This window comes from Ruditapes philippinarum, unplaced genomic scaffold (genome assembly GCF_026571515.1).
Source record: "Ruditapes philippinarum isolate M1 unplaced genomic scaffold, ASM2657151v2 ctg2566_1_1_1_1, whole genome shotgun sequence".
NCBI lineage: Eukaryota > Metazoa > Mollusca > Bivalvia > Venerida > Veneridae > Ruditapes > Ruditapes philippinarum.
The window spans coordinates 300-72,388 of record NW_026856691.1 but is presented as its reverse complement, the minus strand read 5'-3'; the positions used below and the strand labels follow the sequence as shown (position 1 = coordinate 72,388).

The window sequence follows — 72,089 nt, the reverse complement described above, 5'->3', positions numbered from 1 at the left end:
ACAGATCTTGTCAGTGGCAAGTTTAACAGTCTCCCCTTTATTACATCGAGTTAAGTATCTTATTGCGCCAAAAGGCGCGGAGCTATTTGTGTTTACTATTTTTTTGTCCATGGGCCCGGATTTGAGCAATAAATCCTTTCAATTTACAGCTAAAAGTAAATCCTCATTCAAGAACTCCTTTCGATTTCTATATTGGTTTCCGCAGCATGTCATATTAATGAATGAGAACCGGAAAGCATAAATTCGAAAGCTATAAATAGCTATAAATGTTCTGATTTTTGACACTTAGGTTATAAATTTGTTATTTCCCTTTTTTAGTAGTACATGAAATTATAATTTGTTACATTTTGAATTACATTTACACACAGCATATCAAGTATACTATTAGTGATTGAATTTGGCAATATAAAGAAGATTCCAGGCATAAGATTTTAACAATTTTGCTTTTGATAATTATTTTTAATTTATAATTTATGAAATAAAATGTTTAATAATAACATGTTGATATATTGGTTGTTTTGAAATAATTAAACTTTAGTATATAAAGTTACATTTCATTAGCGTCACTTTAGTATATAAAGTTTTATTACCCTTCCAGATTTTTTCCGCCTTTTTGATTGGATATTGATCACCCGAAAGAAATTGATATAACCGAGCCAGACGGGTAATATACACACTAAATTTCCCCGTTGGGTACCCAACGTTCTAAACAACATGCGCTGAAGTGATGCGGGTACGGTTCGGTTTTACGCGGTGTAAATTCCGATTAACAAGCACTTTTTAACTGTCAAATGATAAATATTTACCAACGTAGAGTAATGATACATATTACCATCAGTATCGAAAACAAATATGACCTTGTGAAAGCTTGATATTAATTACAAAAAAGTACGTTCAATAGACTACTCCTTTTCTCTTGTTTACATTCGTTAGGTACGGGGAAAATACGTCATGTATTTATGTGACGTCATGTTGTGACGAAGAGGTACCCTAAAGGGAATCTTATTTCGACGTTTCATTTGAAACAGCAATGATTTTTTTTAAAAATCGTCTAAACTTGGCAGGGGAAGGGTAATAAAATTATTATTTTGGTTTTGGAGTGATATATGTGGATATATTACCTGCCAAGATAAAATATCACCCTCGCCTAACGGCTCGGGTGATATAAAATCTTAGCAGGTAATATATCCACATATATCACTCCAAAACCAAAATAACATATATTATTACCCTTCCAGATTTTTTCCGCCTTTTTGATTGGATATTGATCACCCGAAAGAAATTGATATAACCGAGCCAGACGGGTAATATACACACTAAATTTCCCCGTTGGGTACCCAACGTACGTTGTACACAACATGCGCTGAGGTGGTGCGCGTACGGTTCGATTTTACGCGGTGTAAATTCCGATTTAAAAGCACTTTTTAACTGTCAAATGATAAATATTTACCAAAGTAGAGTAATGATACATATTACCATCTGTATCGAAAACAAATATGACCTTGTGAAAGCTTGATATTAATTACAAAAAAGTGCGTTCAATAGACTACTCCTTTCACTTGTTTACATTCGTTAGGTACGGGAAAAATACGTCAATACGTTTAAGTGACGTCATGTTGTGACGAAGAGGTACCCTAAAGGGAATCTTATTTCGACGTTTCATTTGAAACAGCAATGATTTTTTAGAAAATCGTCTAAACTTGGCAGGGGAAGGGTAATAAAATTATTATTTTGGTTTTGGAGTGATATATGTGGATATATTGCCTGCCAAGATAAAATATCACCCTCGCCTAACGGCTCGGGTGATATAAAATCTTAACAGGTAATATATCCACATATATCACTCCAAAACCAAAATAACATATAACATTTCATTAGCGTCATTGGTACTTCTCACTTCCCCTCGGAGCGTGCACGTCGCTGAGAAGGCACACGGCATCGGCAGAAGATTTAAAACTTGGCTGGTAGACAACTTTAATTTTGCCTTCAACCGTGGGCGGTAACTACGGAACTACTACTTCGTCACTTCTGCGGACCAGCTGCCGATGTCCTGACTAATGCCGAGGGGAGTGGCCCTACAAAGTAGGCTGAGACGACGAGGATGGTGTACTAGGGTGCGTGAGCCCCTAGTACAGATAGACGGCTTGTAAGGCAGGCCTATAGCTGGCACCAACAGCCCTTTTCAGGGCTAAACACCTTTCCTATTGTCACAGGTTACTGTACATTTAGGTTCTCATTGACCGCCGTACAGTGACCTACTTTTCGGCTCAAAATTCATATCTTTGGCTAATACTCCGTGGAAATTGCATGGAGGTAAATTATCACCATTTTGTGCTTCAAAATTAACTCTTTAAGGACATGACTGGTGACATGTCCGGGGTCCGTACTCGACAGCGCAAGCTGCATTTTGTGCCCTCACGGGCGGATGGACCCTCATTAAATTTAAATAGAAGAAGAAGAAGCGTCATTGGTACAGCTGAAAAAGTACATTGTGAAAGCGAAAAAAGTTATTGGTATGACTGGGGACATGTTCGGGGGGGTCTGTACTCGACAGCGAAAGCTGCACGAGCGGATGGACCCTCATTAAGGTGATTCCGCTTTGTAATCATGTTTGTTTTCACAGTCTTTTTTTTTTTTGCAGATAATAGAAAATACTTTAAAAAACATAAATCTTAGGAAAGTAATTTATCTGACCTTGAAAAAACATGGCCTCCATGACATGTGTAAAAAAGTAGAACCATGAAAATAAACATCATTTACCTTTTTCTTGTGTACATGACAGACAGACACACTTCACTGGTACACATAAAAGGTTAGATTTTAAAGTTTGATTGTGTTTTTATTTTAATTGTAGTTCATAAGGCTATAATGATGATTGTTATCTTGCACTACTTTTTTACAAAAAATAATGGAGGCCATGTGCTTAGAAGGACATGAGATACTGATTTATTTGGAGTTAAGTTTTGAAAGATTTTTATATTTGCTGCAAAAAATAGCTTTTGTTGGCACTTAAACAGACTTTAAAAAGGATTTTGCCATTCATGAAATGTGCATAAAACTTTGCAACAGAATCTTTTTTGGTCTTCAGAAATGTAGCACATTCAAAGTAAATATTCTTATTGTTATCATTTTGCACATTCAAAGTAAATATTCTTATTGTTATCATTTTTATTTTTGTTTATAATTGTCCTTAAAATATAAACCTGGAAGTGTACTTTCAAATGGTTCATCATTTTACAAAAAGAGCTTTGTTGTTATATGAATTTTGGCCTACTTTCACTTTGGACAGACTTTAGTGAAAACAAACATGGCTGACAAAGCGGAATCACCTTAAGCATAGGCTATAGATAGATATCATAACAACAACAGAAACTTTGATTTGAAGTGTAATGTTTTTAATGAATGGTTTTAAAGCAATTCAACAAAAATATATATTGATCTCCCAATAAATTAATTAAAAATAGTTTTTTTTTATATATTACCAATGTCAAATAGCTTTCATATCTTTGTCTCGCACGAATATGATGTTAGTGAATTTCCCATACCTACCAACAGTCTTCTATTATATTGATAAATACTGTATCACCATGTAACGCGTGTATATTAAACAAAAAGTCCTGAATTTGGTCTTCATTCATCCCATTTTTTAATTCCAAAGTGTGTTCTACTTTCAGTATAGCCCATTTCACCTGCCTTTCGTAATTTATCGGAAACATTCGTAGACACGCATCACGTGGGAGGTTAAGTGCTAATATGTTTGACCAATGAAATAGTGGTTTTCGAATGTACATGTATTGTTTATATTTACGATAATGGCGGGTGATTCAGCGGCTGACGAGCGAGTGTTTATTGAATTAAAAAATGCTTATTCTTCTGGAAAACTCCCACAAACGTTCAGAAAATTTAATATATCTACAATTATTACTTATTTCTTACACACACATTCCGATTTTCGCTCAATCAGGGAAGTTTCATATGAGTTGTACACCAATGGACATGTTCGGGTAAGTACATGTATAATTCCGAGACAAAGAAAATTAATTTTCATCCCGATTCATTTAAGATCTACATGTAGATGTGAAAAACAGTTTTAGATAGATGAAATAAATTCATTTTAAACCAATAACTAAATTATATTGATTTTTAAAGTAGAGCTATCGGGTTAAAAAACAATTTCTTTGAATTTTCTTTGCTTTGTTCCCGAAATGGTTCGTACCCGATGTTTTCGTAGCCTGCATTAATATTGTGTATTGTTCAGATGGAGAGACATATAGAATCAGCATTAGTCGCTTTAATTAAATGAATTATTTCACGTTGAAGTTTAACTAGAACTATCACTAAATGTGATTAATACCCCCACAAGACTGCTTCGGAAATGAGGATGTTACTAGTAACAGAATACCTTGTAAAAGAATTAAAATATAGAGTTATGGTTGTGGGCAATTAAAGATAGTTGTGGTTCTTATATGTTGCATTTCCTTTCAATGTGGTTGGCCATTGATGAAGTTTAATTGAAATACTCTGTAATAAGTCCAGAAAGACAAAGAAAAGGAACAAAGGGCAATAACTCTATAAATACTGAAGATGGAGTTATAGTTCTTGTGCACTGCACTTCCTCTTATTGTGCTTAACCATTGTATGAAGTTGTTTTGAATTCCAACCAGTACGTTTTAAGTTATGCTCCTGACAAGGAAAAGTATCAAAGGGCAGTAACTGTATTTTGTCAAAATGGAGTTATGGCTCTTGTGCACTGCACTTCCTTTTAATGTCCTTGACAACTGTATGAAGTTGTATTGAATTCCAAACAGTAGTTTTCAAGTTATGCTCTGGACAAGGAAAAGTAACAAAGGGCAATAACTCTGTAGTCAAGATAGAGTTATGGTTCTTATGCACTGCACTTCCTCTCAATGTGCTTGACCATTGTATGTAGTTATATTGAATTCAAACTATTAGTCTTCAAGTTATGGTCCGGACAAAAAAAGCAATGGAAAAGTAACAAAGGGCAATAACTCTGTAATTACTTTAGATAGAGTTATGGTTCTTGTGCACTGCACTTCCCCTTATTGTGTTTGACAATTGTATGAAGTTGTTTTGAATTCCAACCAGTAGTTTTCAAGTTATGCCCCAGACAAGGAAAAGTAACAAAGGACAATAACTCTGTAATTAGTCAAGATAGAGTTATGGTTCTTGTGCACTGCACTTCCTCTCAATGTGCTTGACCATTGTATGTAGTTATATTGAATTCAAATTATTAGTCTTCAAGTTATGGTCCGGACAAAAAAAAGCAATGGAAAAGCAACAAAGGGCAATAACTCTGTAATTACTTTAGATAGAGTTATGGTTTTTGTGCACTGCACTTCCCCTTATTGTGTTTGACCATTATATGAAGTTGCTTTGAATTCCAACCAGTAGTTTTCAAGTTATGCCCCGGACAAGGAAAAGTAACAAAGGACAATAACTCTGTAATTAGTCAAGACAGAGTTATGGTTCTTGTGCACTGCACTTCCTCTCAATGTGCCTGACCATTGTATGTAGTTATATTGAATTCCAACCATTAGTCTTCAAGTTATGCTCCGGACAAGGAAAATGCAACGGACGTCTGGACTGACAGACCGCACGACCGACCACCGGGTGACTCCTATATACCCCCCCAAACTTCGTTTTTGGGGGTATAAAAAAGGAGATGGATTTTTGCCTCTTTTTTTAAGAGAATACAAGAGAGTATGATTAAATATTTTTTTTCCTTCAGGAAATTTATGCTAGAGAAGATGCAAGAGCTGGAAAAGTTCTTATTAAAGCGGAGTGTCTTGCACACATGAGACAGAGAAAATATGACATCTTAATGAAAAAAATAAAAAAATCTACAAAACAACAATTTTTCTTCAAATTTATATGACAGGCCATGTTTAAACATGAAAAAACGCGATTTAGGGTAATTTCAAGTATTTTCATCATTTTCTGTTAACCCATTACGTTATATACACGCCTTTTAACGCCTTTTTCACCCCCCCCCTTTTTTTGTTGTCTCAAATGGTGAAAAAATGCCTTATTTAGGCCCCCAACACTTGTTTTTGTTTGAGAATTGTTGTTAAAAAAGTGACCTCTTTTTCGGCGCGGCCCTCCAACCAAAAGATACATCAGGGGGTTGCCAGAAGGGGATGTGCCCCCTTCTGTTAGGGGGGATTGATGGGGGGCGGAGTCCCCCTCATCGCCAAGAAAATTTTGGACTTGTGAGAGGCTATAAATGACCCCAGATTGATCATAAGGTAACGTGTAACCAACGCTGAAAAGCATTTGACTCTATCTCAATCGATTGAGAAGTTGCAGCACTTTGAAATCAATTTTGATGGAAAAAATCAACGCAAAATAGTGATTTTTGGCAAGTTTGAGATGTCCCCTCGTGGCCATGGTAACAGAAAATTTAAGCCTGAGCATGTTGTTGCAAGGGCAATGGTCCAGTCAACATTTGTGCCAAGTTTGATTAGTGTTGAAGCAGTTTTTATAGTATTATAGCAATTTGAACTTGTAACGGGAGACTTTTCAATGAAAACAGCCATTTTTCACAAAATGCTCATGAAGTAATGGGTTAATCATTCTGAACATGAAAGATGGGGACAAAATACATGCCAACTGTAGATGTGAGGATGGACAAGGTCCAGCATCAACATGCAAACATGTGGCAGCTTTATGTTATGCTTTGGAGGATTTTGTCAAAGTTTTCATTCTTCCTGAAGATGTACAGTCATGCACTGGTAATTAACACAGCTGTTTTATTGAGGCATTATATAAATTTTGCAATCCAAGAAAGTTTGTGAAAAAAAAATCACATGGTTTCTATAGATAACACACTAAAATACATTAGGTTAGAACTCTTGTATAATTATGTGTTTAAAAAAAGGTTTGTTACCTTAAAATTTTGTGTAAGCTCAACAAATGATTATAATACTTGAATCTTAAGACACATTAATCAGTAATGTAGAAAAATTATGAAATGCTGAAATCTCAAAATATATATATATATATATATATATATATATATATATATATATATATATATATATATATATTAGAAAAAACTTGAGGCTTGGAACAAACCAAGAGATATCAAACTGCCTGCATCACCCCTGTATGATGTAGACTTTGAGCGAAAAAAGTTCGGAAAAAGAAGAAAGGAAAGAAGAGAGCTCAGAGGAAGGAAGCCAGAATTCTATCAACTACATCAAGTCTGTGAGAGTGATAGAAGTGCTGTCACAGAATAAGTTCTGTCAGAAATGAACACGTGGTCAGCTGACAACGGAAAAAATTTGTTAATCAACACTGTGACTGACATTAGTGACCCTATTGAAACTATTGCATCAGTCAACCATTTGTATGTTTATTATCGGCTTTTTAAAAGTCTTTGGAGGATGTATGTTCTCAAGTCACTGTTCCTCTTCAAGAGTTGAAATTTTTTTTGAAAGTCTCTGAAGAGGAGCAGTCAATGATAGAGAATCATACTCTCCTTCAAAGCAGAGTTTCAGACTGGTACACCCTAAGAACGTACCGCATTACAGGTTCTGTGGTCCACAGAATTTGTAATTACTATGTTTACAAAAGATCAAATCCTGAAAATATTGTAAAATCAATCATGCAGCCATCTTCTTTTACAAGTGCTGCAATGAGGCTCGGGCTGGAATTCGAACCAAAAGTCCTTGAAAGGTATGAGGCTATGAATAGGTCAAACAATATTCAAATTAAAAAACTTGGTCTTATTATTGACAAAGAGTATGGTTTCCTAGCTTCCTCTCCAGACTCTGGCATAGTTCAAAATGGTCACTTGGTTGGATTGGTTGAAGTTAAAACAAAAATTTCTGATAAATGGAGTAAAAAAAGTATTGCAGACTGTGTCAAGGATTCCAGTTATCCTCTTAAATCTGTTGTAAGCACTAATAACAGAAATCAAACAACTTTTAGTCTAAAAGAAAACAATCCTTGGTATCATCAAATTCAGCTGCAACTTTTTGTTTGTAGGTCATTTTCTCAGTTTTGTGACCTTGCAATTTATCATGTTGAATGTCAAGATTTCTTTTGTTTAAGGATAAAGCCCAGTGAGGTATGGGTCAAAAAACATTTGCCAGAGCTAGAGCAGTTTTTTAATAATTTTATGGCTCAGCATATAATTGAAAAACACAATGTATCAGGATAAAATTGTGTTTATTTTTTGTTTACATGTACAATATTCAAAACAAAAAGTGTCAAATTTATACATGTACAAACACTTGTAATGAAGGTGGTCAAGTCTATTTGTAAAATCATCGATTTTTTTGTTTAAGTTATATGTTACTTATGAAGAAGTAAGCTGAAATCAAATGGTTCAATTAAGTGTATATGCGACTTACACTTCAGTTTTGCATGCAAAAATATATATAATAATCACATCTTATTTCCTATTTTTACATCTGCCAATGTTTACATTTTGTAACAAGAAAAAATGTGAAGAAAATAGTATTGTTAAAGAGAATAAAATAATCATAACATTTAATCTAGCACAACTGTCTTCTTTTTATTATCATTTTACTATGGATTGTGTATTTAAATCATCTTACATCTTGTTACTGAACAGTGTCATACTTAGGCCAAATCATCTTCCTCATTTTGTTCTACTACTGACTGAGTGGTTTAGAGTGGAAGGAAACCATTTTTTAATTTGACATGAAAAAATGTATGTAATATTACTATATTATAATATTAGTCCCTTTTGTTACTATTTGTATATTTGTAACATTTATAACAGACTTTGATATTTTTATCATCTTCTGTTACTGACTACAGTAGTGACACAAACAGAACACAGTACAGTCATGTCACTTATCGCATGGCTGTGAGCTTTTCCTTTGTTCTTTCTAACCGATTATACTCAGTACACTTCAATGAGCATTTCAAAACTGTATTGATATATAACAGTACAGTTTTTTCATTGATTCATATAGGAAAAAAACTCGACTGTTATATATCGGTCGAGTTTTTTTCGCACCTTGTATATATCAATACAGTTTTCCATAGAGGCTCCAATGGGGCAGTGGTAACGATCATTCCAAGAAGCAAAAAAAAAACATAAAATAATTTAAAAAATGAAATCAATAAAATGAAATAAATATATAAATACAATGAAAAATATAGACAAAGATAATTAATGAAATGAAAAAAGCCCTTTAATCTTAAATCAATCTTGGTAACAGTATACAATCCGCCTCTTATATTGGATGTCTTTTGTATATTTTTTTTGCGGCAGCGAAAACAACTTGAAAAACTGCCTTATGATAAATAACTGTAATGTAGCTAACGATTAATTTATTTATTTGTTTCTATACAAAAAAGAAAACATTATCCCATTGCGATAAAACAGTTATAGTATAGGAAACTCGTTAGTTACGGGGGTATAACACTGGCTGGGGCGACATCTCGGGATGTTTCTGCAAAAAAATTACTCAATACACTTCAATGAGCATTTCAAAACTGTATTGATATATAACAGTGTCACAGGGTCAAGTATACTTTGTCCGTATTGCCAAGTGCTGTATATTTTTGGTCTGTTCGTGACCATGCCTGTCTCTGTATATTTATATGTTAATGTTAATGTCCCTTATTGTTTTCCGTAGTTATTTCTTTAATTCATATACTCATAGCTCATATCTCATATCCAATAGCCGTTACCTATACATAATAGTACTTTATAACCTTTTCAATATCTTCGATTAACTTTTCTCGATTTCCCCGCTAATCTGCACAACGCATGCGCACTTGAATTGAGAAATTGTTGGCGCAGGCCACGGTTTTGTTGTAGGGAAGAATAAATATTTTGAGTAGCGCATACTTGTCTTTTTACAGGTAAATAGACTTTTGCAGATGATGCTATTATTATTCATATATATTTTGCCATTCATCGATTATTGTGATTTTCATATTTTGCACTTGAATTGAGAAATTGTTGGCGCAGGCCACGGTTTTGTTGTAGGGAAGAATAAATATTTTGAGTAGCGCATACTTGTCTTTTTACAGACCCCTCTACCCCAGGTCCAGAACTCACAGCAGAGTCAACGACCCCTTTGTTTCGTTTGAGCTGCGACAATTGGCGCCCAACGTGGGGCCGTGACTGATATAGCTCAGAGTTTAATTTACATTGCTCTGTAACTCTGTGAAATTCGAGGACGAATTTCAATATAGCAGGGGAGTATGTCACGGTTCAGAACTGTTCACTATTTAGGGGAGAAGATGTGTAAGCGGCCGGATAGCTCAGTCGGTAGAGCCGCGGTACGGTATTCCGAGGGTCCCGGGTTCGAGTCCCGGTTGGGCTGTACATTTTTCTCACCCTGTGACAACAGTACAGTTTTTTTTCATTGATTCATATAGGAAAAAAAATCGACTATTATATATCGGTCGAGTTTTTTTCGCACCTTGTATATATCAATGCAGTTTTTTTTTCATAGAGGCTCCAATGGGGCAGTGGTAACGACCATTCCTAGTAGCAAAAACAAATGGAATCAATGAAATAAAATAAAATAAAATAAATATATAAATACAATGAAAAATATAAACAAAGATAATTAATGAAATGAAATTTACTCTCATTTAATCAAAGGTACATCCGCTGAATGAATTATTGCCACTGAAAAAAGCCCTTTAATCTTGACAGTTTACAATCCGCCTCTAACATTGGATGTCTTTTGTATATTTTTTTTTGCGGCAGCGAAAACACTTGAAAAAAAACTGCCTTATCATAAATATTTGTAATGTAGCTAACGATTTATTAATTTATTTGTTTCTATTACAAAAAAGAAAACATGTCATTGCGATAAAACAGTTATAGTATATGAAACTCGCTAGTTACGGGGGTATAACACTGGCTGGGGCGACATCTCGGGATGTTTCTGCAAAAAAAAATTGTCTCGGCCTTACGGCCTCGCCATTTTTTAGCAGAAACACCCCTTGATGTCGCCCCAGCCAGTGTTATATCCACGTAACTAACTCGTTTCATGTACTATAACTATTACATAACATTTACAAGTCTTGTAATTCTTGTTTGTATTCAACGGAATTACTTTCCTTACCAGGTAGGCATCAGTGAAAGCATTTTTTATATTAAATATATATCTTTTCCCTCTTTTTAATTATGGACAGTGCATAAGATAAGTATAATTATGCAAAAAATGGTTTACAAAACATTCGGAAAAAATCTACAATAGTACTTAATCTGAATATAACATGACCTGTGCGTAGGAATAATTTGGTAAGGTATCTGTAATGAGCACATTTTTTTTTTGCGCGGAGCTTCTCAATTGCTGCATTGCAGCAACATTTGTACTTGTAATCTGCAGCATTAACGCCGACTAAGTAAATTTCAGCCTTTATATGTCATAAGGCGATGAACATTATTACCTCGAGAAAATAATGTCATAATCTAGCAAATGAATATCCACTTACTGAAGTTACAGCTGTAATATGCAAATGGCGTTATGTCTTGAAAAGGGAGTTAATTATGCGCTGCTAAACTTAAGATACATATGGTATTGTATGCGTGTAACTGACAGACATAATAGATCAAGCACACATTCATGAATATAGAAAAATGAATTTCTTCATGTTAATTGCTCTATTTAAAGTGCAATTTGGTCGTACTGAATCATAACATTTTGTATTGTAACTGTTTGCTAAAAAGCTTTTTCGGTGCATATATCGCATTAATTTAATTAACTTTTCTATCTTGAGAAAATATTAGAAATGATAGTTTAACGTCTCAATTCCGACTTAAAGGGCGCAAAGAATAGAAGAATTGATAAAAGATTGACCTTGATTTTCTGTCAGAATGTTTGTCACTTTCATGGTATTTCTGCCATCGACGGCAGCATTTAAAATAGGTATCTGCCTACAACGGCAGCATTTTTTCTTCGACCGGACAAGATTGAACGTCTGTAAAACTTTCAAGACAAGACTCACGGGGTAGATATTTTGCTTGCGTGACCCCAGTGGATGGACGTCTTTATTAATAACACGAAATCCTGCCATTTAGTTAAAATTTGAGATATTTTGAACAAAAAAAACAGACATTTTCACGGATTTTTCCGAAGCCTTAACTTTTAATCTGCTCAAAATAGTCTAAAAACAGGAAAAACGAGTCCAAAATTACCTAATAGTATCTCCAGTCAATGGACAATAGTTTCATAGCAATGAAATGGGCCGTATTTGTGTAATATAATAATACAAACCAAATTTATAACCTACCTGTACCGAGCGGTAAATTTCAGGTATCTGCCATCACTGCAGTGATCTGCCATCACTGGCGCCGGTAATACGGAATCAGTCCACAGTTATTTGCATTTCGTTGACCACAATAAGGAAGTAAATCCGCATAAAAGAGTGCCTGTGTTTAATGCCAGATATAAATGAATAATTGAATGAAAGAGATAGAAAAAGGACATTTTCTGACAGAATTCATTTCAAATAGTTGGTAAATGCCAATTTTGATCCAGATTTTATGTGAGTAAGTATTTTTTAGTGTTTTTCTACATGACAGAATTCACATGGTTCCGGCTAATTACTGAAAACTGTCAGACTGATGTTTTTTGGACTGAAATGCTGTGAAAAAATGATGAATGACCCCTAGTTTGCTATAGCTGGAATTATTTATCTTGGATGATACTGTAAGCACAAGTGACTTTGATTTGATTGGAGAGTTAGTAAAATTGCCACAGGGTTTAATGTTTATATAGAACATATAGTGAAATTAATTGTGGTCTGAGGCCATACGGTGTGAGAATGCTTCAAATGTTTTCGTATCATAGCAACCATGCATTGACTACAACAAAGAAAGAAGAACGTGTCCATTATGTTATCATTATGTAGGTGACGAATTTCATTACCTTTATGGATGCTTAAAAAACACGAAATTTAAGGGCAATACTAGAACATTATGCGAATTGAGAGAAACAAACGGAACGAAGATGGACATCTAGATTTACTATAATATATTAATGTTGCACTATAATTTTAAACAACATAAAATATAGCTTACAAAAAAGCGTATCGTATTTCCCTTATATCTGAATTACACATTTAGTCACAATTCAAAACATTTAATAGAAAGTGAAATAAATGTACATACGGGAGTTAATATTTTATGAATAAAAATAACAAATAGGAAGAGCTATAAAAAACGAATAGCTTGAAAATTGCACAAACAGTTTGTCTTTGCCTGTTTAAATATGAATAAAGATGGTACAGATGATAATAGGGTATGTAAGTCTCGTCATGTGACTTGCGAGATTTCACGATATTTTGCACTTCCGGGTACAAACAAACATCAACATCATTGCTTATCTATATTGGGTAATACTTGTATGCCGATGGGAAAGTAAAACTTACATGGAAAAGCAAATGATATGTGGAAATTGGCAGAGTTTTTTGTTTTGTAACGAAATGCAAATGGTTTCATCTTGTGAACAAGTATCAATGAAAGACAACTTCGTATAATCTTTTCAGGTGGGTGTGTCATTTCAAATTCAGTTTATCCCAATAAATGTTGTAATATTTTCATTTCCATGTAAATCTAATAAATTTGTTTTTTGATACAACATCATTCGCATCTGACACCAGACTGGTGAATTTGATTTTATCATTTTTCTATAGCGCTACCTGATTATCTCTCAGAAGTATATAATGTTCAGAAATTTCGGACAGCGCATATTTCGGATAAACGTTTCAATATGATTATCAGTGTGTTTTAGTTGAATATATTTTCTTCCAACTGAAAATATTATTTATTTATAATTATTATCTTTATAAAGCACAAACAGTCAATCTGTATATAACCAATTTAAATTGTCATAAAATTCAATGAAATATTTTGCTCCTGTATTTAGACTGAGGACAGTGGTGAGATGAAAGACGTGAACTGGTATCCGATGTAAATACACATGCATGCTCTGCTGTAAAATCGGTTTGGTAAGAAATATATACTTAAAGCTACTTAAACTACATTAATGAAAAATAAATATTATTGTATTACATATAATGTTCTCGTTTTTGTAAATAATTACAGTGTAGCTAAATAAACAAACAGTATGGCATATGCAGTTAATTCATGTTAAATACTGTTTAAAGTATTTTTCTCAATTGAGTGGGTCATATTTTTAGTTAAACTAGGACACCAAGAAGTGTTTCTTCCTTTTCAACATTATTTTCTATTCATGACAATATGAAAATGCTTGAAAATTATAGCTGACCAATTATTATTGCTTTCAACTCATGATAAATTTTCTTTATATACAGGTATGTGATTTCTTGGTTGGATCTTGAGTACTTGTCATGGCTCTTGATTTATTTTGGAGTGTTCACCATCAGATTAGAAGTCAAATAGTGATACCACCAGGCATAGTTGAAAGGAAATGTCCATACACAGTCTTGGAGTACATAGTGGTAGAGACATGGCAGTCCATTACAGATTTTGACTGAATTAAAGCTTCTTAAAGCTCCATGTCTTGTGTAAACTGTCTGACTGAATGTTTGTATTCTAATAAAAACTAAGGTTGAAGACACTTCAAAGATATATGTCAGTGTAAAAATGTTAAACAAAATATCTGTCTTTGTTAGAAATAAATAACCTGTCTTTATTAGAAATAATTAACCTGTCATTTGTAACTTTGTATTAACTTAATTATTCAAAGATAATTTATCTTCTGCAAATGGCTGCCCAAAACAGTTTCAACCAGGCATCATGTAGTTTCAAAACAGTTAAGATAAATTTGTTATAAATAGACTTGTAAAGTAACAGGAATGGTAAAAAGATAAATGTTCAGCATTAAAATGTTTCTATCTTGATTGAGTTTCATTTCATATTATCACCATGATCACTCACTGCAATTGTAAAAGTAATGTAATCTTTAACCATTATTTAAATATCATAAAAAATCATCTCAAAGAAAAACTTGTTTTCTGAGGCAAGATGTGTAAAATTCCTTCCAGTTATAGCCTTTTCACTGCTCTTAGAAAAGCCATGATTTGCATTGTACATGGCAGGTAGTAATACCAGAGTAAACAATATTAATGCAATTCATCTGTGTTGAGTATTCTGTAGCAAAACACTAGCTTGCTAGCCCTTGTAAGCCCAAGTCTCTCTCTTAATTGGAGAAGACTTGCAATTCTGCATTCCTTGAAGATTTTAGTATCAGAGGGGTAGTTATTACATACCATATACTTCTTTGGGTTTCAAATTACCTGTTTTATAATGTATTGAACCTGTTGACATTTGACCAAAAGTGAATTATCTATACAATACATGAAAAACTTAGAGTTTGCACTTGATACAAAACAATTACATCACTGATACATTAATATGCCCATTGGAACTGTTTCAAAATTGTCAATGTTTCAAAAAACAAACAAACAAAAAACACCACACAATGCTTTTAACTTCTGTCCATGTACATATGTGTAAATGTAGTCATTGAAGAGCTGTCAAGAACTTTTCATCAATATTATTTAGATAGTGTCTGTTTCGATTTCAGGACAGACAAAATTCAAATGACATGCATAGTATTTAATATAGTCATGATGCTTGCATATTCAAGCAATCTAGCCATTGATGTTAGAGAATTAAAGTACACAGTGACACTTATTTTGCAGATGAACTCTTATGATCAAGCACTGCTATAAATATATGCCAAATAGTAGAAACAAAAAACAGTTCATAAGTTAATAAACTTTTATTTTTACAACAATTTATAGTGCACTGGCTTAGCATATATATCACACTGATTTCCAGTGGAAGAAAAACTTCAGGAAAGCACTTGGATTTATTATTAGTTATTTGGACAATGTAACTTTACACTGTGAATGTCTACTGATACAAGAATAAGAAATATTCCTTTACAAATGTAAAGACTTTGAAAATTAACATGAACAAATTATCATAGAGTAATAAATCATATTCTAATTGAAAAAATGTTCAGCTTGATATCAAAAGCTTTGAATGCAAATTTGTGAGCTTATCAATGATTACCTCACAATATTAGTAGTAGATGATATATAATATTTTTGCTAATCTTTACTTCATAGTCATTTAATGTCCATAATGTCATATGACTATACTGTGATTCCATGAAAAACTTTATCTCTGGTGTGTTATCAGCTTTGGTATATATATCTAGTATCTAGTTTTAATACTTAAAACTGCAATGAAATGTGGATATTTTACTCTGTTTCTATCATTGTGACATTAACATGTTCATAGTGTCAAACACCATAAAATCATACTCTTTACACATTAAGATTTTTGTGCTGGATTTCATTCATCTTCTTCAGGAAAGTACATTTGACTATTCTCAGTGGCTTATATTAAACTAATATTTCACTGTAACTGTGTGTTCTCTGATATCATTCTCAAATTAAGGAACTGGAAGATGGTAGTTGCAATAAAGGTCTTCATGGACAAACCCTCCTTCATCTTTTCCCTTTTTATCTACAGAATGAAAAATCAATAAATATGTTGTTACAAGTGTAAGACACTAGAATGATATTTACATACATTTAATAAGCTGGTCATGATTGACAGAAAATTTCATATTTGAAAGTAAATAAACATTAAAGATAAAACAACAGCACATAATATATAACAGTCAAAAAATATTGATCTTCTTGAATTTGAAACATGACTATTTTTAATGTTTTATTCACTTATCAATTATCATGCAGTGAAATCTAAGTTATTAATATATTTGGATAATTGTTTATCTTTCCAATCTCAACTAAAAATTAATCAATTGTTTTACATGTATTTACCTTTGATGTATAGATATTTCAGGATCATAGGCAGTGCAAACAGTTGATTAATGGCCCATATTGAACAACTGTATATTCTATACTTATCATATACCTCCTTGTCTATACATCTGAAATGGTTTAATCAAATATAATATTTTTTAAATCAATCATAATTTGCTAGGTACCATATTAACATGTATATATATATAACTGAAAAAGGAACAAGAATAAAACGGAAGGGAAAAAATATCCGAATTAAGTACTGTGCAATGTCCGAATTTTGTATAACTTTAATATACACTAGAATTAAAATGTTTCTCCATTGTTTATTTCAACAAGTTAAAATGGTTTGAATTAATTTCTCACATCAGTAGTTTTAAAACAATACTAAAAGCTAAACAACTAGAATTCACTACCTTGACAAAACATCCGAAACAATTGTCACTATCCGAAAATAAACTAGTTTTATTAAACTCTATAAATCCCTCGTTTTTCCGTCAGATAATTGACCTACCTGCATTTTTTGACCCGTGCTACCCATTCCTTCAAATCTGAAGAGGACCGAAACAAATTTAACTTCTATACCCCTCGAGTTCTTCGGGTTACCTATATGCGTTACGGTAAATAAGTCTGCCGATGTACCCGGAAGTGGTAAATCGAAAGTGAAAGTAAACGAGACTTACGGGCCCTATTTGTTCGGAGAAAAAAATTGCAAAGAAATTTTTTCAAAGGGTGGAGTGTACAATCTATGCTTCATTTTCTAAACTAAAGGCTATTAACGTAAATGCAATCTATGCTTCATTTTCTAAACTGAAGGCTATTAACGAAAAGGATAGCAGTTTGAAAATTCTAAACTAAAGGCTATTTACGTAAAGGATAGCAGTTGAAAATTCTAAACTAAAGGCTATTTAGCTAAAGGATAGTAGTTGAAAATTCTAAACGAAAGGCTATTAACGTAAAGGATAGCAGTTAAAAATTCTAAACTAAAGGCTATTAACGTAAAGGATAGCAGTTGAAAATTCTAAACTAAAGGCTATTAACGTAAAGGATAGCAGTTGAAAATTTAAACTAAAGGCTATTAACGTAAAGGAAAGCAGTTGAAAATTTAAACTAAAGGCTATTAACGTAAAGGATAGCAGTTGAAAATTTTAAACTAAAGGCTATTAACGTAAAGGATAGCAGTTGAAAATTTTAAACTAAAGGCTATTAACGTAAAGGATAGCAGTTGAAAATTTAAACTAAAGGCTATTAACGTAAAGGATAGCAGTTGAAAATTTACATTTTTGCCCAAGTAACATGCCATCTTAGGTCCACAGAGTCATTTTTAGCTCGACTTTTTTTTAAAAAAAAGTTATAAAAAAGTAGAGGTATTGTTATAGTCGCGGCGGCGTTGCCGTTGCCGTCCGCAAACTTGTACCTGGATCATAACTTTTTTAATAACTTGGTGTATTGTCTTCATACTTGGCCACAACAACCCTTGGAACAAGACCTTTGAGAAGACCACACTAACCTTGACCTTCATCCATAAATGACCTTGACCTTCAAGGTCAAAAGTCCAAATTTTGCTTGTTCTTGCTGTTATTGGCTGTAACTTTGTTATTTTTTTAATGGATTGTCTTCAAAGTTCAAACTTGAACATAATAATCTTCAAGGATATCCCTTAAAAATAACCAGACAGACATTGACCTTCACTCATAAATGACCTTGACTTTGAAGGTCAAATTATTGAAATTTTCATTTTTTTGACTATTATTGGCTGTAACTTTGTTATTTTTGAATGGATTGTCTTCAAACTTGAACATAATAATCTTCAAGGATAACCCTTAAAAATAACCAGACAGACCTTGACCTTCACTCATAAATGACCTTGACTTTGAAAGTCAAATTATTGAAATTTTCATTTTTTTTTTGGCTGTAACTTTGCTATTATTGAATGGATCGACTTCATATTATAACAGAACATTCTCAAGTTTCACAGATTTGTGCATTAAATGACCATATATATTTATTCGTGCCTGAAATAATGCACGGAAGGGCACCTACGTCGCGATATGACCTATACTGTGTCAATGTGACGTAAAACCCAAAACAAACAAACAATATATATATATATATATAGTTCGATGGTGAAAACGCGATGGTACGATCGCGATTTTCACCATTGTACCATCGCGTTTTTATCATCGTACTATCGTGGTTTCACCATCGTACCATCGCGTTTTTACCATCGTACCATACTGCATCGCGCGCAAATACTAAATAAAAAGTCACAGCTCTCCAAACGGAACACCGTAATTTTGCCATTAAAACTTTCACAAAAGCGGACGATGGAGAACTTCCTTATATTTCAAACAAATTTGCAAACTGTAAAGTACAAAGCAGAACCCGTACAGAGTACAAACTCTTCAATACCCGGAATGCGGCATTGACGTCGATTATTGTGAATGTGAATTAGAATGTGAGTATTGCGGTTTCTATGGTGATGAGAGTAAATGTGTTTGTGCTGATTGTTATTTGTTTACGAGTACGAATGTGACGATAAAGAAATTGGTCCGGACAAACCTCATAGGAGTGATTTATGTGAGAAATGTGAAGCCGGGATTCCGTGTCATGGTTGGAGAAGAAGAGGGCGGAGACGTACGGGAAGAGGAAGAGGCGAGATTGATAACTCTACTATTACAATGGTTCTTCAAAAAGAATTTATTTTGAAATAAACTTCTCATATCAAATGGAAATACTATTTAAAACAATGATTTTTCTTATACTTAAACGATACGTTGTTTACAAACAATCATTTCAGTGTAATATGGTTCAATCCTTTTGCTATGTAAGACTAGTATTTAAATTTTTTGTTTAAAACAAATTCCCTGTCTTCTGTTATTGAAACCCTGTAGCACCGCACTTTGGAGCCAAACGCACATTTGGGTCCGACCCCAAATTGTGTTATTTTGGGTCCAACTGAAGCGATAGTGCCATATTATGGAAGTGCCATGTTTGAATAACATATTCTTATTATTTTTATCTTTTTTTATTTACCTAATAAATTACGTGTCAATGAGCAAGTCTGTAGTCTAATGACGGAAACCAAATTCGGACAAGGAACAAGAGGTGCGACTAATTACTCAACGGAGATTTTTTTGGCGCAACAGGCGCAACGGACATTTTTCTTTTGCAAAACAGGCACAACGTATGTTATTCATAAAAAAAAGCAACAATTAATTTATAAAACAGATTAACTGAATGAATAGTAAGTTTGTTTTAAAATGTATCACATATATTTGCAATAGGTTGTTTTAAAGGATTCTGTGAAGAATTTTTCTCTTTGCTTTGATTTTATTTTATCATTACATTTAGTGGTTCTATAGGCGGTCCGTTGCTATGAAAAATTGACCGGAAGTAGTATTTTCTCGCGCATGCGCAATCTGCGTAGGGCAAAAAAGCGTTGTCCTACAAAGAAATGTAGTAGAAGTTCATAGATAATTCCGAGTTAGTTTAAGGTAAAAATTAGGAAATCATATAAAATAGTTTTTTACACAAACATGAAAGATACATTTATAGCTTTGTGACCAAAATTGCCACAAAAAGGCTCAGAAAAGACGATTGTTTAAGAATTCCCCCTTACGATCACGGACATGACAATGAGATAATTGTTGTAAAAAATGTCGAAATATATATATTATCAAATAAAAAAGTCAATTTAATTGTTGTTGAAATTGTTCTTATAAAAACTAAAGAAAATTTATAACATATAAAATAGAGGTTTATATAAGTCGAAACACGTGATAATTGATGTATTTTTAGTTTTCAGCTTACCTAATATTATCCTTTATCCGACTTGACTGTGATGCCAAGCAGAAACTTTTTAAGACACATAGATATATTTAAATAATGTTTCAAACTCTTGATAGGTTAAGATGTTTTATGAAATAACACACATTTTATCCGGTTTCTCGTAAATGAAATAACACACATTTTATCCGGTTTCTCGTAAATGAAATAACACACATTTTATCCGGTTTCTCGTAAATGAAATAACACACATTTTATCCGGTTTCTCGTAAAACATTAAAAGCACGTCACGTACACTATTTAATTGTCACTCCACAAAATTAATAAACATTGATGGTATAAACTTAAAAAGTCACTTAAATTACTATAATTTCATAATTTTATGTGATTAACTATGTCATGGTACTAAAACTTCCCGGTTGAATGATGACTGAAAAACTATAGCTGGCAAATAACAATTAAGCGATCACTCGATCACGTGTCAATCCGTTTGACACTTACCGCCTTTCCAATCCACTTTCAAAAGAGTACCAATTGTGTAATATTATGTAATACATGGGTAATAAAACTGTATCTTTAACACCCTGCTGTTTCAATCTAAATTACTGATGAAAAGTCATTGAATGATACCTTGAACAAGACTTTTGGTCATTGAATAATTAGTCCCGCTAACTTTGTATATCTGTTATAAATATCAATTCAAGTTTGAAGTACTTACCGCTTTAATTCATCACAAAATTCAGTTTTCTGGGTGACATAACTTATAATCACGTCTTTAATAGCCTTCAAGTACGCTTAATGTAGTCTATCGTTATTGCGCTTTTGCCCTACGCAGAATGCGCATGCGCGAAATGCAACATCGGTTGCTATAGAAAAATCGTACTGCAAAAAGGTCTAAACCTAAATTTCCGGAAACAACTATTCAATATTGTTTAAATTAAATAGTTTAATCTTATATATATATGTCAACAATACGTTACTAAAGAGTGGTTATATTTAACAATTTATTCATAACTATAAATGATAATTCAGACATATTTTTGCTATTTGTAAAATAACATAATTGTTCGTCAAATGCAATTCGCACCAATATTTCGACCAATATGAATATTTTTAGGACACTGATAAGTAAACCAATCATTTCATTTTTATCTGATATCCAATCTGTTTTGCTTCTTCCAGACCTTCCAATCTCTGCGCAACAGACAAACATTTCAAAAATGGCATTACTTTGTGAGTTTTCGCATTAGGTTCTTTTTTTTTTTCACAAAAAAACACTTTATTGTTAAACAACGGGCACGTACCAAAGAAAAAAAAAGGGAAAAAACCCATTTTAGTTTTTTCGGAAAAATTCCCAACTGAAATTTAGAAAAATTGTAGGGTTTGTTTTTTACATTACAGGGAAACTGTTCCCCCAATTTTGATGTCCCAAGCATCAAAAAATTTTAAAAAATGTTTTCCCGGGAAGTGCTAAACTTCCGGTATTCATGCACACACTTAATAGTGCAATTCCAATGGTGGGATACTACGTCATCGCGCACCTGTTGAATGCTCCCACTTGGACCATTTTTTCGTCGACTCTTACTATTTCCAGGGTCTTTCAAATAGAATACGATTTAATAACATCTATTCTCTGTAAAATCAATTTCTATTTTGTCATTGAACAATGCATAAATTTAAAAAAAGCTCATGAAACTCTGACCTATTTTCAAATATGAGCGGTAGATTTTTACCTTGATACCGGGAACAAAAAATTCTTAATTTCATTGCAAATCTATAAATTTGTTACTTTTAAAGTAAAAACTATTAATATAATGTAGTCAGAGTTAGTTTTTAGTAATTTGTTTTATTGATTAAAAAAAATTATGTTATAATTTGATTTTTGAATGGTGATGTGCTATGCCAGATCACAGTCGGTAGATATAACCCAATAACGTGACTCAACCGAGACAGCTATTTTCGTTAAATTGTTCCGTCTCCAGACCATTCTAGTTGAAAGACCCTGCTATTTCTTATAATAAAATTGCATTTTACCTTCGAGTCGACGGATTTTCTGCAAAAAATGGCCCGAGTGGGAGCATTTAGCAGGTGTGTGATGACGTAGTATCCTACCATTGAATTCGCGGAAATTAAATACTGCGGTTGGGTCAGCCTTAAAATTACTTTTGATTCCCCTCCCGAAACCCATGCAAGTTTGGGTAGGGTAGGTATAGGTAGATGAAAAATATTCAAAAACATTTTTTCCCTATCTAAAATTATAGATGATTCTAAACTAATTTTGAATGCTTAGCACTGTTTAAAGTTTAAAACCATATATTTTCAAAGTTTTATTCAACATTATCCCAGTCTGGCTTCAGAGGCAGACACTACTAGACCACTACTCGCATTAAATAAAAGTTTTGCAAAAGCTGTTTCATATATGTCTTTCTTCTTCTACAACTCAAAACGTAAACAGCTTATGAAAGAGAAAACGGAAAATGTCCCCAAAAAGTTTTTTCAACAAAATTATTTATTCTTTAATCCTGTCACTGCATCCAATTACAAAATGGTCAGAACTTGTCGTTTTAAAATGTTTTCAGGATATTCATTGAAACTAAAGCTACAGTCTCACTTACATCCCGGCAGAGCCCCGGCAGAGCCCCGGTCGACGTCCGGGGTGATCCGGGAACGACCGGGGTACGACCGGGAACAACCGGGTACATCCGTAACTCTGCCGGCAACGTCCTGGATGATCCGGGATGATCCGGGAACATCCGGCATTCGATCCCGGATGGAATAAAATATTTAATATCACCGGGGTGGTCCGGGATGATCCGGGAAGGTATAGCTTTGCCGGCATCATCCTTAGCTCTGCCGGGAACGACCGGGGTGATACCGGGAAAGCACCGTAGCTCTGCCGGCACAAACCGGGATGATCCGGGGTATGATATAGCCGGTAGAGCTACGGTAGAGCTACGGTAGAGCCCCGGTATATGCCGGCAGAGCCCCGGTAACTACAGGCAGAGCCCCGGAGGATAAAGGTAGAGCAACGGTTGATCCCGGTAGAACCCCGGTAGAGCCCCGGCAAAGCCCGATCATTTCAAAAAAAATAAGGACAATTTGTGATGATTGAACTTGTTGTATTAAAAGCCTTCCCATTTCCCTTCTATCCAGTATGGCATAAGGATTTTTCAGAAAATCATCATGAATTACTATTCTGGAACAATAAAAATTATGTATCAAAGTTATCATTTTCGGGCGTTTTCAATCCACCGGGGTTCTACCGGGGCTCTGCCTGGATCGTCCTGGGCTCTGCCGGGGCTCTGCCTGGGTCGACCTGGGCTCTGCCTGGGTCAACCGGGGCTCTTCCGGCATCATCCGGGAACGACCGGGGAAGCACCGGCATGAACCGTAGCTTCACCTGGGCTCTGCCTGGATGATCCGGAGCTCATCCTGGGTTGTTAGTAGGGAACTACCGTAGTGATGCCGGGGTAAGTGTGACCGCAACAATAATTTCATCCCGGATCGTCCCGGATCATCCCGGTAACTTACCGGGATGGTCCTGGGCTCTGCCGGGAGTAAGTGAGACCGAGGCTTAAATACATCACTGAAGAGTCATATATAAACTCCACCGAGGAACAATGGACTAAAAACATAAAATATGAAAATATGAAACACATCAGGTGAAGCACTTAAAATGGAAAACTGGAAAAGAAATAGACTCAAAATCAAATTGAAAGTCGATTTTTTTCGCCAATTTGGGTTGAAAAGCTTTCATTTTTTTGGTCATTTGCAATAAAAATGATAATTATGGAAAAACGAGGTGATAAAATGACATGTAAGTTTGCACACAACTTATTGGTCCAGACCTGGTTTAATCTGTACATAAATCTCGGGAAAATATATCCAGTCCCGACACATCAAATAACATCAGTGGAGTCCCTTAAAAAATGCAAATAACTTAGATATAAAGGAAATTGAAATACATTTTGCAATCGGGATTTCTAAAATTATTCATTACCATTAAAATGATCAACATTTATCTATTTAAATCATATGAAATTACATGCATAGTTTGATTCTTGCTACTGTATGTGTGGAAATTCTATTATGCAAAAATAAGCAAGCAACACCACCTATGATGTCCTGTTGAGCTCTGTTGGAATAATAAAAATTCATAATTAGCTTTTAGATAATATCAATTGCAGCTCTAATGACATTGGTTTCCATCAATGATTTGATTGCAATCTACAGTAAAGACATATCTTAAATTTAGGTTAAAATCCAACTTATAAATTCTTGCAGGATATTTCTGTGAGATATTTTAAGGGCGCATTACGTCTCAAATTAATGTAATGATTTTTGTATTTTCTGATCGAAGATCAGGAAATACAAACTTGTCGTTCAATCTCTGACACAGTGGTTAACGACAAACCTTACAACAAGTAGGTCTCAAAACAGCTTAAAACTAGCGATTTAAAAGAAAGAAATATTTTTATTTTGTTACAAGTATCCAACAAATTACAAAGCATTCAAAGTTTAAAAGTAGCGTTGGCTTACAGAATTGTCAATAAATGCACAATCACAAATTACGCGGATGAATATGATTTTAATCAATGAAAATGCTATTTTTAGCGATGTCGATTACCGAATACTACACAAATAAATCTGACTGTCGAGTAGTAGAATATATAGATTGTACATGTCGGACTGTTTTGGCGAGAAGATTTTCGCAAAATTATTTACATTAATTTTAAACAACAGGTTTATCGTGAACAAAATACCTCGAAATTAATTAAGGATTACAAACCCGAAATGCAATGGAAAATCTAACTTTAGAATTTTATTCAGGCTTTGATTGTAAAACATTTAAGTGGTGCAGGGGGTAACGCGCTCGTTTTAGTGTGTGAGAGTCCCAGTCGAGCCAACTATTTTTTTTAAAAAAAAAAATCAAGTGTCTTTGTTAAGGAAGTAGCCAGTATATGCACGGATAAAGTGTGGCTGTCATAAAAAAATGAATATAAATGATTTTTTGTTGCAACTCTAATTATGCAAAATTCCGTATGTATCAAACTCTGGTGTCCTGCAAGATGAATTATAGTACATAAAATAAACTTTCCAGTACCGTCCATGAACAGGCTCAATCAAACCGAGCCTGCAACATTTTCAATTTTGCCGTGTTGGGCTTTCTTTAGGGATTCTGTATTTATCTATTTTATACAGGACATACAATACGATTTAGATTGCAAAGATCAGAAAATACCACAGAACAGTTTACTTTGCAGGCCTTTGATTCTCTTCTGTAGGAAGGGCAAATATGTTTATAATTATGCTTTAATAATGGCCAATGCTTATCACCAGTCAGACACATATTTTTAGTTTTATCACGAAGATACAGTCATATTACGACAACTCAACTCAAACATAAAGGCCTCCGGCCAAAAATACATCATAAGGTATAACATATAATAAAATGTCAAGTAGTTGTATATTGTGAAACTTTAAAGATCATTAATTATATTCATAAGTTGATTGATGTAAATAAATATATTTTTAACAATGTCAGGGTTTTGAGAAGACAAAAGAGCATAGAAATCTTGAAGTTCTGTTCCATGTTTATACCAACTAAATAAATACACTTGTCTAACGGTATCGTATTTAACACATTTAACCCCTTCAAACCCCCAAACAGAAGGGGGCACATCTCCCTTCTGTCAACCCCTCATGTATTATTTGGATGGGGGACGGCGCCCCGAAAAGTGCTCACTTTATTGCGAAAAATGGCCGTTTTCATTGAAAAGCCTCCTGTAACAAGTTCAAACTGCCATGAAACTATGAAAAATGCTTCAATACTAATGAATCTTGGCACAAATGTTGACTAGACCATAGCCTCTGAAACAGCATGCTCAATCGTAAATTTCCTGTTACCATGGCAGCGGGGGACGTCTCAAAATTGCCAAAAATCACTATTTTTGCAATGTTTTTTCCATCAAAACTGATTTCAAAGTACTGCAACTTCTCAATTAATTGAGATAGAGTAAAAGGCTTTTCAGCGTCGGTTACTAGTTACCCTAAGATCGACCTGAGGCCATTTCTAGCCTGTCACATGTCCAAAATTTTCTTCTTTGCTATCAGGGGGCCTACCGCCCCCCTTCAAACCCCCAAACAGAAGGGGGCACATCTCCCTTCTGTCAACCCCCTCATGTATTATTTGGATGGGGGACGGCGCCGAAAAGTGCTCACTTTTTTAACAACATTTCTCAAACGAAAAACAGTGTTTGGGGCCTAAATAGGGCATTTTTTTCACTGTTTGAGGCCTCAAAAAAGGGGGGACGAAAAGCCGTCAAAACCCGTCTATATGAGGGAAAAGGTTAACAAAAAATGATGAAAAACCTTGGAATTACCCAAAAACTAGTTTTTTATGTTAACACGTGCCCTTACACCTAATTTTGGTGAAAAATTGTTGTTGTTTTTTGACATTTTTAATTTTTTTATTAACCTTTTACCCCATGAGCATATTGCAAAAAATGGCCGTCTTACCGGTAATTGAAAAGCCTCCTGTAACAAGTTCAAACTACTATGAAACTATGAAAAATGCATCCATACTGATGAAACTTGGCACAAATGTTGACTAGACCATAGCCTCCGAAATAGCATGCTCAATCGTAAATTAACTGTTAACATGGCAGCGGGGGACGTCTCAAAATTGCCAAAAATCACTATTTTGCATTGTTTTTATTCCATCAAAACTGATTTCAAAGTGCTGCAACTTCTTAATGAATTGAGATAGAGTAAAAGGCTTTTCAGCGTCGGCTACTAGTTACCATAAGATCGACCTGAGGCCATTTTTAGCCTGTCACATGTCCAAAATTTTCTTGGCGATCAGGGGGACTACCGCCCCCTTCAACCCACCCCCCCCAAACAAAAGGGGGCACATCCCTCTTCTGGCAACCCCCTCATGTAACAGCTGGATGGGGGACGTCGCCGAAAAAGTGGTCACTTTTTTAACAACATTTCTCAAACGAAAAACATTTTTTTGGGCCTAAATAGGACATTTTTTTCAATGGTTGAGGCCTCAAAAAAGTGGGAGGAGGGTCAAAAAGCCGTCAAAACACGTCTATATGAGGAGAAAGGTTAAAAAAGGCATGGTATTCATATATTATTTACTCAAATCGCGCTTACAATGAGAGTTTTATTATTTCCAGCATATTTCTCTGTATAAAGATATATAATTCTATTTTGAAATGTAATATAATGTCAGTTTGTTAAATCAAACCATCGTTTACTGCGATATTTAGCGATAAATCTAAATACAAATGTATTCTTATCCGGCCCACGTAGGAAACATCCAGTTTTATCTCAAGGAGAAAATTTTTGCATCTAGAACTGCTTAGTGTATTCATATCGAAGATATTAATAGAATATCAGATTAAATTTAGAGAGATAAAATAAAATGTTTGCCTGTATTTCCCTTTAAGGACTGATTATTGTTTAATTAATGCATGTTAAAGTATAATGTTTAGCGTCATGACATTACATGGAGAGAGTATGTTGATGTCGTACAGAACATAAAATATATCTTCCCACTTCCTATTATCAAGATAATAGCAACTGGGGCAAACAGTCCGTAATAGGAGGCGACATTCCACACGAAGCCAGCGACACACCCTATAAGGAGGACACTGAGTGTAACCAAACATATCGATCGGATAACAAGCACTAGAGTTGGTTGTTTTTTCGACGGTTCTATAGAAGAAAGCTTTGACCGTGAATTAATATTGTCTGCATCAGTGTCAACAGATTCATAACTTTTATTCCAAGAATTATATCCCCCTTCGACTGTTTCTACTGATTGTTTACCGCGACTGAAAGTACTGGTATTCGTTTGCTGGCAATGTCCTTGACCTTCATTTTGCCGGAAATCATCGTCGTTACCATAGTACCACGCGACCTGCAGACCGTTAATGTATGCCACGCTGCTGGAGAAGTAGACCATAATGACGTACTGGATAGGCAATACAAGGCTGTTGTTTGATATAAAATCTGTCGTCTTACCAATCATTGCAATAAGCACGGAACCTGTTGACTGTCCACTCGTCGACTGAAGGCGCATGTTCAACATTATCTGGAGCAAGAATTAATAACAAATCAAAAGTAGTATCTTAGAGAAATGAAATTCAGTGACATTTTGTAAAGAAAAACACTATCATGAGTAAATTCTAAAATAAATGAAATGTATTTGGCTCTACTCTGTAAAATTCTTTTTTTCTACCAATTAGAAAATGAACTTTTTTAAAGCTTCACACTGATTATTTACTATTTGCGATATATATACAAATGTATCACCAAATAGGTTAAAAAGCCTCAACAACAACAGAAAATAAATCAAAATCAATTAACTTTGTGAGTAAATAACTTTCCTAATTTGAAATACCGCGCTTATTTTCCTTGTTGTTGTTTTTGCTTCAGAAAATGATTTTTAAAAATGCAAACATAGGTATAAATGAATACTGTCAACTTATCAATAAACCGCCGTCGTAACTGGTTTGATCCCGGTAAAACAATGTTTTCGTCTATTGAATTTACGTAAATATGGAAGCCCCTTTTCGCATTTTTAACAAGAGCACATAATGGGTAGCGGCATTTTGAAAATATAAAAAATATACGGTAGAGGGGCATCCCAGGTTCAAAAAACAAGTTTAAACAAGACAACAGTTGAATAAACCAGAAGTTTTATAAATGATTTGCAGATAACGTTTTATTTATTTTACTGGATTTTTTCATTTGCAGTTTAATATAGAAAGAAAATATTACACAATTAACATACTTGTGGAAATGTTTCGATGCACCACAGAAAAATGGCAGCATATTCTAGAAAATTTTCTAATGTAAAAAGTAGTTCGACTCCGATTATGATTCCCCACAGAATGAAGCACGCCGTTGCATAAACAATTTTCTCCAGTTTCCGGTTGCGTCCGTACATCCAAAACTGAACTAACAAAGCAAATTCTAGAACGGGACAGTAAACAGAGCTTATTTGTCCGTACATCGGTATAGAAGTGTAAATAAATACGAAAAACAAATTTATCAAAGACGCCGTAAAATTAGCCGTTGCCCACAAAACGCTCAGTCCCTTCACCGACTTTCTCCGGAAGTTCTTCCATACTTGCGGGAGGAGCACAATGAACCACAAAGCTGTACTACACAACCCACAAACATTAGCAAATATGCATGACCATTTTGGCCAGTCTTCACGACAATTTTGTTCCAGTATGTTTGCAGACGAAATATTTGTCCCATCGTCGTCTGACATCACGTCCTGGCTGATGTTATTTTCGAATATATTCCGAGGGTACTAAGTAATTTATTCCGTGTACCGTCTTTACCTATCTAAAACATAAATCCATATCAATACGGAGGTTTATGTACACGAGATTTAATGAAATGTTTACTTTGTTAAATGTTATCTAAGTTACTATTTATAAACAAGATAAAAGAATTTCAAACGTACTTGCAAGGGAGGTAATTCAAACTAAAACAGTGTTCCCTTAGTTTAAGCATGTGTATAACCAATGCAAATTCTACGGAGAATTTTTTAAAGATATATTTCATATTATCTAAAACTTATTATTTTATTTATTTGTAATGCATAGAATAAATAAACGATTAGCAAAGGTTACTCTTGTAGTATATGAAAAGTAGAATAAAACAACCACCTTTAAAGCATGTGAGTACTACAAAGTAAAGCAGGATATTTCTGATAATTTATGAATAAAAACATCTGAAACATAATTTAAATGCCCAATCATGATGTGTATCTTTTGCAGAAAGTAATAAAGTTAAACAAATTAAAGTACGTTTAATTTTGACAATTTTCATTTACAATTTGCACATACTTTATTTGATTTAATCCCAGTGCCTAATATTTAGTTGGGACAAACCAACTAGTGTACTTACGAACCCGAAATTTCCAATCATACAGGGTAACGCCCACTGCAGTGACGTTTTATCACCGCTATATATGCTATATTGTATCACTACATTTGTCAAGGATGTTGAACTCATAGTGATCATCCGACCATGACCGACGCGAGTGAAAACTAGTGCTTAACTTATATAATAGCGGATAGAAGAGGAGATAAGAAATTTATTTTGGGAAAATCATGTGTAATATTGCCTGAATTACGGTATTAGAAATGCAGCGGATATTATATATTATGATTTGACAGTTCGCGTAATTCTATGAATGGAGATAAGTGAATTGATAGCTCGGAATGTTCAACTTACTCGGCCTTACCTCACATATTTTTGTATGACATTCCAGAAATTTTTGAAAAAGACAATTTTTATCGGATAAATTTTGTAGTTTCAGTGACTACTGTAAAAAGCGTTATGTTGAATGTCATATCGCATAATGGCGAGCAGCAACCAAGTATTAACCTCTAATTAAAGTCGTTTTTATGAGGTAACGCCGATGTACGTGTATGTGTTTCGCGGTAACGCCGGAAAATGTGATTTTTTTCATATATGGTACTAAACTGTCACTTAGAGGTTAATACTTGGTTGCTGCTCGCCATTATGCGATAATGGTCAGAAGATGTGCATAATGGCCTGAGGGCCGCAGGTCCGAATGACATTATGGACTCGAGGGCAATATTCGCATAATGGCGGGCAGCAACCAAGTATTAACGTCTTTAATTCCTATGCCCGAAATACGGCGTTTAGACATCGCCACTAGTCTTTGTTGTCGACTTTTCTTAGAAACGGACAGATGTCAATGTAAACAAATATCTGTCATTTAGTTTAACTCTCCGATTTACTAAGAAAAAATGTTAACACAAATTAAATATGAGAAAATGTTGTTTGTATCGATGGATACTCTTTACATTTATATTTTTGTGAGAATAACGTTTCTAAAACGATTTCTAATGTCAAGCTCTAAATGCCCCCCCCCCCTCCCTTGATCTTTTTCAACTGTCAGTCTGAAATCATTTTCGGAATTTTTATAGGGTCATGTTTTTTTGGGTACAGTTGAAGTATCGTATTTTTGGTTTAAACATATTTTATTCGATATATTAACATTATGATGAACAATATTTACACAATGCATTTGAGATTGGGCAGAAAGCTTTGAAAGCTTATGAGTGTCCTGTCCCAGTTTAAACAATTTACATATATACAGTTCATGGCATTATCATGCACATAATTCATTTAGTTGAAAATATATCAAAGAATTTTTCAAAAAAGAGGTATTTTGCACTTAATAAATACTAAACCAAATGGTCATGAGAAAAAAATGCAAAAGAAAAATGAAACAAAATGGAGGTAAAAAATCAATTATTATATGACAGAGATTAATTTACTTAAAAGAATATCTGCGCATAATTTAAGAATAGAATCTGGTAGATATGGTAGAAACAGACTTGAAAGACATGAGCGCATATGTCAACTTTGTAATACACAAGATATTGAAGACGAATTTCATTTTATACTTGTTTGTAATTTGTACCAGGAAATACGCACTAAATTCATTAAAAGATATTATTATAAAAAACCTAGCATGTTTAAATTCATAGAATTACTTCATTCATGTGAAAAGTCTATATTATTAAATTTATGTAAATTTATTTATTTTGCAAATAGTAAAAGAAAAGATATGTTGATAAGCTTTGGTTATACATAAATGTAATGTTAAAATGTTGTTATTATTTTCATAGATATTGTAAACGTTTAGATTTCGCTAGTAATTTTTATATTAAAATGAGATTATTCTGATATTAAAAATGAGATTATTCTGATATACATTTATTTTATACAAAATCAATTTTTTTCGCAGCAATATATGTTCATTCTCCAATATACTGTAAATGTTTGAATTATATCATGTGTTTATCTATTTATAATATTTGATATATGTAATGTAACAAGATACTGTATTGTATACATTACGAAATAAAATTTCTGTTCTGTTCTGTTCTGTTCTTAAAAGTCGCCGTTTAATTTTCACATAGGAATGTGAAATCGAAAAGACAACTGTGTTTAAACGGAGACAAAAGATTGTAATAAAAATCTAAATTGATAGTTAAAAAGTACAATTATGCTTTTAATAAAAAAAAACTACCAGCTAATTTTGACAAAAAAATAAGAAAGAAAAGAAGATGTGGATGAACAATAATAGAGTCAAGGGGGAGAATCACATCGTTCGTTACCCAAACAAACAAGATGGCGGATGCAGCCGAAAAGTAAGTTTTTCCCTTTCTTCTGTTCTTGTGTAAAGGCACAATTTTCCAGGCGCACAGGACTTTATTTCTTGATGTTTTTTCCCGTACTTCTTTTGAAATGCGCGTCACCAGAATCGAAGCGAGAGAATTTTCCACCGGTTTGATCGTGATAACGTTCGGCTTCTTCTCTCAAATTTACTGTTTGTTTCACAAACATGTATATTAACTGAAACCACTGACTTTAAAAAGTTGTAGTAGGTTGTCATCTAAGCACCCATGCCCATCCTGGCTAGATTTACTGCTGTAAATATTGATATCTGGGCATTTTCCTTAAATGATAACGTATGGCGCACAAAATATCAATGATAACGTACGGTGCATTTTTCTGCTTGGTGGATTTCCATTTGTTGAGTCAGCTGATAATGAATTATTTGTATGTAGGAAATGATTCATATCTGAAAAAAAATGTTCGTCAGGTTAGAAATAAATAATTGAACAATGCTTCCCCATCGGGTATGAATATCTTTCTAGTTGGTGGCATAATATATATTCGTTGTTTATATACAAATACCAACATTTATCCACCAATTAAAACACATATGTATAGTTTGAGAATATTTTTTTGTATAAAATGCAGAAAATGGAAAGAAAAGCCTCCACTTTCAGGAAATATTTGTGTATTGCTGTCTTCACATTATATTAAAAATGATTGCGACTAGCTTACATCTAGATGAGTGTGTTTATTCAATCTGGTCGCTCATTGAAAAAAAAAACATAACGGAGAATAATGAATGAGTTCTATATTGAATTGATTGAATGACTTAAAAATAATGTTATGCGAAAAAGTTAAAAAAAATTAGTAAATAAGAAATTTCCTATTCATTTGAGGGGCGTGACGTTGAACCACTTTGACGCCAGCTATTTGCACGATCTAGCCGTACAGTTTTGGTTTGTTTGGAACGTCATAACTTGATCAAAACAGTTACATGCAAATCATGAATTTGCCTATCATATTCTGGCGGGTTTTTTTTTCGACAAAAGCCCCAACAAAAAAAATATATTTCTTTAAAAAAAAGTATTGTAGGTATCAGCAATAAAAGAGTGACATTGAAATTTGCTTATCAATTTCTAGTGGTAAACATCTTATCGACTATGAAATATATTTGAATTTCGATGTTTTTATCCATGCCGGAAAACCCGTCTGAAACCTTTAATGCTGACGTTCAGGCGTTTTGCGTTTGTTTATTTTTGTAATGAGTGTATCAATTTTCAATGTAAGCTTTGTTGATTGCGATTGATTGTGTCATCTAAAAGTTGAGTTGAGTTGATAACGTCATTTAGCACGTGCGCTCATTTACTCGCCCATTATGGAAAAATAATGCCGAGTAGCAAGGCGGTCGAAATTGCATAATGACCTAGATCTTGCCATAATGGCCTTGAGAATACCCTAGATTTTGTTACTATATATAGTAACATAAGGTATTAAACTTGTTTAACGCCATTAATCGGCGAGTATAAGCACTTTTCAAATATATTTTTGTGGGGAAACTTTAATTCATTTTATACAGAATTTAGTTTAGTTTGATTGCGTAGAAAAAAAGACACAGTCCCTGAAACCACAGAGTTTCCTAATATAAGTCTTTGTTGAAGTGAGTACGCAGCAATTCGTGAAAATTTCTTACTCAAGGAAACAACGGGGTAGCAACGGGGTAGCAATTTCTCAATACCTATTGAGGTCGTAGTTATGAAAATGGGCTTTGTTAATTATAGAATGTTTCATTGTTCTCACTCTTTATTGATTATTAGACATGAAGAAGTCAACTTTTAGACTTTATGGCATGGATAAATGAAATCTTCCACAAACACATCACTAGAAGTTTTCCATATAGACATGTACATTGAGTATGTAACCAAAATATATTTTAAACCTATTTTTGCGACGGACGCGCCCTCAGGCGCGTTCAGAGCTAAGTCATCTACACATGGGATTTCGTTGGCTACACTCGCGCAATGTGTCCTAAACCAATTAACAGCCCAAGAAATAGTACATGAATTTGATCCTTCAAAACTCCCATACTTTGTCTGGATATCTTAATGTCTTCCATATTTAGCCTTTTCAATTTCAAATTAAGTTATCCAAGTTAAAATATGAACGTATATTATTGATAAAAACGTTGTAGTCCCGTAGTATTATTGCGCAATATGCAAATTACTGCTGAAACGATTTACCGCTGTCGAAAAAGTAGGACAGCAAATTATACTACAATAAAGGTGTAACCTCTGAGTTCCAAGACATTAATAGTAGGAAATAAATATTTCTACATTATACAAAACATTATTATTAACAAATCAAAAGTTTTTCGTGACTCTAGGATAACTCGCGCATTAATAAAAGAAGAACTATTTTCGTGACTCATATACCGCGGGTTTAGCTGAATATTCAGCAGTTATTAATATATTAGATACAGTACAATGGCTAGTATAAATATCTATTTTTGAAAATGCATGTAAGACACTTTACCGCCATGTAGTCTTTCATGGTAAGGAAGTTATAATACTAGTTCTACTTCCGATTCTTGTGGTTTGTTTACATATTTTACTAGGTCATGATATGAGTTAACCTTCGCTATTCTAAAAATAGATTCTGCTTCACCTGTTCTGATTTTTGGACAGGCGATTAGGAAGTACACATTAAACATGTAATTAATAAACCAGCGGATTGTAATGCAATACTTTTAGAAATGCTATACAATTGTAAGAAGCAAACAAGTTGAAAATGGAATTTAGTGTGAAGTTGAAAAGGACAACTAAACACTGTAGTGCTTAAGTGACATTTAAATTAAAATAAAAACGATGTGCTCTGGCCTCTACATCTTTACCTTGTAAATAAAAAAATCTAAGAAATACACTATTAATTGCTGATGATTTTAACCATTTTTTTTTAATGGGACATATCCAAGAGAAATACAAATACAAATGACTTATATTTTATTGTCTGTATGCCCACTATGATATAACACGAAGCAATTCTAAATAGCATTCTCAAATGTATAAATTGTATCATGTTTAAAGTTTATTTGCCTGGATTTATTCTAGAAATATTTCGTTGATAGTTTTTTTTCTATTTACATATCATTTCTTAGAATAAATCGATAAGGACACTGATTTACAAGTTTGACCAGAGTTTTTAGGCATAAATTTCATTCTGTATTTAAGTGCTTAAAAGTAGAAAATCTGAATTATATCAATTTGGGACACAAAATATATTGCTCTACAAATCTCGAACTTGTATGGAACAAATTTTCTCTGTTATATATTTTGTGTTTTGTTTTTGTTTTGGTTTTTTTTCTAAAAGAAGCCTTAATTAATGTCTTTCCGGTTGCATGTCCGTCGCATTCAGTGCTGCAGCACTTTGATTAGTCTATGTCACCCTTTACCCGGTAAATTTATGAAATGGTCTTGCTCAGCTGTGAACTTGGAACAGTTCATTCAAAGTCTGAGAGATTGCTATTAGATCTAGATATTGAATGTATTCGTACAAATGAGCTACCTGAGTGAGCAAATGGTCACTCGTATGGATGTGATCTGGCTCTATACTGGTGGCCTCTTTTAGTGCTTAGTCCTGTTAGTTTTGTAAACGTCTATAGTAATGCCTAGCATAAACTCTTATGGTAGATTCATATGTTTTCCAATACAAGTTAACATAATATTATAATAAGAAACACTAAGGCCCGTATTCAGAAACGATACTTAATCTCGATCTCGACTTAAACTTACGAAAGGTCACCTCAAGTAAAGCCGGTAAGTAAATCACAATGTGCAAAGTGGTATTCATCTTGTTTACTCAACCTTACCTCTCGTGAGGGAGACTTCAAAAGTTGACCGATCGGTTTTATTGCATAACACCACTCTATATGCATTGCAAAAGTGTAACCATGTCGTTTAAAGGAGTATTTCGCCAAAGTGTAAAAATTCTTATAAAGAATTTATTATTAAAAATCTTAATGTAAAAAGAAAACAAAATAAATCAAAGCACAGAAGGCGCTGAATTTGTTTGGGTCTCAGAATGTCAGAAAGGTGAAGGTTGTGAGATTATAAACCAATTTGTTTTGTATAGTGCCACCAATGCTTTCCAGTGTTTTAACTGTAGTAAATTGGCTATAAGACTAATTGCAACACTGATATTCAATTCAATGTTTATTTGACTTACACAATTAAAAAAAAAATGAGTTGCCTTACTGGAATTTGAACTCCAGACCTCTCGATTCCCAAGCGAGCGTACAAACCCCTCGGCCACGGTGAAGTTATATGTAAACGGCCTGAAGAAAACGATATTATTCTAAATTAGGGTTTGTTACTCTTATTATTTCGACGCTAAATCACAGATGTAAATAATCATGGAGCTTACTATAAGCATGTATATCTATAAAGAATAAAACAATAAATCTTCGACCATTCGGGAACTATTTTGCTTGAAAATTAATGCGCCTGTCATTTGACAATCTTTACGCAGTTATCTCCCCTGAAATTTTCGGCGTTAGTGTACATATAAAGGGAAGTAACCGCTTCAAAAAAGCGGACTACTTTCGGCATTTGCAATTAACAGCATCAGAGTCTGAAATTCCGCTACCATTATTTGTTTAGTCTGACGACCCAAACAAATAAAAACGAGTTTAAATATGTGTTAGATAAAACAAAAGCATGAGGAGAAATTTAAAGAGAATTTAATAGTTTTCAAGTATAAATGCAAGAATAGCAAAATAATGTTGGAAAACCTGAAAGACAGGGCGAAAGAAAAGAAGCTTAATAAAGTAGTGAAAGACACTTAGAAATGACTTTTTTTATTTCAATAGCGTAAACTATATTTTGAAAGTAGCATCCAAGTCTTTGATGTCAATGATTTTTTTTGCAATACACAATTATGTCCTTTTTTTCTAATAATCTTATGACATTTTTAAAGACCCATTATGCCTCAGAAATTCTTCTCAAAATTTCAATTTTTGCAAAGGGTATAATCATATTGCATTATCATTTTGTATGGAAGTCGAAATACTACATTGTTTTTTCTATTACTGCACGTTAGGTGCACTTTGAGTAGTTTTTAATTATTTTTCTAAAGAATTAGAATAGGAAGAAGCATAACATGCCTTAAACAAGACTCTTTTATTCAAAACTTTCTCGTTCGTATTTGCAAATATAGAATCTTAATCTTTTTAATTTCTTTAATCAAATGCAATGATTCTGTACATCCCCCCCCCCCCCAAAAAAAAAACCACAAAAAAACAACACAAAACAAAAACAACAGTAACAAAAACAAACAAGCAAACAAAACAACCATGTTTGATTGTGATGCTGGAAAACCTAACGACTGTAGCGGTTGAACATTTTACAGAAGTACTGGATCTAAGTAATGAAACACCATACAAGTGTACTTTACATAAATCATGCTTAACAAATGTTCAAGATATTATTTTGCTACATGAATTTTAATAGTTTTTTTAATTAACATACGCAGACGTTATCAACGTTAACTTTATGCCATGGTTATTCATGAAGCCATAAAGATATTTTTCTGTCATGTTTCCTTTGAAATATCTTTTTATATAGATTGGAAATTCTATGTCAATCCCAAAATTCTTATATCTAACTGTTATTTTTAATATTTCATAAACAAAACAATAAATACTTAAAAACTAAATGGCATTTGTTTAAAACATAAATCATCGACGGTCACATTGACATACAGTCATTTTCATGGATAAAAAGAAAATTCAAGAAATTTCCAACTTGAAATCGTATAAATTCATTTCTTTTTGGCATAAGTACTGGTATCCCCTAGCTGAATACACTCAATAGTTCATACTACTTCCGGGTTAAAAATGTGCACATTCCTTTGAAATTCAAAATTTCTGATAAAATTCAACTTCTGACATATATTTAATGGGATCATCTCTGTCCCTAAGTATCTGTTTTTCAACATTTATTTCCTCAAGTACTGTCAGTTCGCGTATATGATGCACTAAAATGTATATGGCCCGAAATTAATTCAAAATCAATACTCAAAACAAAGTAGTATTCAGTATTATTTTATTGAGGACACCTCAATAAATTCTCAACTTTCCTGAGTTCACTCGACACTTACTTTATAACCTGAAAACCACTTAACTGAAAGGTGAGAACTGTCTTGACCGTTAGGCAATTATATGGGATTTACTCAATAAGTGTGAGTTGAAGTATCGATTCTGAATACGGGCCTAAGAGCAGCCCAAGGGTTATAATTTGACAATTAAATTATGCTTTTACAAGTTTTTGACATTAAAGTTTCTAAGTAAAATATCTTTTGAATACAAGTTACTTCCTTATATTAGAGAATAAAAATAATTAACTAAATAATCCATTCACCAGGCAAATTGCTACAGTCAAATATTTGTTTTGGTTGAGTTTCACATCACGCCAACACAATAAAGGACATATGGAGACTTTCCAGCTTTACTGGTGCATTATTTCAGGCATAAAATATACAGACACTTCTTCTCTTGATTATTTTCTATTATTTTTATATTCAATTTGCCGATAAAGGGCGTTAAACCTGTGTAATAATTCTGTACCACATCAGAAAAAAATCACAATTTCCGGCGTAACCGCGAAGCACAATTCAGAATTCAAGAATGGGACATTTTATATTTAACAGAAAATAGGGGGGGGGGGGGCTGGATAAAAGCCATATACGAAAACCTATTACCAGGAAAACGGTTGATTGTAAAATATCTGGCCTGATAGTGTAGTGGTTATGGTGGTTGATTTGCATGCGGAAGGTCATAAGTTCAAATCCCATAAGGGGGTAATACTTTTATTAGGCCTTTTGTATTTTATTATTTATTTTTACTTTCTATTTACGTGTTTTTAAAACAAGAATATCTATATATATATATATATATTGTCCATGTTTTTTTTTCACGAGAATGCTATAGCATATATAACAAATTGCAATTCAATTCAATTTTTTACAATTCAAACAACGCCTTCAGCCTCTTTGGTACTCTCAGTCGCGCTGGCGCTGGCGTGTTCGTCTCCAGTGCCAGTGCCAGTGCCAAGGGAGTACCTCAATTGGTGATCACCATGGAGAAATGTATGGCGAGGTTTTCACCAATTGGCTCAATCAAAAGCTAATCCCTAATCGTCCAGCACACACTGTCATAGTAATAGACAATGCACCTTAAAACAATATTTGCCATAGCAAGTTTCCAACGGAATTAAGTACAAAATGTGTGATGGCAGCGCCATAACATACACCTCAACCAAACAGCCCAGGACTCGCATTCTCGCAATAAATATATGATTCTCGTTGCAAGCCATTATGTTACGTGTGGCACAAAAGCTCAATTGAATACATGTGCATTGAAAAAATATATTATTTAGAAAATGGAAATGTTTGGATTTGAACCAGCACCTGTATAGTTGATAGACCAGCACGTTACCACTACACTACAATATATCACTGTAAGTAGAATCAGAAGTATGCAGTAGTATGGCCAATAAGTATTACAATACTATACACATGACTTACCTTTTCTGAAGTGCACTGATCCATTGTATGTTTACAACGGTTCCGAAACAAATAAACTTCAACAGTAGGTTTATGTCACTTGCCTACCGAAAATCGAAATATGCATTGTTGTACTTATAGGAGCCGGAAAAAACCCACGAAAATCTCGCTCAAAACGGTGGTCAAGCCATCATTCTTAAAAAGTAAACAATTTCTTGGAAAAAATCTTGATGAGGGTCTTCGCAGCCGTTTGCGGCTATTGATTTTTTTTCAGTTCGGTTAAATAAAAATATATTGGCCAGTTTTCTTGCCGCGTTGGAAATCCTGTCAGGTATCCGCCATTTATTACACAATTCTGCGTTACTTATTGCACGAATCGTGCGTTATTTTCACATTCCGGCGTTACTTGATATACACGGTGTTGTATGGTTAAGTTGTTATATTTGATAACCAACATTTTGGCGTGTTTAAGATATCAGCAATCGTTCAATAGACAAGTGATCCTCCCTGGTGTCAAATAGGATCTACACCTGATACAAACGGTGTCGCAACGTACATTGTCTTCAATAATAAATTGATCCAAGTTATGTACTGTTCAAAGATATAAATGCCGGAAGTTGTACATGAAATTAAATAAAGGAAAAGAAGGTGAAAAATTAAATAACCGAAAAGCATGTACATTTTTATCAAAGTTAGATCAGGTCGGTTAAGTTTAGCACATTTTTAAGCAACTGGTCCTAGTTTAAACAGTCACGTAAAACACATACTTTAGATAAATAATTCTAATCGCATACGAGTGTTATATGGCTAATAAATAAACAAAGGTACGTGATTGTACTTGAATATTATGTCCTGGATTGTAAACAACAAGTGTCTCTGTACCGCTAGATCGATAAAGTTAATCAATAAAAACAATTACAAAGACATAATTAAATCAGGAAAACTTCAAGGTTCCCGACAATTACCGTATTTGTTAACTAGTTTGGAGCGTTTTCTCACAACACTATCACACACATTATTGATGGGTTTCCTTAAACCTAAAATAGAAATTAATTTCCAACCATACCAACAATCTAAATTAAGAAATGGAAAAAAAAACTCTAATTACTGTGTTTTCAACTAACACATGAAACATTTACAATGCACTCAAACAAATGGTGATATATTTGTATGTTTATATGGAATACGGGTTTAGCCACGTATTTCTCAAGTTTCTATTCGATTAAGATAAGAGACATATAAATCATCAAGACAAGTTCGATGAAAGTGAAATTTCATACCTAAATTACTCACTGCATATATTTAACATTTTAAAATAATTCGTCAGTTTAACGTGTAGTTTTAAATCACGGAATTTACGGAGTGTTTTTAAATCGGAATTTATTTCGATATTGCTACAATACGAGTTTATAATGCGCTAAGGCGTGTGATCTTTTCATTCGGAAATGAATAGGTAACTATTTATTGAAAAGAGATCGGTTTAATAAGGGTAAAGTTTTACCTATAATTATGTATACAGTAAAGTGTAGTTTTAAGATTAAGTTCAACGGTTAAATAAAGGTAAGAACGTGGAATATTAGGTGGGTTGATTTTTAATATTTAACTTGCTTGGCAATCACATGAACAGACAAAAAAGTTGAACGGATTTTTAACGATATACGTACAAGTGTTAGAAAAAAATTATTAAAGAAGGGAATTGAGGAAAACGTGAAACAAACAAAGAATTCAAAATGTGAGACACATAAAACACTTTTCATTCAAGAAGTGTTCAAACACACTTTGTTGGTGCTAAAATAATGTGTGTATATGTGAAGTTAACGTGTTCATAAAAAAAGTTATCTGATAAAAAATCACTATCAATATGATGCTATCATATTTTGATACAGAAGAACAGACTCCGGACCAGGTAAAACATTCTCTATTAGATGTTGGGTTATACTGTTTAAAGATCCTGTAACACTATTGTTTATGGTTTTTTATATCAATAATTATTATGATGCTCAAATTAAGATTCATCAATTTTGTAAGTTCCAAAAAGCATTAAAAGATATAACCAAATTTAACATTTCATGTAAATGAGGAAGGTTATTTCTATAAAGTCAAAGTCAAATTTTTCAATAAGAAATGAATGCATATTATTTAATGATTACATAATATATGTACAAATATTTGCAGTACATCTTTTACGTATTCTTCGCTGTTTCAAAAATTGTTTTATTAGCATTATTATTTACATAATTATACATGTATATAATTTCACTAAAGTGAAACACAATCTCAAATACAACCTCAATTACAACATACAAGATATTTAAAGGCACATTACCTAAAATATCATAATTTCATAAAGAAAAAAAACGTACGCTGAAACGAAATTTTCTGTTTCCCTGCCATATTTATGTATTAGCAGAATATATACCCCAACTGAAATGGCATACGATAACATAAATGCTTGAAATTCATGTAGGTCAGTTGTTTTTTTACATTTTGAAGCTTAGTAACAAAGTTGGTAAAAAATAACTTTTTTAAAACGTTATGAAATTCTGTTCAAACTTGTTCACGTGTTAGACACACTAATACTCGTATAATCAAAAAATAAAACTAGTTCTTGTAATAAATAATACTTTTAGTTTTTAATATTTAGGTGCGGTGAAGGGCTGAGGTCTACACTCCAAGTGTCTGTGAAATTGTAGGTCATAAAAGTAACAAAATGTAAACAAAGCAGTATTTTTACTTCCATACTGTTACCAAATCACTAAAAGTGTATGCATTACCAATAGGTAACAAAAGCCAAATATTGTTCTGATAAGTAGCCAATGAGAAAAAAAAAACAAAGTCGTTAGGGAAGAAACAAAGATCTTTAAAGATCCTGTAACACATTTTTTATGGTTTATATAAAAAATATGATGCTCAAATTAAGCTTTAATCAATATTGTAAGTTCCAAAAAGGATATTACCGAATTTAATAATTCATGTAAATAAAGGGAGGTAATTAGAAATTTGTTTTCTATAAATTCTAAGTCAAATTTTCCAATAAGAAATTATGGAAGGGATTATCCGCCACTCTAATTAATATGAATACATTGTAATTAATATGAAAACTTCTTAATATTTTGAAGACATTCTTATTGATATGAAGACATTATTATTATTATGAAAACATTGTTATTAATATATTAACATTATATTAATACGTTGTAATCATTATGCAATATTATAAGATGTTGTACTTGCTGACGTAACTCGAGTTCTTATTGAAATATGCGAACATTCATTTTACACTTCAGTTCTAAGGCTATAAACATGCAAACTATAATTAGATATTTAATTTGCTGGCGTCAAATATTTTTCCTTTATTTGAATTTGCTTTCTAAAATTAATTTGACACATTTTATTCTGACAGTGTTTAAGTATTTATTTTACAAAAAACATGGTAATTTTAGTCGCATGCTGACATTGTGCATTATGTATTCGAAACAACAGTTTACATAGCACACTAAGAGTTTCGAAGTATAATTCAAAATTAATTAGGTTTTTGTGCTAGAATTGGCCCTTTTAATCAACGGGGAATAACTGGTAAAAATGTAAAAAATAATGTGAATATTTCCCCCTATATATAACGTATAGTAAAAGGCAGAATATCTCAAAATCCGCCGCAAACAGTATGCCACATGCATACCTTTTCTGAAAGATCTTCAAAAATGAGTTGCAAGGCAGGGTATCACGATGTTTGATCGGATCTTTTCCACGAGGGGATTTTTACGTTCGCACCGAAAGGGATCAGTTAGTATTAAACAGCGACCTCTGTCGTAAGAAAACGCAGGCGCACTACAAAGATTGGTTCCCCGCTTCGTTTTTTGATAACGTCAACATTGTTATGAAGACGATTTTGTTTTAATGAGTCAATGTTAAACAGCATTTTATACTGCGAATGATGTTTCGATTGTTTTGATTAAATGTTGAACATTTTATTACAAATGAGTTAACATATATATTCGGTAGCGTCCATACACTGAATGCCTAATGTTGATTTTAATGTGTGATTTTGAATTAAAATGTATTAAATATATTTTAAGGGAAATCATACCAATTTTCAGAATGAAACAAGAAAAACGTGTATAATAACAAAAATTAACGTATAACAAAGATATATATATTTCAAATACCTTTATAATTATAAAGATACGAAATACACTAAGTCTTGAAAATACCTAAAATCTAACATCAAATTCACTATCGCAAAAGTAAAAACGGAAATTGGAATGTTATAAAGCATAATAGATGAATTGGCGGATAATCCCTTCCATAAGAAATTAATGCATATAATTTAATGATTACATTTAATATGTACAAAATTTTTAGTACATATTTTACATATTCTTCGATGTTTGAAAATTGTTGTATTAGCATAATTACATTGTATATACATACATGTATATAATTTCACGTAAGAATTACAAAACATACAGCATCTTTACGTTTACTTGCAATCCAGTGACACGAATGATTTGTTTTGTAAGATTATAGTATCATGCTAATATTTAAATTTACAAAAAGAATTTATCAGTTTTGTTTGAATGAAAGGTGAATAAACCATTGTAATTTAGGATGGCAACGAGGTGTTCCTTACATTTTTATCACGTTCCTTCAGTTATGGACAGGGTCGGATAGTTTCTAAACACAATTTATTTATTTCTTCCACGTTAAAACTGAATAAAAGTCTGACCTTTGACCTCTACTGTATGTAATTTAGAAAAAAAATGTAATATAAAAAAATCTACCAAAATGAAAAAGCATTATTTATATATAACTTTATTAACTTTATATATTTTTTTTAAATTCTGAAGTTAGATTTATAAATGCCGTTTTAAATACCATAAGCCCTCTGCATGTGAAAATACAATATAAGATTTTCATTCTTTATCTATACTGGGCCGAGCATTTAACATTCATTTATCATATTTTAGTCGGCAGAATATTTGCAAAAGTTGTTGACCCTATTGATATAAGCTTTAAATTAAATACTGACAAGATTATAGCTAACACGAGACTTTATCTACTGGTATATATACGAACATACATGTATAATAACTTGTCATAAACATACCCCATACCCTCCCCGTGGTTGTCATAAACATACCCCATACCCTCCCCGTGGTTGTCATAAACATACCCCATACCCTACCCGTGGTTGTCATAAACATACCCCATACCCTCCCCGTGGTTGTCATAAACATACCCCATACCCTACCCGTGGTTGTCATAAACATACCCCATACCCTCCCCGTGGTTTAGTTATTTGTAAAATTTGCTTAAACTTATATAATCTTTGTATCGGTTATGTTACCTATATTTCCTACAATGCCTCCGAAGTAGTGCCTGGGTATACAACCTTTTTACCCACATGTAAATGTAAAATGTACACTGGACCTCGGTTTTTTCCAGATCATACGAAAAGACCGTTAGTACCGTAAGTGTTGGAACAGGGAACCTGCGGCCCTTGTATAATGAGACAAGTGGTCAATTCGTTTCGTAAGGCAGTTGTTGAGATCCATATATGCCTTCAGTTTATATATATATATAATTATATGCATACATTTTATTGTATTATCCGGATCTTATGTCATCAAAACAGAAAAAAACTTTTAACAAGTTTTCTTTATCTTACTGTTTCTAGGCTCGGTTATATGAGACATGTCTGAAAGGAAGCCGGGATGAAATCCGAAACTTTGTGAATACAAGGGATATTTCTACTCAATATTTAAAGGTAAGTTTATACATGAAATCGTACAAAAATACTTTTCGGTCGTGCCAAGAAAGAAACTGAGTCTATTCCCGTTCTTTCATAAGTCTTTCAGAAATTTGAGAATTGAGATACTTTTACCGTTTTAGCCTGGTATATCAGAATGTCTATTATTCCGTCATTTCTTAACCCTAAGCAGAATGCGCATGCGTGACATATCTCCTTTGTTGCTATGAAATTATCGTACTAAAAAAATGTTCTATATTCTTGATTTAAACTCGTCGAGCGGCTCGGGTTATATTTACAAACAGCCGTATATATATAGGGCCATATAACCTGTCAACAATCTTTATAACTAATATTATAAACGTCACGATTATCCAATGAAAAGTGACGTTACAAACGTGCACCATGTAACACGTGTTTAAATCTTAAACAGGGGGTCGAACGTTATTTATAGCAGTGCAATACTTTTAAAGCGAGGTGAAATCATGCAATACGGAATAATTGTAATTAGATTGTAATTTCTTAAAGAATAGCATTGTGCATGCTGCTCAGAACTTATAAATTGTGCATGATCGTCAAAATGGAATACTAAATGTTAAAGTATTGAGGAAGTTATTGAGGTATTTGTTGCTGCAACATGATATGCACATGCAAAAGAATACAGTATCAGTAGTTTTAAAACGAGATATTTGATCAGTTTAAGTCTTAACATGTTTATTTTTGATAACAAAACGATAAACAAGAGAAGTTTTCCATATCTATTCAAAAAATATACAATATTTCCAGTTTTACTATACGCTATATCAAGTATTGTGTTTGTATGTTGATCATATGTAAACCACAGTGTCAATAAAAACAACAGTGTCAATTAATGTTTTATACTAAGATATGGATAATTTAAATATTCTATTCTCACAAAGATTAGATATTGAAATTGAAATTCTTTCAAATAACCAATAGTAACGATAATTTTCGTTTTGTTTATTCAATTTATTTACTCCTATAGAATCCTTCAAAATGCTTCTGTTGACCTCTTATGCAAGCTAGTGCCTTTCTGTGTGTGTGAACGCTTATGGTCTTGCCTAAGTTGAGGTTAAAAAACATTTTGAACTTGTATGTTGCCTTTTATGTGAATAATGTGCGCTGTAGATATTCTACATGCCCCAATGATGTACAAACCGAGGGGGGATTATGCACCTATTAATAGGTCTGGTAGGGATACCAGGATTAGGATACCTTTATTTGAAATATTTGAAATTTCATATGAAATGTTATGTCTTTGTACAGAATTTACTTTTTCAGTAAGAAATAATGACACCTGTGTAGGATTTTAGATTTTCTTTCTGTTAAAAGTTTCTGATTATTCATGTTGATAGGTGCATAATGAGTGAGGAGGCACACTTAAACTAAAACCTTAATGAGTAAACGTTATTCTTCTTATTCAGAAAGTCACTGATTACCGCAGTTTAAAAGATATTTAGTAAAATAAACATAAAAGTAATAGATATGTTAAATTTGCTGTGTTTTTTAAAAAGTTGGTCAGTTGGTCACTGAAACAATAAAATAATAATAAACAATAAAGCTAATTGGGATATTTTTGAGCACACATAATACATATTACTTTATGTATTACATAGTTTATAAGTTTGCTTTGATAAAACTTGTATACAGTGCAACGTTTTGGAATGAAGATACAGTAGCAATGAACGTTGTTAAAAATTAAGTGATATGTATAAATATAGTTTTCTAAGATCTTAGAGTAAATGTTACTTTTTCCAACCCCTAATCATCACAGCAGATATATAATTATTAAAATTCAGTTCATATTGTAACATTTATATAGATGGTGTTTTTTGTTTGTCATTTAGAGATGTCCTTCAGAATGTTATAACTTAATCAAAATTACTTGCACAAATTATTGCGTCTTAGCAAATCACTGTTGACTGATAAATAATACATTATTCTAAACACTTCTGAGAGAAAATACGAAACTTCAGAAAATGATAATCAAAGCGTCTTATTTACTATGTTAAAGGCCCATTATGCTTCAGATATGATTTTATTTTTATTTCTCAAAATCTTTTAAATTTTAGTGTACTTTTATAATATGCTTAAAATTACTCATTGACCAATTACTTCAACAAACATTTTTGCTTCTTGGCAATAAATATAGTTATAGTGAATGGAAGTCAAAATACTACTTTGTTTACATTTTGCTATTTTGATAAATTATTTCAGATTAAATTGTATTGGTAATAAGCATCTAACATGTTCTAAACATTATAAAATTCATATTTGCGCTTTCTAAACAAGTAAAAATTTATGCTTCGGGGGCATAATGGCCCTTTAAAGAATCGACATTTCGTTTAAAAAATCTATTCTTGCAATTGTAAAAGGCTTCTTTCAAATTTCATTGCTGTCTAATATTACACGTGTAAAATTTGTTTTAAGGATGGCATGAATCCGATGCACGTGGTGGCGATAGCAGGTCGGAAAGATGCCGAGGTTATACTAGATATGATGTTACAGAACGGATTTAACGTGAACGATCAGACAAAGACAGGGGAAGATACGGTGTTACACCTTATTGTAGAGCATATAGACGTAAAACAAGCGTTCCCTTTAGTCCTCAAGATCCTAGAATACAATCCGGATCTTCAAATACGAAACCGGGTAAGAAAATATCTTTAAAAACGTCAAATTTATCGCCATCATTGTCTTCTTTTTTTGTCATTTATAAATGACAGTGTCAGTAGCATCGAGATCGTCATATCGTCGCTATCATCACCATTACCAGTCCATCAAATTCTTTTATCGCCGTCACTACCTTCTATTTCGTCATAATTTTCTATTTCGTCATAAAATACATCATCATTGGCACGTGGTCGTCATCGTCGTTATCATCACCTCGCTAACAATCTAGTCCCCTCTGCATAATATATGTAATGAATATCATTTATTTTTTCAGAAATTGAGAACACCGTATGACCTTGCACTGGCACATGAAGAATATGAACTGGCTGAAGTGCTGGATGGTCACATGACTGCAGCAGAAGCACGAGAATTTTACAAAAACAAAATAGCTGCCATTTACGGGGTAAAAGTTGTTTTATGCAATCATCGCGAGCTTTTGTTGTTGTTTTTTTGTTTATTGCGCATGCGTGAACTGATTTTTGTTTGAAAAAGAAATAAATTCTTTTTATTGTTTGAAGAATTGCTTTATATCATATATTTTATAATGGATCATTAAAATATTTAACATGTTTGATTCTATTTCTCCGTTTTATCTTACACTATTTATTCACATTTATTCACTTCCGTTCTTAAAATGCTTAACAGTTAAACTGATTTTAAATCCATAGAGAAAGAAAAGAGTTCTGTCCCCTAGAACGAAACGTTATTTTCAGGTAACAATTTGCACGAGTGGTCATGCTGCACGAGTGATTTGGCCAGCAGAGTTTTTTTTTAGGGATTTAGGTGTAGTGCTTTATTAATAGATTTCATTCAGTACATAAATTATACAAAACGAAGTAGAAAAATGTAAAAACAGAAACAAATTTCGTTTCTTTTTGTATTTTTTTAGTCTTCTTGAAAACAGAAAACATACATTGGTTGTTAGCTTTATTGATCTGTAAAATGAATGTGCCAAACATCTGCGTTACCATAATAATGATGATGATATTAATTGACATATATAAAGTCTAAATATACAACGTGTTACTTGTTTGATTGTTATTTTCTTTCATCGTGATGTATTCAATGAAACATTTTATTTATTCGGCTTTTTATTGCTTTCATAAACTTCAACTGCTAATAGTAGTCTAGAAAAACACCATTACAGTATATACATACTAGTTTTAACACCAATTTTAAATAAATTATGCGAACATAATAAAAATGAATGAATCAAGAGCTCGAATAAAGTCAGAAATTCCGTCACTTTTCGTATTTAATTTTTTAATGAGTGATCTGAATTGTGTCCTGATCATATAAGTGGAAACGGAAAAAGACGGAATTTACCGAATTTTCAAGAGCTAATGATAATGAACATTTAATGTATAATAATGTGAAAAGATCTGATGTCATATAGTAATAGGACTGAAGCCATAATAAATAAATTAATTAAAAACAATACTGTTTGTGATTTACAGACGCTTGTAAAATCTTATACATAAATTGCTTTGGTTCGGTTAATTTCTGTTTTGTCTATAATATTTTATCTTATAACAAGGAGATGTAAGTTTGTATGTAAATTTGAATGTAAATTTGTATGTATATTTGTATGCATATTTATAAGTATATTTGTATGTATATTTGTATGTAAATTTGTATATATATTTATATGTATATTTGCATGTAAATTTGTATGTAAGTTTGTATGTAAATTTGTATATATATTTATATGTTTATTTGTATGTATATTTGTATGAAAGTCTGTATGTAAATTTGTATGTTAGTTTGTATTTAAGTGTGTAGGTAAGTTGTTTGTAAATTTGTTTGTAAATTTGCATGTAAGTTTGTATGTAAGTTTTCATGTAAATTTGTATGTGAATTTGTATGTATATTGAAGGCGAAACTAGTAGATGCCGTGCTGAGAAGTAACGAAAATGATATACAGGACTTTCTAAAGCTTGGTGCTGACCCTAACTATGTTAATGAAGTAAGTTAAACATTATTCGTAAAACATACACTTTCGTTTTATTGTTTCATCCGTTGCCAATCGATATTTTTATAACTCACGTAAATGTTTTACTAGACGTCATATAGCCTGGTCAATATTTTTTTTTTGATTTTCCACAGCGGCGAGTAATTCATATAGACTTTAAGGAAACGTAATATTCTATATATTCTATGAAGATCTCAGGTCCCCCTCCGTGTATTATTTCAGGCACGAACGGGCACCTGAGTAGAACCACAGACGCTTGGGGGTCAGATCCTGCCCCCAACGTGATACGCCCCTGTAAACACTCTACCAGAACTATTTTTATTTTTAAACACGAATGGGACATCTATTACAACGATAAAAATGGTTTTCAAACATTTTTTACATAAAAGAAAAAAATACCGTATACCATCAAGTCTAAAATACTTTATTGAACCTTGATGGTATACGGTATTTTTTTCATATATGTAAAAAATGTTTGAAAACCATTTTTATCGTTGAAATAGATGTCCAATTCGTGTTTAAATATAAAAATAGTTTTGGTAGAGTGTTTACAGGGGCGTATCACGTTGGGGGGCAGGATCTGACCCCCAAGCGTCTATGAGTAGAACCACCGACGTTCCGTTATACGTTATACAATTATCGTAAAATACTTTGTAACTTTGATAACACTATTGTGATACATTAAGAATAGTAATAAACCGATTTCAACAATCATAAAAATTCCTATACATTTTTGTGAATTGATTTTTTTTATTTCAGCATAAAAATGGTGCAATACATTACGCAATTACCCACTGTACGTTACCTACAAGAAAAACGTTACAATTACTTATAGACGGTAATGCTGACGTCAATTTACAAGATGACGTAAGTAAAATATGACAACATAATATACAAATACCGTAGATATTTTTGTTCATTACTGATGATGGGTTAATATGTGAGGACTGTTTTGGTCTGAAAGTGGCATTATTTTTTAAGTTTGAATTGACATATCTATCCCGATTTTAGTAATAACTGTCACAAAATTCATACTTGATCGATGTATTAAATAAGAACCGATTTGATATAAATAATATTATATATTTACACAGGAAGGAGACACCGCCCTGAATCTAGTGATTAAGATGTCTAAATTAAGGGATACGGGAGATATGTATAAATGCGCCGAGCTGCTGGTTCAGAACGGAGCACTCTCAACATTCAAGGATTTAGTAAGTGCCAAACTAAAATGTTTTCTTTTTTTCTTGTTAGGCTTATAATCTAACATACATTATTGTAACTACTGGAATCAGAAATAACTTTAAACCTATTGAGTTTTTTTTAATAAACTTGACAAGCGTAAATTTTTTTAATGTACATTATCAATTTTGGAGACATTTAGATGAGCATTTAAACAAAGCCAACAATATATAGTCTGACCAGACAGCCCGGGTATGCAAGCTTGTCCTGGCTAAACTTGTGGCCAGAGTTCAGTTCCGGTTGAAGCTGCTGCTTCTTTTGTTGACAAGAAAATTGTAATTTATATACTGTCCTATTTCACTTCTCAGTAGGTATTATTAAAATTGTAATACACTTTAGTTGACTATGAAGTATTCAAATGTCACAGGGTAAAAAATTGTGCAGTCTGGCAGTGACTCGAACCCGGGACCCTCGGAATACCGTCCCGCGGCTCTACCGACTTAACTATCTGGCCGCTTTCACATCATTTCCCCTAAATAGTGAACAGTTCTGAGCCATGGCATACCCCATTGCTATATTGAAATCCGTCCTCGAATTTCACAGAGTTACAGAGCAATGGAAATTAAACTCTGAGCTATATGCTGTCACGGCTGAAAATGTGCAGCCTGACCGGGTCTTTAGGAATACCGTTTCGCGGTTCTACCGACTGAGCTATCCGGCCGCTTATACATTTAGATATTGTTGATATCAAAAAGTATAGAATAGCTATGTCACGTTTAAGAATGTCTTCTCATCGTCTAGAAATAGAGGTGGGTAGATGGAGAAAACCCTACAGTGTACCTTTAAATGATAGAGTCTGTGTTGCATGTAATCAGTTAGAGGACGAGTTCCATTTTGTCATTATATGTCCTATTTATCAGGAACTCCGAACAAGATTTTTAAAGAAATATTACTGGAGGTTTCCTAGCATGTTTAAATTTGTTCAGTTGGTTACAAGCGATAATGTACATGATATTAGAAATTTAGCTATGTTTATATACCATGCCTTCCATATTAGACAACAGTTACAAACAATTCTCGTGTAAAGGTACAAAAATGTTTAATTTAAAGTTCTATATATATGTTTTATGCGAATCGAATATCTAGCCCCATGCAAACTTACATAGAAGTTAATTGACACATTGTATTGTACTTCTATGTGTGTAATGTACGAATATTAGCTGTCATGTAATTGTATATAGATGTATTATTGACGTCGGTGGTTCTACTCAGGTACCCGTTCGTGCCTGAAATAATGCACGGAAGGGCACCTGAGGTCTTCCTCCACCATAAAGCTGGAACGTCGCGATATGACCTATACTGTGTCGCTGTGACGTAAAACCCAAAACAAACAAACAAAAATGTATTATTGATACATTGCAATTCTTTGTGTATTTTATGTATAATAGGTTAAGTAACACGATGATTATAAAGGCTATAAATTTGTAAGTTTCAAATCATACACTGGTCTTACGTGTATCAAGTTTGAAGCAGTATATGTGTTCAAAGTATAGTTTAGAAGTAACATTTGTTTTGTTTTGTTTGTATAATTTCGATATTTTGTGCCATATTTCTATTGCAATAAATCAAAACCATATAGCTTAGATTAGTAAATGTAATACAAAGACCAGTGTATGGAAGAGAATTAAAAGTATACTATGTAATAGATGCTGACAATGTCTCTCCCGTGATTGCAAGCCTAATACATACACGAAGTACTTCTTATTATTGTATATTTGAATGTAGAATCTCTCAAAAAGTAAATAACTTGTAAATTAAATATATAATCAATGGTAACCATTATAATAATGAAAGAAAAAGAAATACTTGCAGTCACGTACGTCATCTTGCTATGTAATTATATAATAGTTATTTACTTATGCATACATGTTATTGTATATATTATGAATGCTTGTACATGACTCTTTTGAGAGTTAATTTGCAAAATAAAGATTCTTCTTCTTCGTCTTCTACATCTTCTCCCCTCAATAGTGATCAGTTCTGAGTCGTGACTCAAAACACCAAGAAATTTTGTAAATATATTTTAATTTTAACTCCAAATTTAAAGCTTTCTCAAAGTATTTTTGTAAATAATAAAATATAAATCATAATAATTATGATCTTATGAAAACATTCGTTTTTCAAATTAATCAATTCAAATATTTGAGTTGTGAATATAGTTTTTTTATTAATAAAATGTATTGTATTATACAACATTATGCTATTATTTCTTCAGGACGGCAATGATGCTCTCAGCTTAGCCAGAAAACGTCAATACGATGATGTTGTGAAACTCCTCACAGAACGCAGAACGCAACATATACAGGTAAACATAATGTTGTTGTCAAACATCACGTGCATTTCTCATGAATTCACGTATATCTTGTCATTTTTGAATGGCTAGAGTTGTGCTGTTTATATCAGGTATCGGGTCTCGAGGTAATGTTAACACTTTCTTAGCTCAGGTATTTGAGTGGTCAGAAACCGGCATGCAAACACTGACCAATAGAAATTCTGATTCTTGAGATATAGCTTAAGGAAATGTTTTATAACCTCGAGGCCGGTATGAAAGTTCTAAATATGTATATTTTATTATATACAATTTGTATTATATCATTATGTAGTCTTATACTATAGTCTATACCATATAACTACAACGGGGACTTAAAAAAACATGTAAATGAAACCATCATGACACGAAAAGAAACGCACTATTTGTTCATTATTGTGCGATAAAATTGTTAAGTATTTTTCATAAATTATAATTTCGTATAAATATTCGTATACATATGTTATATTAAATGTAGTTATTTCAACAGCTGCATTTAAACACGTATAAACGAGCTCGATAGAGAAACACACCCAGGAAACATGGCCATACATCGAGTATGTCTCGAGCATATGACCTGTAGGTTGATAGGCATGCGACCTTACCGCTAGATTACATTTCTCCTCTCTGAAATGTCTACGGTGAATTCATTTTATAAAAGCTAGGACCGGCGCAAAATAGCTTGAAACTTTAAATTGTAAATATGATAAGTTTGCTTAATTATAAAAGCTACCTCCGGTTGACGAATCCGAGGCTGATCACCCTCCACCTTTACCTCGGACTGAGCTAGAGAACCTTCCTCCACTTCCGGAATTACCAAACGACCAACAGGAAATAGAAACTGCGGAGGTAACAGACCACTAAATATTGCATGTACTTCCTCTCTGCATGCATATAGTATCTTCCGGCAGTGGATTTCTTATTCTACGTGGCTTTGTTTCTTTTATATTTTTGTACACAGCTGCACTATCCATGTAGTTCCTGACATTTTCAACATCTATCTTAACTGTCATTCGGAAAGTATTTTAATATTTTACATATTTCGTTTCCATTTATTCACGTAATGTAAAAGAACAGTGTCTGCAACTAACTTGAATGGTACAACTCATTTTGAATCACGAATAAAGCATGTAATATTCTTTAAAAAGATTCTCTACTTGCTTTGGAAACATTCATTCTGCATAACCTTTTCTGAACTTTTGCTTCTTCTTACATATTATATATTATGGATATGGCAATATGATATGCATGTATGTAAATTTTTAACTTTTATTTGGTTTTCCCTGACCAGTAGCACAGTCTGTATAGACAATAGTGTCATGCAAGGCTTTGATGAATATTTTTCCTGCATGCTTGCAAATTATTATTATTTATACAGTCAAAATATATTTATATATATAGTAATAGTATACAGTTATACGATATAATCATTCATACGGCCATACTTGTTGTAACTATTTATACCACGAAACAGTGAATTATTTATACTGCTATAATATAGCCAAACAGTCAATTAAACATTCGGTCATAATACGGCCAAACAATGAATTATTTATACGGTAATAATACTGCCAAACAGCAAACTATTCATACAGTCATAATACGGCCAAACAGCGAATTAATTATACTGTCATGATACGGCAAAATAGCGAATTATTCTTACGGTCATTATACGGCCAAACAGCGAATTATTCTTACGGTCATAATGCAGCCAAACAGCGAATTATTTATACGGTCATAATACGGCCAAACAGCGAATTTTTCATACGGTCATCATACGGCCAAACAATGAATTATTTATACTGTCATGATACGGCCAAACAATGAATTATCTATACTGTCATAATACGGCCAAACAATGGATTATTTATACTGTCATAACACGGCCAAACAGCGAATTATTCATACGGTCATAATACGGTTAAACAGTCAGTTATACATTCGGTCATAATTCGACCAAACAGTGAATTATTTATGAGGGCATATGACACATATACTGCTTTAACAGTTACGCTTGTTGTATACCTTACGTCAATCAGTGAAAGATTCTTAGAATAGTAAACATGTTTAACCATGATCACATAGACGTTTGTTATCTTACAAGGTGTTGAAAAATGACCGAAATGTATCTGTTTTTCACAAATTTCTAATAGATGTTGTTATTTGAATTTAAAATTTGTGCCTATTGTATGTTTGATTTAGCAGAAAGTCTAAACGTTTATAGCAAAACGAAAGAATTTGTTGGCATTTTGATAAATTGGCACTTATATTTGTTATTGCACTTACTTTTTTATTCACAGGAACAGAAAATTTAGGTGTTTGTGAACACTTCCATCACTTTTATTTTGCTTTTATCATTTGGAATGCTAGCCTTCAGCAATAACACAGATACATCAATTTTGTTATTTTCGTTTTATAAAGTATAAGTATAAAATGATTTGTAGCCAAGAAGACAACACCGGGAACCTGCACCACCTGGTCAGAGTAGTGGACTAAATTTGGCACAGAACACAGGTCAAAATACTATACCACACCCAGTCCCGGCCCCGGGACAGAACATCGGCCCAAGCATGGGATTGAACACCGGACCAACACCTAAGCCAAAGGCCATACAACCATCCCAGCTTCCTCCTCCACCAAAATTTATACCTCGTCCAACAGATATAGATGATATATCTGAAGAAGAGGAAGATGAAGACGATACTAGTCCTGTACCGCCACCCACGATGCCACAGGTTCAAGCATTTAGCCAATCTCAGTGTTTTTGTGCCGGAATTCATTCACCAAACATAGTCCTTTTGCATGATAACACGAGCCTAACCCTCGCATGAAATTTGACTTTTTTTCTAATTATCCAGATTTACAGCTTAACATGTGGAATGTTGAAATAACATCTTAACATTTTTTTCAGCTTATGTATAAAAATCAAACGGGTGCATGCTTGTGGGTATTTTTTATTGTTTAAATTCAATGGTGCCTAATAATTACATTACAAGTATTTATTTACCATGACGGTTAAAAGTAGTCCTAGCCGTAGATTCTAATATAACGTCTCATTAGCTCCACAAAACTCACGTGATGATGGTCTTATCACATGACTGTGTCAAGATGGCGGATCGTTGAACAATTGTTTTATCTGTAAGAAACAGCGACAGTATAACTTGAGCTCCGGTGTCAAGTCTGTCGATATGATTGAAAATGTTCGTTTTTGTGTAAAATCGAAATTATTAATTGCTTGAATGATTGTTCTTTCGGAAGCGACCATTGTTTTGGAAATAAACGGTGCGATATTCATTTTTTTTTAATCTTTATGTTTCCGAAATATTTTATATTTTAGTTCACATGTAACAACTTACAGTCTTGAAACATTAGCAATATCGTGTTTTCTTTTAAAAAAAATCAAAATTGAAAAATTTCATATCGTCCAAAATCTTGACGAAAATGTTGTGATGGCAGAGATCTAATCCTGTTACGGGAGATTACTGCGTGGGAGATTACTTTCTTTTCTGCTTGCGTTATGTATTTTCCACTTTATATTTCTCTCCTTTTTGTAATTATTAGTTAAAGGCACATTATACCTCGAAAACGAATAATTGTTTCATTCTTTAGAAAGTGCAAACATGAGTATTATAATGTTTAACAGCATGTAAGATGATTTTCGCCCAGAAAATAAAATTATTTGTCATAAAAGTAGCAAAATGTACCAAAGAAGCATTTTGACTTCTATACAAAATACTTAATCACTAAAATAGAAGTAATTTGCAAAAGATAACGGAGCAAAAACAAATTGGTTCAGGTATTTGGCTAATATGTATTTTAAGGAAACAGGACATAAATAATAAAAAAAAAATTTAGAAATAGAAATAAAAGCATTCTGAAGCATAATGGGCCTTAAAAGACGGATCGAAATTTCATTTTTTTTTCAGTTTCTAACTTGCCAGATATCTAATGAATAGAGATTTAACTGAGATATGAATTGGTCAGTACTCGGAAAACATAAGAAAAGAAAGAAAAAAACAATGTTTAACTATTGGTCACCTTATTTTATTTTGTCCTTACTTTGTGGTGATTTCTCTAACAGACTACTTTTTGTTTTCTTTTTATTTAAGATTTGATTGGATAAGACAAAGCAGCATAATTGTACCAATGAGTTAATTAGCCTGAAGATAAAGTTATTTATTTTAGGCAGGGTATTATAATGATCGGGTGACGTCATGATATAGCTTATCATTTCATTTTATCTTACTAACACAAAAGTTAGAATATTAAGATTTTCCTTGTGCTTACATTTCCTTCCAAGATAAAATATCTGCTATTTTACTATGAATTTCTGTCAATTCCATTAAACAAAACTATGTAACATAAATATATCAATGTAGATGCACTTTGATTGATTTAATTATAATATTTTATTTCATTGACCATAAGTTTAGTACACATTATTTCTCAGGATTTGAATAAGAATACAGTAAACTCTTTGAAAAACGCATTCATTACTTGTACAATATTTTAAAATAATATTAATTACACGTTTCCTTTGAAGCATATTATGAACGATTTCCTCACCCCACGTGACGGTGTTTGGCAATCAAGCACCCCCGTGCCTTCAGAACCCGGCTTAGTCGAACACAACCCACAGGAATGGGTAATAAAAGAAAAAAAAATATCGAGATATACAGCTTACCGAGTGATATCACTGAATGAAAATAAATCTAATAATTACAATAGTGTTTTTTATTTCACCATACACGTGTAAATTGTAGTTATCACGTGACCCATAATGCACTGATGGTGTTATAATACACTGTAAATATGCAATAGTTCAGATAATGTACACAGTACACACTACTAATAGAATGACACTATTTTTAGACTTCTTGTTTCTAGTGTCAACTTTGCTTCGCTTTGGGAGACAGTGTTGAGTTAACCTTTTACCATTATCACAAATTGCATGCCTCACTTTTTATCCTTGTATATATAGATGTAGCTTTTTAATACCTCACACTTGTAACAACAATTTTCATTGGTCAATTGTGAATTTTACATTATACATGTTTTTTTTAGCTCACCTGTCACTTTGTGACAGGGTGAGCTTTTGTGATCGCTTTTCGTCCGGCGTCCGTCCGTCCGTCCGTAAACTTTTACTTTAAATGACGTCTCCTCATAAACCACTAAGCCAATTTTATCCAAACTTCACAGCAATGTTCCTTTGGTGGTCACCTTTGAAAATTGTTCAAAAAATTTAATTCCATGCAGAACTCTGGTTTCCATGGCAACCAAAAGAAAAAACTTTAAATATCTTCTTCTAAGAAACCCAAAGAGCTAGAGCTTAGATATTTGGCATGAAACATCTTCTAGTGGGTGTCTATCAAGTTTGTTCAAATAAAAGCCCTGGGGTCAAAATTGGCCCCGCCCCAGGTGGTCATTGATTTTTCCTATATGCATATAGTAAAAACTTAAAAATCTTCTTTTAAAGAACCCAAAGTGCTTGAGCTAAGATATTTAGCATGAAACATGTTCTAATGGATGTCTACCAAGTTTGTTCAAATAAGAGCCCTAGGGTCAAAATTGGCCCAGCCCCGGGGGACAATGATTTTCCTAAAATGTGTATAGCAAAAACTTAAAAATCTTCTTCGAAAAAAAAACCGAATAGCTAGAGTTTAGATATTAAGCATGAAACATCTTCTAGTAAGTGTCTACAAAGATTGTTCAAATAAAAGCCCTGGGGTCAAAACTGGCCCTGCCCCAGGGGTGTCATTGTTTTTAAATATATATGTAAAGAAAAAACTTAAAAAATCTTCTTTTAAAAAACCCAACAAGCTAGACCTTAGATGTTTAGCATGAAACATCTTCTAATGGGTGTCTACCAAGTTTGTTCGAATAAAAGCCCTGGGGTTTAAACTGGCCCCACTCTGGGGGGCCTATATACAGGAGAGCGACTTCAGGGCCATCATGGCCCTCTTGTTTATAAAAAAGATCAGCTTTGAAATGTTATTAATTCGAAATAACTTTTTAAAAGACATTCGAATGTTTATTCTATTGTTTGTTATACAACCCAATTGTTTACAAGTTGTATACATACTCGTATATTAGATTTTATCTGTTTATACTTTTAAACTAATGTATTTTTACTTTATAACTTATACGGTATATAACATTAAAAAATATTATGCAGGTATTAACAATTGTATCTTAAATACTCAAATTTCCGACAGGAATATATTCATAGCAATTTTTAGAATGTTCTTTTCATAAAAATCAGCATTTAATAGTTATTAAATAAAATACTATTTTACATCTAAACATTTATTGAATTTATGTGTTTACTTTTTAGCCTTAATTGTTTGTTGTTATTTAAACGAAACGGAAAAAGGTATGAAGTTCTTTTTTATATTAATTAGCTAAAACTAAAAATTATTCCTATTCAATCACTTAATAGGTTGTTTTGTTTTGTTGTTTTTTTGTTGTTTTTTGTGGATTGTCAGAAATGTTTCGACATAAAATTATCATACAATAATAAATGAATAAATAAATGATAAGAAAACAAACAGACTTAAAATAGTTTTATCTGTTAATTATATTTTAGGACACACTCGTCAAAGCAATCCGGGAGGGTACATTGGACGAAGTAAACGAGGCTTTGTTTGGACTGAGGGCAGATCCAAATATACCAGGCGACGTAAGAACTTTAAGTTTAAACAAGTTAATTTTCGTGAGTGTCTTGTTTTCGTGAATGTCTAATTTTCGTGAAGCTCACGCTTTTGTTATGTGAAAGAATCATCGTTATGGTAGATATAATTTGATGATGGTGATATGCTTATGATTTTAGCAGATATTTACATGTAGTAAATTTAGATGCTGTAAGAATGTACGTTTACCTAACTCATGCGTTACCTCAATATAAAAAAATCTTCCATATTACACGAGCAGACATTTCATACAAATGAAATGCACTTTTAATTCTTAAAATTGTAAATTAACTATCGCGGAATTAAATGACTTAACATTAGATAAGTTTTAATGCACAAGTTCCTAATCTTTTATTGTTTATTTTTACAACATACTTAATCAGAGTAACACTGGAGTGAGGCAAAATCTGCACGTTACACACAAAACAGCATCATGAATAATACTAGTATATTATACGGATAGGATCCCTTTTTATATTTCATTACTTTGTTCTTTCTCATAATTGAACTGAATGAAATCATCTCGAAACAACTGAATGCCTCGGCACAATAAAAAAAACTCATAAATTTTATTAATACAAAAAGTAATCGCCTCTGTCTGTCTATGTTCATTTTTTTCGGATTTTTCCATGAAATTTATAGGACGGGCTATATCCCATTCACCACGTTCTTATCCGTGGTGAAATGGAAGACGAGGAAGAACGACTCGGAATGTTGAGAAGTCTTATAGAAGCCGGGGCTGACATTAATCAGAAAACAGTAAACGTATGTATATTTGATTTTTAAGTGACAGTATGTTTACCTTTTTCACTGTCAATCTGAGATAAATTAGTTGATTATTTCTAACTTATTTAATGGCGATTGAAAAAAAATGGTACCAACAAATGTTTTGGATATTATATAAAAACTGCCTAAAATATACTGAACACCCACCATTTTCTCTTGGATGGACAAAATATCACTTTGAAATACTGAACATTTTTATAACGTCGACTTTCATTGGACAACCATAAAGTTCATATGGTATGTTATTTATGATAACATTTTATCTTGCTCTAGAAAACCTTGTTAATAATCCATATGTCTTATTAGATCAGACATGTGCTACCATTTTGTAATGTCGAGCATTAAAAACTATATTGAATTCAGTTTTTTAACGATATTCTAAATTTTAATTTATAAAAAAGAAAAACAAAAACGATAGATTATCATTAAGAAGAGTTTTCTAGGTCATAGCATTTAGAATATGTGTATATATATGGTAAAGAAATTAATATAGTTTAGAACCGTAAAATAAGGAGAGCTTGTTTTTAGTTATACAATGCCAAGTCATAATTTTTACACAACCACTGTTGTTATAGAACATTAATATTCGGGTCTTCATACAGTTTAGCACAATACAAATTGTAATCTCTGAACTATTTTGTTTATGATTAAATTTTTCAGCCGTTTTCTATGGGATAGGCACAGTAGTTTGAATTTTAACTTTGTTCAAATATGACATACTTGCCAAGATCTTTTACTTGCCAAAGTTATGATTAAGAACAAACTCAGATGAAATTTCATTTCTTTTTCTATTTATGAACATTAAGTGAGTAGTCATTAAAATATGTGATAGTTTTTAAGTTGTAATGTGAAAATGTATAGTATTTTAATAGTCTCTAGCAAATCAAATATTTGATTGGTTTCATATATGTATGCCATTTGTTTTATCCTGTATTCTTCTATATTGATTGATATATACATGTATGTTATTGAGACTTAAATAAATAAATAAATAAATACGATTGTTATTAGCTTATAAATTTGTCATAAAGAACAATTATATAAAGTGCTTTCATATAATTATTATTCCTGAATGTTATTATACGAACCTATTTGGTCTATTTATTCAGAGCGAGAGCACAGCTTTGCATGTAACAGCAACAAAAAACCAACACGAAGAGGCCCAGGTCCTGCTAGATACACATAAATGTGATTATAATGCTAAAAATAAGGTTAGTAATTGCATAATTACATAATGATACGGTAGAATATGTTATTGTATGTTCTTAATGTGTAACCTTCTTTAAATAAAGATATTAGTATTATTATTATAGAACTACGAACTCACGAATGAATTTTCACATGGATGTGGCTTGTATTAAAAAATAATGATTTTACTTTTCAATCTCTACAATTTGACTCAGTAAAAATCGTGAATCTAGGGAGTAGTAAATAAACTATTCGGAATACCTCACCGTGTACACACAATCACGTCCTTACCCGAAGTTTGACGGAAAGGCCCGAAAACTTTTTGGTTCCAACTTGGTTAAGTTAAAAATATATTCAAATCATGTAGGAATCATGGCTTTAATTCAATGTCTGATTATGTTGTTCATTCCGACTAAAACTCGCTTTACTGACTTCAAACAACTTTCATGAATTTCAGCCACTATATTTACATTTCATGTATTTCAGCCACTATATTTACATTTCATGTATTTCAGCCACTATATTTATATTTCATGTATTTCAGCCACCATATTGACATTTCATGTATTTCAGCCACCATATTCACAAATGTCATGTATTTCAGCCACCATATTTACATTTCATATATTTCAGCCACAATATTTACAATTCATGTATTTCAGCCATTATATTTACATTAGCCACCATATATACATTTCATGTACTAGTATTTCAGCCACAATATTTACATTTCATGTATTTCAGCCATCACATTTACATTTTGTGTATTTCAGCCACCATATTTATATTTTGTGTATTTCAGCCACCATATTTATAGTTTGTGTATTTCAGCCACCACATTTATATTTTGTGTATTTCAGCCACCATATTTATATTTTGTGTATTTCAGCCACCACATTTATATTTTGTGTATTTCAGCCACCACATTTATATTTTGTGTATTTCAGCCACCACATTTATATTTTGTGTATTTCAGCCACCACATTTATATTTTGTGTATTTCAGCCACCACATTTATATTTTGTGTATTTCAGCCACCATATTTATATTTTGTGTATTTCAGCCACCATATTTATATTTTGTGTATTTCAGCCACCACATTTATATTTTGTGTATTTCAGCCACCACATTTATATTTTGTGTATTTCAGCCACCACATTTATATTTTGTGTATTTCAGCCACCATATTTATATTTTGTGTATTTCAGCCACCATATTTATATTTTGTGTATTTCAGCCACCACATTTATATTTTGTGTATTTCAGCATGACAAGACAGCGTACGATGTAGCGGAGGAAGAGGAGTGTCAGGAAGTAATGGACGTCATAGAAAACCACAGACGTAATGTCCGCCAAAGAATGCAGAAGGCGGCCAAAGCATCAACTTGTACAATACTTTAATAACTGCATTTCAATAAACGATGTTCATAAGAAAAATACGGCATTTATCGACAGTCTAGTGGATAGTAGTTTTACACGTTCACCTTCAATGTGACCAGAATACAAATCGTTGTTGTCAACTTGACATTATTTTGCAAAGAACTATTTTGACACTTGAAATTCGAAATTGGCCTAATTAAAATGAATTTTGATGAGTGATATTCTTTAAACAAGTCAAAGGTCAAATATTTCTATACAAGAGGTAAAGTTTGCTTAAGTAAGTCATATTTTTTGATGTGCTTAAATAAGTCATATTATTTAATATGCGGAAATAAGTCATATTATTTAATATGCTTAAATAAGTCATATTATTTGATATGCGGAAGTAAGTCATATTATTTGATATGCGGAAGTAATTAAGTCATATTATTAAATATGCTTCAGTAAGCCATGTTAAGGATTATACTTAAATTATTCAAAATATTGGATATGCTTTAGTAAGTCATAATATTGGATATGCTTTAGTAAGTCATAATATTAGCTATGCTTTAGTAAGTCATAATATTGAATCTATGCTAAAGGAAGTTATATCATTGAATATGCTTAGTAAAACAAGACGTTGTTTGAAACTTGTTTTTTAGCAAATTATGTAAGAAATGGCTGGTCCGTTACTGAATTTATTTTATTTTTCTCTGCTTACTAATAATATACATGCACTACTATTTGTATCATAAATGAAAGAGGTGAGATGGAAGGATGGGAGACAGAGCGACAGTACAAGTGTCGGTTACGTTATGCTGACCCATAGGATCAAACGGTGCCGTGTCATTTTATTGAATGTTTACATATGTGAAACACTTTCAAACGATATTAAACCATAAATTTTACAATTAAAAAGAAAAACTTTTTGTTGTTAAGTGCCCTTCCTGTTTGGTGTCGGATGGTTGTATTTATCGAATTGAACCGTTTTCCTGCTATTTTCATTAATATAGACATGTATATACATCTTTATAACGTAATAAATTGGTTAACAAATCAGTGTGTGTTCGAACCCCTATCCTCACATGTGAAATAACTACACATCATTTTAACCACTGTCGTTATTCCTCCAATTCCCCAAACGACGACAAGCTCATTTTTCCCTGGGTGTTACCCCATTTTTCTTTAGTTTAAAAATTTCCCCGTTTTATGAAACATGTTTTATTTAAACCCTTACCAAATTAATTAAATTAAAATTAGGGAATGATATTTGATGTTTTTAAAAATCCCGGATTTTCTTTTTCCGTATTTTACTGAAAAGATTATTTTTAACTGCAGTGAAACATCTTTCCTGATTTTTTACTGTTGTTTTGCCGGAACTATTTTTCTTCTAAATTCAGCCAATAGAAAATTTAAAGGCCCATTATGCGCTCAAAAATGCCTACCATTTTTATTCCCAACAACTGCGTTTATTTTTGGTTTCTTTGTTTGCTATATACATGAACTAATTTTTTTTCATATATTTAGTTTCTGTTGGCAATTGGAATAATTATAGTGAATTAGTTTTTTTGTATAGGAGTCAAAATACTACTTTGTTTACATTTTTGTTACCGGTTAGACACATAATTTTTGAATATGTTATATCCCGGGTCACATTTTCACGTAATGCGACCACGGAAGAGCCACGGATAATGCATCTTCCGTAAGCTAACTACATTGTAGCTCTCAGCTCCGTATTGTAACCCGATATTTATATCCTAGGGAGTCCTCGTATATTCCGTAGGATTCTTGATCACCTGAAAAAATTTAATGCTAACGGAAAAATCCAAACGTAACTAGCGTTCCGCTTTCAGACGTTTGCGGCTTATAATGAGGGAACAAGGACAGTTTATTAAGGGGAGACAAAATCTCAAAATTATTAAAATTTTATAATAAGCGCGGTCCTTTAAATAGTTTCGGATAACACCAACACGAATATGTTGGGTGGGTTTGTATTGCTGTCATTGCCAATATGTAACTAATTCAATAGCCCTGAATTACCACATATAGCGTATTTATTTTCTGGAAGACATTTTATTGTATCTTTTTAATCAACCTTCGTTTACAGTATGCGTTTTTTCGGTTACCCAGTGGATTTGGAGGGCTATTATTTGGGGGAAGAGAGGTAGGTTTGATTTTTATTCCGGTCCAAATACTACAAGTAGTTTAGTTTCTAAAAGATGTTTTTGTGCTTTCCTTACAAAGGAACAGAATCCGGTATCTAGTCATATATTTCTTCAGACCCTTCACCGCAGATTTTATCTCTATATTGTCTCATAAATGTGCAGATTTGACGGTTTAAAAAAATTAATCGAGAGACCAACGTATTTTCTCCCATTCCGACATTTTTGAAGCATGCCTAGATAAAGTAAATCTACAAAAACTATAGTCCTTTAATTGTGTTTAGAAACGTTTATAAAAGTAAATGACCAGTTGAACCTATTTTCCTGTTGGTAAAATGCGTTTGAAAAAAAATAAACAGTGTTTACTCGAGTATAGAGGTCGAGGTTAATTCTGCAGGATTACAGCATAGACCTAGCGACTTTGATCCAATTTTGTTACAGTTTATACCCAGATTTCGGTTACAGTTTAGATACTTAATTGATTTTAAACAAAGTTCGTGTATCCATTACTTTTATGAAGTAACTCATACCTTTCTATTTAATACATTATTGAAAGGTTGCATTACTTTTTTTCTTCCGCAGAAAAGTTATAGTTTGCTATTTTCCTTACTTTAAGTTTCAGACTGACACTTTTTGCAGAATAAGTAATGTCCTAAGTAAAGACTGTTTTCACGACGACAACAGTAACTTGTATCAAATTGTAATGAGAGAAGAAAGGTTATTGCTTTATTTCATTACACATTATAATAATGCCTGTTAGTAATAAAATAGAGAAAAAAGAATCCTTAAAAGAAGTCCAACACGGAAACCATGAAAATGTTGCAGGCTCAGTTTTATTAAACCTGTTCATGGACGGTAGTGGTAACTGCAAGCTACCGTCCACACCTCCTAACACCGGCTTCAGCAGAATTCACATTAAAACATGAACTGGTACACTTTAGATTTTTTTAAACATCTGTGGATGTGTTCATATGGAGATAATGAAGCCCTGCATACAACAGATAAGCCTGTCAAAAGACACAATTAACAAGCAGGCAATACCCTAAAGGGGTGATTAACAGTATTTAAAATGAGCAATACTGGGTTTTCATCTACAATAATGTTATTTTGTAAGTATTTAAAAAGGGTTTGTTACGTTTTGGCTTCCTGGATTTTTAAGTTTCAACGAAACACTGAGGTAATGTGAAAACATTCCTGCTTTAGTGTAAAGAAAGACCCCAGATACCCTTTGTGAAAACATTTCAGACACGAGCGGGGCACCTGACTAGAACCACCGACCTTGCCGTAAATTGCTTGATAGATTCCTCACATACAGAGAATCCAGTCATGATGGGATTTCAACTACAGCAGTAAATGAAAGATGATTTGAAGTCGACGGCCTTATCCCTACCCTGCCTCCATCAGGCTCACTAGAAAAGATATTGTAATTGTCTGACCTTAATACTCTATAACTTTCAATATTATTTTCTTTTTCAGAAACATGTTTAAACTTCTATACAGGATGTCTGAAATAAAAAAAAACGACTTTTAATTTAATGATGACAAAATAATCGTAACTTCAACAATCAAAGCACAGAAGGCGCTGAATTTGTTTGGGTCTCAGAATGTAAGAAAGGTGCAGGTTGTGAGATTATATGTTTAGTGCCACAATGCTTTCCAGCGTTTTAATTGTAGTAAATTGGCTATTAGACTAATTGCAACACTGATATTCAATCCAATGTTTATTTGACTTTAACAATTTAAAAAAATGAGTAACCTTTACTGGGATTTGAACTCCAGACCTCTCGCTTCCTAAGCGAGCCCGAAAACCCTTCAGCCACGGTGAATTTATATGTGAACGGCCTGAAGAAAACCATATTATTCTAAATTAGGGCTTGTAACGACTTTAACTGTTGTTTTAACACAGATGTAAATAATCCTGGAGCTTACTATAAGCATGTATATTTATAAAGAATCAAACGGCTGCAAGTTCTGTGGTATTTTCTGATCTTTGCAATCGTACTGTATATCTGTATGCATTTTCCTGTATAAGTTTATTTTTATGTATTATAATTCCTTTTGTAAGGCACCAGAGTTTGATACATCCGTAATTCTGCATAACTAGAGTTATATCAAAAAAATCATTTATGTCCTTTTTTTTACGACAGCCACACTTTATCTTTGTATATTATGGCTACTTCCTTAACAAAAACACTTAAAAAAATGAATTTAACAAAAAAAAAGTTTTCTCGACTGGGATACGAACTCGAGACCTCTCACTCACGAGGCGAGCGCGTTACCACGAGGCGAGCGCGTTACCCTTGTACCACGGAAAAGTTATACACAGTGTCTGAATAATATCAAATCATTCTAAATTTGGAACTTCCATTGCAGTTCGGGTTTGTAATCCTTATTAATTTCGAGGTATTTTGTTTAGGCTAAACCTGTTGTTTATAATTGAAGTAGATATTTTAGCAAAAATCCTCTCGCCCAAACGGTCCGGCATGTAGAATCTATATATTCCACTACTCGGTTTGTGTAGTATTCGGTAATCAACATGGCTAAAAATAGTATTTTCATTGATAAAATCATATTCATCCGCGTAATTTGTGATTGTGCATTTATTGACAATTCTATAAGCCAACGCTATTGTTTAACTTTAAATGCGTTGTAATTTGTTGGATACTTGTAACAAAATAAAATATTTCTTTCTTTTAAATCGCTAGTTTTTAGCTGTTTTGAGAACTACTTGTTGTTAGGTTTGTAGTAAACTTCTGTGTCAGAGATTGAATGTCCGCTTTGTATTTAGTTATTTTCGATCAGAAAATACAATAAAAACAATATTAGAAATCTTTGACCATTCGGGAATTACTTTGCTTGAAAATTGATGCGCCTGTCTTTGACCCATCTTTACGCAGTGATCTCCCCTGAATTTTTCGGCTTTAGTGTACATACAAAAGGGAAGTAACCGCTCCAAAAAATTGGACTACTTTCGGCATTTGCAATTAGCAACATTAGACTCTGAAATTTCGCTACCATTATTTGTTTGGTCTGACGACCCAAACAAATAAAAACGCCATGATCATGATTTGATTTGAATGCTTTTGGTTCGAGATGAGTAGGGTCTTTAAACATTGCCTTTTTTCAAAATCTATATTTTGGGTTTTCGTATCCCCGATTGCAACCGAAACCATTTGAACAACTAATTGGTAGAAAGTCATGTAAATTTCATCACATTTAGTTAAGTAGTTACTTAGCGGATGAGATTGCACACACATGTGTACGACAGACGGACGATTAGCCATCGGACCAATAAGCTCACAGAGATTTAAAAGTCTTTGTAGCATTCATACATTTTACCTAGTATATATAGGAAATATCGAAGTCTAAACTGTAACCGAAATCTGGGTATAAACTGTAACAAAATCGGATAAAAAATCGCTAGGTCTATGCTGTATCCCTGCTCAAATCACCTCACTCTATACTGTAACATTGTTTATTTTTTCAAACGCATTTAACGAACAGGAAAATAGTTTCAACTGGTCATTACTTTTTATAAACGATTCCTAACATAAAGGACTAACGTTTTGCAGATTTACTTTTTCTAGGCATGCATAAATAATGTCGAAATTGGATAAAAATGCGTTGGTCTCTCGATTCAAATTTTCAAACTGTCAAATCTGCATATTTATGAGACAATATAAAGATAAATCTGCGGTGCAGGGTCTGAAGAAATATATGACTAGATATCGGATTCTGTTCCTTACAAGCAAAGCACAAAAACATCTTTTAGAAACTAAACTACTTGTAGTATGGACCGGAATAAAAATCACCTACCTGTCCTCCCAACAAATAATCCCCCATCTTTAAAATTCTATACTGTAACTGGAAAACGCGATACTGTAACAGGTTCCCTACGGTGTTAATGTAACATAAAAACATGGAAGTAAAGCCCTGATCCCGTCTTTCTATTTCACTGTCGATACACTTACATCTTATTCCAGTCGGATTCTTAGTCGGATAAGACGTAGTCAAACAAGATCTAAATGATAGTGTTCTGGAGGCCGTTTTATCAACGCGCTACGACACGTCGTAGGCTACTTTTTGTCGCAGACATGTCGCAGACCGGTAAAGCCTCTATCACATCAGCCGCACGAAATTTGGTTCGTACGATTTGTTGAGAAATCTGTGCCGTAGAAACGTCGCAGGCAATTTCGCAGTATATCTAGAGAGATTCGTAGATCGTAAGGCAGGCGTACGTACGCTGTTCGTACGGCGGCCGCATTGTTCTCACGATATTTATATGCTTGAAAGTTGTACAAAAACCAACAACATTTCGTACGGTCGTCGCAATCTGACCGTGCAACAGACGTGCGATTGCTAAGACAGTCGTAAAGCAATCGTACGACATTGAAAAAAATCGCATGGGCACAGCACGCCCAACAAGAATTCGCAAGGCTGCCGCACGGCTGCCGTACGATGTATGCACGAATTTGAAAGTGAGGATTGACTGCAACACCATCATTAAAGTGCTCCGTATTGTTTCAATCAAACCAGGACGGTCATTCAACCACAAATGTTGCATTTGAGTATTCTAAGACGGAGACTTCGTACCCAATAGTTCTGGCATTGCTTATTAAAGCGCAACATGGCCGGAGAACACTCTGCGTAAAACCCCGGCCCGTGTTCAGTAAGAAAAGAACAGGATCAGGATTAAATAATATTTTCATTGTTTTACGAAACTAAAATTGATGATACTTTGCTAGAATTAAAACTTGAACAAATACATAAACTTACGGAGAGAGTTTCTAAAAAAGCTTTTCAAGCTTCCTACTCAATCCCATGAATCCGTACAAGTTATTATTGTAAATGTAATGATTATAAATAAAATATTGTTTAAACTAAATACATAAACTCATGATCATGTTGAAGTTTTCTAACACAATTAGTTTTATTTTTCACATATCACATAGATGAAATACAAAATATTACATAACGGCAATCAACTAAAATGACATTCGGAACTGCCTCGGCTATTATCTATAATAACCTCGGAAACAATACGGATTGAAAGTACATGTAGTTCTACCACGTGGTTTCAGATGTAAACAGAAACAGATATAATGTAAAACGAATGTATATATTTGACATCTCATGTCTGTTCCGGTACTCTTATGCTTGAAAATATGTCTGACAACAATTTGTAATTTAAATATGCCCACTGATGTTCAATTTTAAACAAATCCGACTAAATGTCAACAGGTTGGTTTTTTGTACTTTCGGATTCTTCAACTTTATAACTTAATAAATATATAAATAATGTATTGTTTGCTTTTGTACCTATGAATTCACTTATTTTAGGTCGACTTTTACTACATATATTGGAAATAAATTTGTCAACAACTCCCAGCATTAAATTACTATTTGTTTACATGTTTAGTTTCTTAGCGTAGGTTAGACCGAAATACCGCATCCGTTCTGTGTATTCGAGGTCCTTATCCGAAGACTGACGGAAAGGGCCGAGTAGTTGCGATTGCTATAATGAAATATTAATTAATCAGTTCTTTTCGCTCCTTTAATTCCTTTCCGTCGAAGCCAACCGCATTTTCTCGGCCCTTTCAAGAGGTGTTCC

At 33.0% G+C, this 72,089-nt stretch overlaps 2 protein-coding genes and 2 long non-coding RNA genes across 8 annotated transcripts; 2 read left to right on the top strand and 2 right to left on the bottom strand.

Moving 5' to 3' along the window:
• The first annotated feature begins 13,282 nt into the window (after positions 1–13,282).
• LOC132747360 (uncharacterized) lies at positions 13,283–14,853 on the top strand. The gene is made up of 3 exons (XR_009628117.1): positions 13,283–13,515; positions 13,896–13,977; positions 14,305–14,853. It is a non-coding gene; the product is annotated as an uncharacterized LOC132747360 (long non-coding RNA).
• A 1,146-nt stretch (positions 14,854–15,999) lies between these two features.
• On the bottom strand, positions 16,000–17,476 carry LOC132747359 (uncharacterized). Its single transcript, XR_009628116.1, has 3 exons — positions 17,309–17,476; positions 16,813–16,922; positions 16,000–16,492 (listed from the first exon to the last, which is right to left on the bottom strand). It is a non-coding gene; the product is annotated as an uncharacterized LOC132747359 (long non-coding RNA).
• Positions 17,477–27,497: 10,021 nt separating this feature from the next.
• Positions 27,498–30,032, bottom strand: LOC132747365 (uncharacterized). The gene is made up of 2 exons (XM_060736721.1): positions 29,390–30,032; positions 27,498–28,687 (listed from the first exon to the last, which is right to left on the bottom strand). The coding sequence occupies exons 1-2, from the start codon at positions 29,873–29,875 to the stop codon at positions 28,088–28,090; spliced, it is 1,086 nt and encodes a 361-aa protein (XP_060592704.1). The 5' UTR covers positions 29,876–30,032; the 3' UTR covers positions 27,498–28,087.
• An 11,422-nt stretch (positions 30,033–41,454) lies between these two features.
• On the top strand, positions 41,455–65,375 carry LOC132747364 (protein phosphatase 1 regulatory subunit 12A-like). 5 transcript variants are annotated; one of them, XM_060736715.1, is made up of 15 exons: positions 41,456–42,235; positions 46,007–46,096; positions 48,530–48,751; positions 49,047–49,175; positions 49,441–49,485; positions 50,649–50,738; positions 51,504–51,611; positions 51,839–51,958; positions 54,202–54,291; positions 55,024–55,143; positions 56,739–57,029; positions 60,881–60,973; positions 61,626–61,748; positions 62,879–62,980; positions 64,224–65,375. In XM_060736715.1, exons 1-15 carry the CDS (start codon positions 42,191–42,193, stop codon positions 64,356–64,358), a joined length of 1,803 nt encoding a protein of 600 aa, XP_060592698.1. In that variant the 5' UTR covers positions 41,456–42,190; the 3' UTR covers positions 64,359–65,375. The 5 variants fall into 5 exon arrangements, with proteins under 5 accessions (XP_060592700.1, XP_060592698.1, XP_060592699.1 ...); XM_060736717.1 differs by lacking the exon at positions 55,024–55,143 and having other exon boundaries at positions 41,455–42,235; XM_060736716.1 differs by lacking the exon at positions 49,441–49,485 and having other exon boundaries at positions 41,463–42,235.
• The last annotated feature ends 6,714 nt before the right edge of the window (positions 65,376–72,089 follow it).

Coding starts and splice junctions, on each gene's coding strand:
- LOC132747365 (XM_060736721.1), bottom strand. CDS start 29,875: ATGTCAGACGACGATGGGACAAATATTTCGTCTGCAAACATACTGGAA. Junction 28,688..29,389: donor GCATCGAAACATTTCCACAA/GTATGTTAATTG, acceptor TTCTTGCTCCAG/ATAATGTTGAACATGCGCCT.
- LOC132747364 (XM_060736715.1), top strand. CDS start 42,191: ATGATGCTATCATATTTTGATACAGAAGAACAGACTCCGGACCAG. Junction 60,974..61,625: donor ATCCAAATATACCAGGCGAC/GTAAGAACTTTA, acceptor TGAAATTTATAG/GACGGGCTATATCCCATTCA. Junction 62,981..64,223: donor ATTATAATGCTAAAAATAAG/GTTAGTAATTGC, acceptor TGTGTATTTCAG/CATGACAAGACAGCGTACGA.